The sequence below is a fragment of the Furipterus horrens genome, unplaced genomic scaffold (assembly GCF_987537825.1).
Source record: "Furipterus horrens unplaced genomic scaffold, mFurHor1.1.pri manual_scaffold_13, whole genome shotgun sequence".
In the NCBI taxonomy this organism is placed as follows: domain Eukaryota; kingdom Metazoa; phylum Chordata; class Mammalia; order Chiroptera; family Furipteridae; genus Furipterus; species Furipterus horrens.
Window position 1 is genome coordinate 49,032,898 of NW_028327183.1, and position 72,089 is coordinate 49,104,986.

A 72,089-nucleotide genomic window follows, 5' to 3' on the forward strand; every position below is an offset into this window, starting at 1 on the left:
TATCTAGACACCACCAGTGTCTCACTGTTTCCGATTTGCCTCGAAAGAATTCTCTTGCCATGTAAAATCTGCCTCTCTAAAGTATCTGTTAACTGATCAGTTTGACTACTAAATTAAGACCCCCATTGTCTCTTTATTTTTCTCCTTTGTCCAAAATATTTTGTATATCCAATGTTGCCTCACAGTCATTGGAATTTTTATACTTATGTGGATTCTCCATGATCATTCATTTCCTCTTCTAATTTGTCTCTGTTCAGTTGATTAGCCCAGCCAAAAAGAAAAAGAAAAAAAAAACACAATAAAACACAATTGAGAAGGTGGGAGGTACAGTATTACTGTTTTTCAGCCTCCACATTAGCCAGGACTTGTGAGGCTGCTGGGTTGCAGGCAGGGGGTTCAGTGAGACGACAAGTGCAGTCATCCAGGGGACAGGTGGGAATGGTCAGACGAAAGTGAAGACAAGTGTCGGATTCTGAATTTGTTCTGAGCACTGAGTCAAAGAATTTTCTGAAGAATTTAATGTGGGGAGTAAGAAAAATAAGATGAGTTGTGAAAGAGATTCAGAAAAGTTCTGGAGGAGCACATTGAGGTCAATAATTTGGCTGGGATTAAAAATATTAAGGCATCCTGAAGTGCCTCTTAACTATTACTTGTCAACTAAATCGTTGGACATCAGCAATAATGTCCAGTTTGTCTCTTTCACCACTACTGTGTGCCCAGTGCGTCAGACAGAGCCTGGTAGGTTTATAGTCTGAGTTCATTACACATTTACAGAATCTAAAAATGAATGAGTAATTAATAATCAAAATGTGTCCTGCACACCCATATACACCCAATATTTCCTACTGACTAGAAAAATACAGCAATACCACAGAGTTACCCTGACCGCAGGGGCCCCTATAAGCCCAAGTGTTGTTGTAAGTGACATGAGGACCTCTCCTGAGCTTTCATGCTGTACCCATTTTTGGAAGTAAATGAAGTTAAACATAAAAGTACTTGAACTATATTGAAACTGAGCAGGTCCCTCTCTGAGAGACTTCCTGGTCCCAATTTCTCCACAATAGAAATGGGACTGGAGTCTTTTAGGCAACAACAAGCTCAGCAAACACTAATTAAAATTAGGGACATGTAAGAAGTCTACAAAAGATGTGATTAAGCAGTAAGTAACGATAGCATAAACACTAATTGAGACATGAGCCAGGGCCACAGGACTCCTAGTTCTTCCTGAACAGCTATGGGTAATATCATAACACATGTGTTGATTTACTTTCCAGGAACTAAGACCCCCACAAAAGAGATGCTGTGAACACCATAGCCCAAAACACATTTTAAATTTAATTAATTAATTATTTATTTATCTACAGTTTCCTCCCCACAACTCCTTGCAGGAATCCCTATATTTACACATTTAATACATTATCTTCTTGAACACTGAACACTTCAAATGTAATACTAGGCTGACATACAAATCCAGCAGCAAAGAATGTCTAAGCCCTTCAACTGGAGCACATGTCTATGCCATTAGAGAGCCTCAGGTCTGAACTACTGTGGGAGATTGTCGTGAGTTTCATGCTTTTACCTATTCTTATAGCCTTGAATATGTGTTGCATGGCCCCTCCCCCCTTTTAAACTATAACCTCTGGTGTGAGTTACAGAGGTTATGCATCTATTCAGATCTATGTTTCTGTTGATTCAATATTGCACCTTTCTCATATGCTAATTATATACTTGACTCACAGTTTTGTAGATGCTATATCAAAACACAGTATTTCTTAATGTTATAATATTAAGAAAACCATAATTTATTTAATACCCTGTCTTTGGATGTTATACTATTTCTAATTTTCAAGCATACTTGCAGAAATATTTTTTGCATCTCCTTATTTCCTTTGGAAAACTCACAAAATAGAATAACTGGGTGCTATTACCTTAATATTAGTTATGTAATAAGTCTAATATCTACCGGTGCAAACCTTCAACTGATGCACCCATCTGCTTCTTGGTGAAGCTGAGAATCCTATTGCCAAAGTAAGAAAAAAGTCTACTGGAATTATTAAGGGAAAATTACCATTATATATTAATATGGTAATATCAATCCCTTTGTGGTATAATGGAGGTAATAGAAATAAAACATAGAGGCAAAATGATATCTTTTCTTGTAATCTGACCAAAAAATTTCTGAAGTTAGTTCTCCTAGGGGTGAAGGAGGAACAGCAGTGGAAGTCTTTATTCACCAGGTATTGGAACACATTACATAGTTAGAATTGTAACATTGGCATTAAAAGAGCATAGCTATATATACTTCTATTTCTACTGTTGAAAACTTTCCCCCAAATCATGTGGGTGTTGAATTTTATCAAATGCCTTTTTGACTTCACTCAAGGTGATCATATCTTCTTTTTACATGTATTTGTATTTTATTTTAATCATTCACTAATTTGAAACCTTCTTGCATTTCTGGAATAAATCATACCTAGTTCTAAAAAAATATCAACGTAGCAATATCAGTGTACCAAAAGTTTCAGAGTTTTGCATTTGCCTTTAAAGGAATGTTAGTCTATAGAGATCTTGAGCTCTTTAAATGTTATCTAGGGTAAGTTCTGATATTTTATGATATAAGAGTACTTGGAAAGCTGCTTTGTGCTCCAGCATGGTACCCTAACAAATGAACTAATGGGATTGCCATCTGTGGAGAGGGACTATTGGGGCTTTTGTCACTTTTCCAGATACTTATTATCAGGAAGGGATCACCATAGGAATGCATATGTTGCAATCATCATCTTTCCTTTTTTTTTTTTTTAATTTTTCTATTAGAGTTGTCCCATCTTTTATTAGCAGATTCAAATGTATCTTTTGGATTTTCTGTAATACGAAGTCAAAAGTTGATATACTTTGACTGACAAAGCAATATTTCATATTTTATCTTGTTTTATAATAATTTAGGTACTCCATGACTTTAATGAAATGACCAGATAGACTAGAATTCAGCTCTCAGTTAGACTTGTTAAGCCAGCCTAAGTGCCATGGCTCTGCTGGGAAGGGAAGCAGAGTTGCTGCCTCAGACCTGCCTTTTAGGATATTGATTCTGATCTTGTTATTTGGAAACAGAAGGCTCAGAAAGAAACCCTTTGAACTTCCCTCTTAACTTCCTAGAAAGTATTTAGGTGGAGGACGAGCTCAGTGAGGAACATTCACATGGTAATACCAAGCAGATATTTATTTATCATTCATTTGCTTTGGAATCACCATGGAAATGGCTTTTTTTGCATCTTGAAACCTCAAACCATAATGCTTTTGGTACCTTGTTAAATATATTTCATTGATTATGCTATTAGAGTAGTCCCAATTTTCTCCCTTTAACCCCCTCTGCCTGTAGGTACCCTCTTTTCCTCCAGCAATCACACCCCTTAGTTCATGTTGATTGATCCTGCATATAATTCTTTTGCTTCTCCATTTCCAACACTATACTTAACATTCCCTTGTCTCTTTTGTATCTACCAATTATGCTTCTTAATCCCTTACCTTTTCCTCCATTCTCTCCTTTCCCACTTTCAGCTGATAACCTTCCAAATGACCCCCATATCTATGATTCTGTTTCTGTTCTAGTTGTTTGCTTATTCTATTTTTGCTTCTTTAGATACAGTTGTTGGTAATTGTGAGTTTGGTGTCATTTTAATGTTCATAGTTTTGTTCTTCTTTTTCTTAAATAAGTCTCTTTAACACTTCATATAATAAGGGCTTGGTGATATCGAACTCTTTTAGCTCTACCTTGTCTGGGAAGCAATTTATCTCCCTTTTGTTTCTAAATGATAGCTTTGCTGGATAGAGTAATCTTGGTTGTAGGTGCTTGCTATTCATCACTTTGAATACTCTTGGCAGCCCCTTCTTGCCTGCAAAGTTTCTTTTGAGAAATCAGCGAATAGCCTTATGGGAACTCCATTGTATGTAACTCTCTGCATTCTCTGCTGCTTTTAAGATTCTGTCTTTATCTTTAAGCTTTGACATTTTAACTATGATGTGTCTTGGTGTGGTCCTCTTTGGTTCCAACTTGTTTAGGATCCTCTGTGCTTGCTGGACTTTTATGTCTATTTCCTTTGCAAATTAAGGAAGTTTTCTTTCATTATTTTGTGAAGTAAGTTTTCAATTTCTTGCTCTTTCTGGCATTCCTATGATTTGAATGTTGGCACTTTTGGAGATGCCCCAAACTCTTCTCAAATTCTCCTCATGTTTTTGAATTCTTGTTTCTTCATTTTGTTCTGGCTGAATGTTTATTTCTTCCTCGTGTTCCAAATACTTATTTGAATTTTGCTTCCTTCCCTTCATCTTTGGTTTCCTTTGGACTTCTTTGTATCTCACTTAGTGTGCCTTCCTTTCTCCCTTCAACCTTTTGCCATATTCAATGAGAACTCTGAGCATTCTGATTATCAGTGTTTTGAACTCTGCATCTGATAGTTTGGTTATCTCTGCTTCACTTAGCCCTTTTTCTGGGGTCTTTCCTGTTTCTTCATTTGGGCCATTTTCTTGTGTCCTCAGTTTGGCAACTTCTCTATGTTTGTTTCTGTGTACTAGGTAGAGCAGCTTTGTCTCCCTGCCTTAGCACCCCTGCTAAGTTGTATGGAGTGAAATTTTGGGTATTTGCCATGGTGGGGCAAACCCCTTCCTCACTTTGTGGTTCCATGTTGGGGGAGGGGTTGAAGAGGGAACATATTGCTGCTGCCTGACTTCTGGAGGCTTGCCTGACACTCCCCCCATTTCCAATCATTTCACTCACTTTCTGTATATGACTGGTGTCCCTCTAGCTGATGCCCTAGTGGTGGGTTTGCATATGTCCCAGGCTGGTGTGGTAAACTGACAGTTTCTTCTGCTGCTCCAACCCCTCTGGTTTTACAGACAGAAGTTACTAGGCTTCTTGTTGGCTGGTGCTGGGACCCTGGGCTGCATGGTCTGGGCTGAGGCTTGGATATCTTTCTCACAATGTATCCCTCTTGATTTTAACCCATCACATGTGAAGGTAGGACTTCCCATTCTACCAGCTGCACCCCACTGCTACCAACACACTGCATCTACTTGCCCTGGCTCCATGAGTCCACCTCTCCTACCCATCTGAATGAATATAGCTTCTTTAAATCCTTGTAGGACTTCCATACAGTTTGATTTGCTGGCCATACTGGGTGTATTTGTTTTGAGGTTACTTGTGATTCTTCTTATGGTTGTACAAGGAGGCAAAGTGTGTCTACCTATGCTCCCATCTTGACCAGAAGTGCTTTTTGTTCTTTATCTTCAGAATAGCATGTAAGTCTTAACTACCCAATACTCATTTGGGTCTCTATTTTTATCACTTCAGAATATTCATCAGTATAACAGATTTGTACATTGTCTCTTGTTAATCTGTCTCTGTTAATTTGATTATTAGCTGAGATAGAGGCATCTAAAATATTGAAAAAATATCCTTTGTTTTCACAGCTGGCTGTCATAATTTCCAGTTGAAGAATAAGTGGAACCTGCCTTGTATGACTCAGTTGGTTGGACATTGTCCCACAGAGTAAAAAAATGTCTCTGGTTTTGAGATAAAATCAGGGCACATGCCTCAATTGCAGATTTGGTCCCCTGTCAGAGTACACATAAGGGACAACAAACTGACTTTTCTCTCTTACATCAATGTTTCTCTCCCTCTCCTTCTCTATCCTTTCCTCTTTCCATAAATAAACAAATAATTTTTCATGAAAAAGAAAAACAACCTGGCAGTTGTGAGTAAAATAGTGGAAACTTGTCAGTAAGACAGGTTGCAAGAGATATATTGCTCAAGATAAGAGTAAGATGTAGCCTGCTAAAAGCAGAGGAACAGATCTTTCTTCTGCTCTTAAAGTAACATCATCAACACTATCCTAAAACTTGTTGCAGAACTTTGTGTTTGCAGACAGGAAGACCCTGGACCTTAATAACCAATTAACCTGAAATGAATGATGCCAGGGGAGAAATTAATCATATTTAAAAGATCATAAAAACTTACATAACTGAGTAGTTCTCATGGCCCATGACTTTGAAACCCCTAATCATGATTTGGTTTTTTTCACCTATTTTTTTTAAAAGAACTTAAATATAATCCACTGGAGAGTTCTGGTCTGAGAGCATCAGCTGTCCATTCTCCCTTCAATGTTTTCACTAAAATACTCATTTTAAAAAAACTTTTTCCTTTCCCTGCAACTTGATGTCACTGTTTTGGCTTTTTAGATGTTGGAAAAATAGCCCACTTAGGGATAGACAAGAATATGTGTAGGTTCACAGGCCTGTACTTCCACTGCTCCCATGATAGGATACACTGCCTCAGGCCTTGCTCTGTGAAAACAGAGAAAAGAAAAACAGTAAATATGGCTTCTTAATGTGTGAGAGGTCTTAGAGAGAGAGGAGAGTGAACATAAAGTCTTCTCAAATTCCCTGAGCACCTGATATAGGAAGATAACATGCATTCTGTCAATTCTAGCATCACACCCACAAGTTTTTCATATGAGATACAGGGTTTTAATCTTCCATGAATAACCAGTTCTCCAATGGCATGTCTTATAATTGTCCTACAGGTCAATTCAGTCTGGAACTAACCACCCAGAGTATGTGCAGACCCCAGAGGTTCAAGGTTCAGTGACAGAAGACTGCTGTCACTTCTGATGCCAACTGCAAATGAGGTGCCCAGGATACTCACATTTCTGTCTAGTCAACTACAAATATGGGACTTTTCATTACCCCCCTTAGGTTATAAATATCTAGAAAAAAATTACTACATGTATCAAAGGATTTATTTACTATTACTGGTTTATTATAGAAACATAACCCAGGAAGAGCTACATGGAGAAGACACCCTGGGCTAGGCACTGGATGACAGTAATGGAGCTTCCATGTCTTCCCTGGGTCCCACCCTCTGAGAGCCCATCTGATCCTTATGTTTAGGTGTAGGGAACTAAAAAGTTCCTCAGCTGAAGTCTTACTAACTGGCATCCTAAAGTTCTGCTTGGCATGGCCTCACCATCCCATAATAGTTGTTTACTCCTTACTAGGGCAACGACCCTCTTTCTGTCCCTGGGATTGTTGTCCTGCGGTTTAACTCATATCTACCAGATAACGCCCAAGCTGCAGCTGCGTTCCCACCGAATGAAAAATTCCTCCTCTCCTGAGCTATAAGAATACTGTTTTGACTAAGAATAAATGAGACTTGATCAGAGCACTGTCTTGTCTCCATTCTTTGTGCCTCTTGCCCCTTTCTCATCCTCACTCCCCCTCTAGGGTCCTCGTTGCTCGACCTGCGGGACGGGTCAAGTGGCGCCCAACGTGGGGCCCGAGAACGGGGGACTCAGTGAAGGACGCCGTTCGAGGAGCCAGCCAAGTAGAGAAGAGGAAAAGGCTACGCGGGAACCTGCCGCGCTGACCTCACCTCGGTAAGTGAACGGCGATCATGGGTCAAGAAATGAGCCGACATGAGCTTTTTGTTGAACAGCTCGGACAGGCATTAAAGGCACGAGGAGTAAAGGTTAAAGTAAAACAGTTGCTGAAATATTTTGATTATATCAAACACTTATGTCCCTGGTTTCCCACTGAAGGGAACATTGATCCACGACGGTGGAAAAGAGTAGGAGATGCCTTAAAAGACTTTTATGATACATTTGGTCCAGAGAAGGTTCCTGTAACTGCCTTCTGTTATTGGAATCTAATAGATGAACTCCTATCTCAAAGGCATAGTGATCCTGTAGTAGCTAATGTAGTAGAAAAAGGTCAAAATATCTTAGAGACAGAGCATAAGGAGGAAAGTAGAAAAAATAAGGGAAATGACAGCCGAGAGGAGGATGATTTAATATCTCTTGAGAGTGACGGTGAGGACAAGGTAGTCAAACCGAAAGGAGAACAGAACAGTCCAAAGAGTAAGCTGTCAAAGGGTCAGACTACTGAAGGGGGAGCTGCGGCACCTAAAGAAGTGTCGGTAAAATCAAAAAAGAAGTTATATCCAGACCTATCAGAATATACTGCAAATAATTCTGACGAGGAAGAGGTTGATTGGGATAGCTTGGCGGAAGAGGCAGCCAGATACAATAACCTTGGCTGTCCGCATCTGAAAACAAGGCCACTGCCCTAAACCTCACCCTCTGCTCCCCCCTCTGCGTACCCTGTCCTTGATCCTCGAAAAGAACTGAGGGATAAAATTGAACATTTAAAAGAACAAATAAAATTAGAGAAGGAACATCAGGAATTAATAAGACAATTAGAGGGGCTAAAAATAGGAAAGCAGAAAAAAGAAATTGAGCCTTCTCTGGAGGGCCCTCCGAGCCAGAGGCCCCCAGTCAGAGGAGCAGCCCCCAAAATACCCCAAAATACCCCAATACCAGGCTTGGAGGAAATAGAGGCATTTCCAGTGTCAGAAACAGTAGATGCCCAGGGACAGGCCTGGCGACACCACACTGGATTTGATTTCAAAGTCATAAAAGAATTGAAAACAGCAGTAGCTCAATACGGAGCCACGGCTCCTTACACTATGGCCATCTTAGAATCGGTCACAGATCAGTGGCTCACTCCAAGTGATTGGCAAACTTTGGCTCGAGCGACCCTAGCTGGAGGAGACTATCTCCTCTGGAAATCAGAATATGTAGAAATCTGTAAGGATACTGCTAGGCGCAATATACAAGCAAATAATGGGTGGAATTTTGATATGTTAATTGGAGAAGGCAACTATGCAATTAGTGACAATCAAATGCAATATGATCCAGGACTTTTTGCTCAAATTCAGTCAGCAGGTACAAGAGCATGGAGGAGGCTCCCCACTAAGGGTGATATGAGCTCCTCTCTCACTAACATTAAACAAGGACCAGATGAGCCTTTTGCAAATTTTGTCCATAGACTCATTACTGCAGCTGGTAGAATTTTTGGCAGCGCCGATGCAGGCACAGATTTTGTCAAGAAATTGGCCTTCGAAAATGCAAATGCTGCCTGCCAGGCAGCTATTAGGCCATACAAAAAGAAAACTGATTTAAGCGGCTATATACGCTTGTGCTCTGACATCGGAGCGGCCTACCAACAAGGCCTATCTCATATATGACATGACCTTTGCAGGGGTCTCTGAACAAAGGTGGTATTGTGTAAATAAGCCTCCTGTCATACCCGCTACTAATGGCAAACCAGGAGCATGTCCCAAGGAATGCACCACCATCTATAATCAGATGCATTCTACCTGTTATGAGTCAGTACAGGAATGTACCTCCTCTAATGTCATTTATTTTACTGCCATACTACAGAAAGTGCAAAATGCTATTGACCAAGGAGACTGGGGGTCTAACCCTTCACCAATTGGGTCTACTAAGTATCTACAGGCCTCTTGCCAAGGCACTGTTGGAAAGCCAGTATGCTGGCATAAGAAGGCCCCTGTACATGTTTCTGATGGTGGTGGTCCTCAAGATAGAATAAGAGAAATCTCAGTACAAAAACAAATAGAACACCTCATAACAAACCTGCATCCAAAAATCAATTACCACCCTCTGGCGTTACCTAAACCACGGGGTATAGATCTAGATACCCAGACCACTGACATCTTGACGGCCACCCACAGAGCCCTTATCATCTCCAACCCCCAACTAGCTGCAGACTGCTGGCTATGTATGACTTTAGGCACACCTATGCCCTTAGCCATTCCTGCTAATATCACCTCCTTTAATAAGTCTCATCAAAATTGTAGCCCCAGCTTGCCCTTTAGAGTACAGCCCATGTATTTTCCTGTTTCCCTCTGCCTCCAAGGTAAGTCTCAAAATAATAGCTTTGATATTCATGTTGGATTTGTTGAATTTGCTAACTGTAGTAGCATAGTGAACCATAGCAACTCCCTCTGCCCAGGCAAAGGGCAGGTGTTTGTTTGTGGAGGAAATTTAGCATTTTCATCCTTGCCCAACAATTGGACAGGAATATGCGTCCTAGCTACCTTATTGCCAGACATAGATATAATTTCCGGAGATGACCCTGTTCCCATTCCCAGTTTTGACTACATTGCAGGTCGCCACAAAAGAGCAGTATCATTCATCCCCCTACTAGTAGGGTTAGGCGTTTCAGGAGCGTTAGCTACAGGGACAACAGGGTTAGGAATTGCAATTCACTCCTACACAAAGCTCTCTAATCAGCTAATCGATGATGTTCAAGCTTTGTCCAGCACCATTAATGACATCCAAGATCAGTTAGACTCCCTAGCTGAAGTAGTTCTCCAAAATAGGAGGGGACTAGACCTGCTAACAGCAGAACAGGGAGGAATATGCTTGGCTTTGCAGGAACGTTGCTGCTTCTATGCCAACAAATCGGGCATCGTCCGAGACAAAATAAAGAAGCTGCAGGAAGACCTAGTGAAAAGAAGAAGAGAACTCTTCGAAAATCCCCTGTGGAGCGGACTTAATGGGGCCCTTCCCTATCTCCTCCCACTTTTAGGACCTCTTTTAGGGCTACTCCTGCTGCTATCCTTAGGACCTTTCATTTTCAATAAGGTGATGGCCTTTATCAAGCAACAAATAGATGCCATAAAAATGCAGCCAATACAGGTCCATTATCATAAATTAGAACAAGCTGAGACTGCAATTTACCATGATGCTCATACACGTAACTAATGCCTCGTTGAGCTGGACTGGACAGTCAATGACGGGCAACTGGAGACCACATGCCTTGCCAGCCGCCGCCTAAGACAGGTATCTGGCCAGAAAGAAGCTGCCTTAGATAACCAATGACGGGTAAGGTAAGGCTGGCTCTGTGTGGTGATCTCCTGACCTAAGACAGGCGCAGTCCCCGCAAGGCTCTCAGCTTACATAAAATAAAAAAGGGGGACCTGTAGGGAACTAAAAAGTTCCTCAGCTGAAGTCTTACTAACTGGCATCCTAAAGTTCTGCTTGGCATGGCCTCACCATCCCATAATAGTTGTTTACTCCTTACTAGGGCAATGACCCTCTTTCTGTCCCTGGGATTGTTGTCCTGCGGTTTAACTCATATCTACCAGATAACGCCCAAGCTGCAGCTGCGTTCCCACCGAATGAAAAATTCCTCCTCTCCTGAGCTATAAGAATACTGTTTTGACTAAGAATAAATGAGACTTGATCAGAGCACTGTCTTGTCTCCATTCTTTGTGCCTCTTGCCCCTTTCTCATCCTCACTCCCCCTCTAGGGTCCTCGTTGCTCGACCTGCGGGACGGGTCATTTAGGGATATTTGGGGAAGTTCCCTCATGTTGGTATGATTGATTAAATAATTGGCCATTATTTATTATTCCTAGCTCCTCTCCCTTTTGAAGATTTGGGAGGATTAAGGTATATGAATTTAAAAATCCACACACTAAACCTGAAACAGTCAGAAGAGGCCTGTGTGGGGAACATTACAAACCCAGAGACCTACAGTAACCACATAGGATGGACTGAAATTAAAACTTAGGAACTAAAAGTGAGTCACAGCAGGTAGCTGTGTTTTAGTCTGCGTTCTTTCATTTAAAATGTCCATCTTTATTTGTCTAGTGCCCTTTGCATCTATAATAAAATATCTTTCAATGTCAGAATTATATCTTTTTTTTCTGGAACCCTCACTGCTCCGGAGCAGAGACCACAAAAACTTTTCATTTTCATTGTTATCATATGAGCTGCTAACCACCCTGTACCCATCAATGTCAAAAACTTGTGTCTATTTGTTTTCATTTTTATCAAATCCTAAGAATTTCACCTGTTTTGCTTCCTCCAAACTCTCTAACCCATCACCAAACATATGTAATCCTTATGTTTTTTTCCCTTTGATTATAATGTACAAAATAAGGTGCAAAACTGCCATTCTCTGAAGCATTTTTTCAATTATATGAGATATTGTTTCCTGTTTCAAATTAACTCCTAAAACTTATCTAAATGTTTACACATTTCTTAGTGTGACATTTATGTGGCACAGTGTGACAGGTTTCCAGAAAAGCCCAGCAAGGACCACTTTAGTAAAGACTGTCTTGAGGACCCTGATGGGTTCACAAAATTTTTAATTTAACTACTGGAATATAAACTCATGGCTATTCTGAACTATTCCAATCACTATGCCTACTGGCTCCTGGAGGTAAAGCAACAGATTTCCCAAATAAGTTTTAATGGGAAACTCCTGTAGAGAAGACTGTTCACTTTAAAAAGGATTATATCGTAGAAAATTGAAATAAGATTTAGAAAAAAATTGCATAGGCAAGTATATGGTTGCTCAGGGGACTATAAGGTTTTTCCTTTTCTACTTACTAATAGTTAAAAAGAAATTAAAATTACTATAAAAGTGGAAATTGCTAAGGCCCTTGTAGGTATTGGGACTACTTTATCTGTTCTTAACAACATCCTTTTAAGAGTAAAGCTTCAGTACAAGTGGTAGGGATATTGAATCAACTGATGACTGTTCTTAAATCACAACCTGTCCCCTTCCACTATACAAAGTTATGAGGCAACATATGTTTCTAATGGTCTAATCAGCCTCAGTTTAACTGATAGGGAGAGATCTTTTTTTAACTTCTGGTACCCACATATTTTTGGCATGGAGGATAAAACGTGTTTGAATGCTGAAACAATTGAGAAAATAAGAATTATAAAGAAATTTCCAAATTAAAAAAAATAAATCTTGAGACTATACATTTCTTGCAGGATGGTTTAATGCAACTTTGAGCTCTTTCCAGTACAGATATTGGAAAGACTGAGTCAGCCACTCCTATTAAAATAACTGTTGATAATACTTTCCCTCTGCTTAATATTTGCCATTTTCATTTAAGACCTGATGCACTAGCTGGAATTAAGCCCATTATATAACTTACAAAGGAGACATAATTTTACATAGAAGATTGTGTAATTCTGTTTTCATGCCAGGCAAGAAAACAAATAAAAAGAATGGAAATTTGTACATAATCTCAGAGTTATAAATAAAATAATTATTTCCAGATATCCTGTGATTCCAAATCCACATACCTTACTATCAGTCATTTCTGTGGACTGTAAACATCTTTCAGTAATCATTTTGCATAGTGTCTTGTTCAGCATTTCAGTAAAAAATAATACATAGTCAAAATCTCTTTGACTTCACTGGGGAAGACTGCCAATTTACTTGGACTAAAATGCCCCAGGAATATACAGCGCCCCACCTATTTCTCCCAGATATTAAAAGTTATGCTTAGTGAAATAAGCCAGGCAATGACAAAAAAATACCATATGCTATCACCCAATACAGGAGACTAATGAACAACACAAACAAATGAACAAAATTGAACAAGGAACAGAGTAACAGTTATCAGGGGGGTGGGGGAAGGGACAGAAGGGGGTAAGTAGGGGAAGGGTTTAGCAAAGGAACTAGTATAAATAACCCATGGACATGGACAATGGGGTCGGGATGGACTGTGGGAGAAGGGGTGGGCTGGGTAGGGGTAGCAATGAGGGAAAGAGTGGAACAAGGGTGACAGAAAAACAATAAAAAATAAAATTAAAAAAAAAGTTGATTGAAATAACATTAAATTTTTCTTAATTTCCACTTTAATCCAATATGTGTATAATTTAGTTTTATGCTCTAGGACATTACTAGGCTTACAAAAGAACATCACTTACCTATTACAGCAGCCAGCAACAGAAGGGCATCAGCTCTCAGAGGATAAGCTTCAATTTTGCTTACCTCAGGGAAAATATATTGTTCATATCATATCTAAAGATGCATCCTAATTAATCTTGAAGGAGAAATTTTATTTGTAACTCTTTTAAAATAGGAAAAGAAACTTAGAGGATCCTGTGCTTCACAGGATATTGTTACAATTGGGTTTTAAATTTTTCCAGTTTTATGCGTTCTATTAAATTGAAATGACCTGATGTAATTCATGGAACTTACCCCACACCTTCCCAAAAAAGGCAGGTTGTAAAACCTCTAAAGAATTATCTAAAGCTATCATTCTGAGACACATTAAGTAATTGAAAAATAAGAAAATAAAATTTTAAAAGTATAAACTTTCTAACTTAATATACAAAAAATATTTTGAAAGTTTTAAGTCAATAACATGGAGATTGCCACAGAACTATAGGATATTACTGTCAACATTTAGACTCTGAATCCAAAGAGGTCCCTCCCTGTATGACAGCCATCTCTACTAAAGATATGTTATGCAAACAGGCAGAAAGATAGTTATGGGCTCTCCATTTTTTATGTTTTCATTCTTTGAATCTCCAATGAATTCCCTGTATACTCAACATTTCTGCAAGTTTCTGGCTTTGTGCACCTATTGTTTTTAACTTGATGTGACAGTCTTAAAACAACAAGTTTGCTGCACTCTTCACAGAATAAAGGCATCCACGATTGCATTTTGCTCAATGACAATCTTCTTGTTCCTAAGAATTGTTTATAGGAATCTCCTTGATAATGCTGACTTAATTAGGTTTACATATGAAACAATAAAAGGTGAACAAAAATATTATGAAGGTGGATATGCAATAACTTCTATGATAGACACAATTAAAAGTTTTTATTTACCTAAGTAAGAAACTTCCAACAATCTGAACTAATTGTTCTAACTTGGATTCATCAATTATCAAAAACTCAAATACCCAAGATGTGCATTAATAGTAGCTATGCCCTCAGTATAGCTCACAAGTCTAGAATATTGTGGAAGAAGCAGGACTTCTGAACTTTTTCAGGGAAGTACATTAATAATAAAAATTAGGTTGCAGAATTATTAGATGTTATACAGATTGTGAAACAATTGGCAATTGTCAGAATTTCAAGACATTCTGAATCTGCTACCAGGAAAGCAAGAAGAACTTATTCAGCTGGTGTAGCAGTGAGGCAGCAGCATTAAACAGCCCAATTAGTTTGACCTGAGAATGCTTGTTGCTTCCTATTAAGTCAGTAAAAGACTATCTTTCACAGTTCTAATAGACAGCTGCAGGAAAAGAAAAGTGTAAGTAAATGTTATGCAAGATGCAAAATAGAGAGAAATGAGATAGCAAAACTTAGTCCGTAATAGATTATAGGTTAGAAAGGTTCTAGAGCATTCTTTCTTATTATAAGCACATGGGCCTGACTGCCTCTCACTTTTGGGATCATTGGGCTCTGACTTCCATCCAAAGTTAAGGTCGTGCTGCATCACCAATGGTTTATCGTTCAGCAAACAATGGTGACACTATGCCTTCCTAAAATCCCTTCCTAGCACGTAGAGACAATATTATTTAACCAAAAGTTTGGTCACCAATGCATTCTTTAGGTGGACAATGTACTAAATCTGGCAAGCTCAGGGGAGGTCTGCATGGTGGGACTTACACACTCAGAGACCTGAATGTAGGATGGTCTGAAATGGAAACTTAACTGAAAGCAAGTCATGGTGGGCAGTCATGTCCTAGGCCAGAATCTCTCCTGACAAAGGTCAATCTTTACCGTAACTGAGGGTGTTTATGGTCTTTATGTCGCTACCACAACATACCTTTAAAGTGTCAGGGTAATATTGTTTTTCCAGATTCCTCATTGCACTAGAGCGGAGAGGACATACCTTTTCATTACTATGTCACTTGTTAACTGCTAACTCTCCTGTACCAACCAATCTAACAATTGTATGCATCTATTTCTTTCAGTTTTTATCCAATCTCAGATTGTTTTGCACTTTGCTTTCTCCCACCCTACTAATCTTTTGTCAATGTATGTTATATAGCCCCTTAGGCCTCTGCATTTGACTGTACTGTATGAAATAAGGTACAAAATTGTCATTCTCCAGAGCATTTTTTCAATCCATTGAGATGTTGCTTCTCGGCAATTATTGTCATGTTTGGCTCAAGTAGTTTGATAAAAATCCTCTTTAGTTTTAAACATTTCTGATGTTGACAGCTGAACATTCCAAGCTTCTGATCAAACCTGGTCTTCCTGGTGACCTGCCCTCACTCGGCAGCTGCCCAGAGCCCGGCCAGGAGTTGCCTCATCACAACAAAGACACTCAACACCCTCATCACTTAGAAAATGTCAAAGGTCTTATCTGCTCTTTTCTAAATTCCAGCAAAGAAGACCAAACACCTTTTTGTTATGTCCCACGTGAGAACTGACAATTCTTGAGGTGGGAGTCACTCACCCAGAGCCCCTCAGCCTGCAAGGGACTCAGACATGCCATGTATTGTCTATGGGACTTGCCGGTTATGCTATATTTTCCTTACTTTCCTCCTATGTCAGAGAAACTGAAACGTGAAACATTCCCTCTCTCTGACTCCTAGTGACTGAAAATTTAGATGTGAATCAAATTCAGCCTCTGAGGTGCACTTCTTCATAATTTGGAAGCTGGAAGTGAGATGGGGTCATTATTTCTGCTACTGTGTTGACTGGTGGGTGGGCTGGGGCAGACACGGCTCTGTGTGAAGAAGCAGGTGCTTCTCTACCTCTGGGTGGGGCTGTGGCAGTGTGACCTTGAGACCAGACTTCCAGTGGCAACTCCCTCACTTCCATTTCTCTAGCTACTCAGTGGTTTTACCAGCACTGATTCTTTGTGTTAAAGATGTTTATGCACAAATGTTCATGGCAGGTTTACCTGTAGTGGCCCCAAATGGGAAACAACACAGATGTTCACAAAGGGGTGAATAGGTAAACAAGATTAATGCATCTCTGGGATGAGATATGATTAGAGAATAAAAAGAAAGAACTTGTCAAAATAATCATGTTGAGTCATGAAATCAACCTGGGCCTAAAATTACATACTTTGTGATAAAAAAACTGCAAATTAAAAAAGCCTATGAGAGTTTCCTTTACCCTAAAAGAGGAGGTGGAGAGGTGAAGAATACAGAGATTACAAGAGCATGAAAAAACTAATAGCCCTGGCTGGTGTGGCTCAGTGGATTGAGCCTGGGAGCCAGGGGACTGCTGGTTTGATTCCCCATCAGGGCACGTGCCTAGGTTGGGCCTGGTACTGGTTTGGGGGCACAGGAGAGGCAACCACACACTGATGATTCTCTCCTTCTCTTTCTCCCTCCATTCCTTTCTCTCCAAAAATAAATAAACATTAAAAAAAAAAACTTTAAGTAAGAGACATGTTTATTTTCATTGTGATAACTTCTCTGCTTCATATCTCTGGGTGTGCTCCTCTAGGGGCACCTCCTCTCTCAGGGGTCTCTGTGTTGCTCTCAACCCCATGCCTGGTACAACCATGGACAGGTCTTGGTGACCACACATAAGCCACACAGGCAGAAACTAGAGGCTGTCCCAACAGTCAGCGAGCATAAGGACCGGCCTGAGAAACAGACATGGATACAGATGCTCTCCCTGAAACTGTCTCTCAAGGATCAGGAAGCCCACAGGCCCTTGACTTTCACCACAGTCCTTTCTTCCTGAGACACGCAGGACACCTTTCCCTTCACACTCAAAACTGTAGGACCTACTAAGACTTCTAGTTTTGAGCCTCTTTATTTAATAAAATCTGGAGACTTCCTCTGAAGCAAAAGTAGTGTGGTGACAACTTAAAATAAAAGAACGGTCTCTATGCAATTATCACTCAGCTTGACCCCTTCTCACCCCAGAGTCATCTCTGTGACCTTCATGCTGGGAGGAAAGAAAACTTTCTCAGAGCATTTAAGGACATGGGGAAGACCCAGTGCCCAGCTATGATTCTGTGTCAGATAATCCCCACTCTTGAGGATACTGGGGGCTTTTGTGTTGAACTGAAACCCAAGACCAAGACGCAGCAAAAGCCAGTGCTGGCGTGAGTGGGTCACCCTCTCAGGCATACATGTTCCCCCATCAGCCTTGTTATTGCAAGTGTACCCACGGGCCAGTAAGATCAATTTCTCTTGAGTTCTTGTTAGATGCAGAGTCTCTGACCCGCTGCACCCCTGATGAATCTGAACAGAACTTTAACAGGATTTGAATACTTCCCCTGTGCACAGGAGAATAGCAGAAGTGTTTCTACTTTCACATGAAGGGATCTCATGTGGAATGGGCATCCCATTAGCTTGACAGCTGTTGAAGGTGCACTTTTTGGGTGATACTTGGGCGTCACAATGTTTCAAAGTTTCACAAGTGATCTAATGCACACCAGGGACAACATCTTTGTGACAGGCTCTTCTGAGGGAGCTCAAGAACTCCTGCTCTGAAGGGTAAAGTCTAATGTGAAGGATAGAGGCTGTGGGGAAGGCTGCTGTGCACCTGACAGGGAGCTGTGGGGAATGCCTGGAGCCTGGACATCAGAGATTTATGCTTCTCATATACAGTAGTCCCTCTCTATATCGCAGTTCACTTATCATGGCCTCACTGTATTGTGGGGTTTTAAAAAATATTATATTTAATTGTTTATCATGGATATTTCGCTATATTGCGGGATTTTGCAGTACCATATACATATGTTGTTAAAGTTATGTAGCTTTAAGAGTGTAGAATATGTTCCTGGCTGCTGTGGCTCAGTGGATTGAGTGTCAGCCTGCGAGCCAAGTGTCACTGGTTCGATTCCCAGTCAGGGCACATGACTACGTTGCACATCAGGTCCCCAGTTGGGGGCGCAAGTGATAGGCAACCACACAGTGATGTTTCTCTCCCTCTCTTTCTCCTTCTCCTCTCTCCAAAAATAAATAAGCAAACAAATAAATAAATAAAATATTATTTTTTAAAAAGAGTAGAATATGTTGAAGAACATAAGTAGTGTTTCTAGAAGTGTGAAAAAGGTCAATAAGGGAGTAGGAAAGTTTAATACGGGACTGGGAATAGTTTATAAGTGTGAAGGAAGGATTTATAAAGCCTTAAAATATATATAAATACTAAAATAAATGTAAGGTTCCTACTTCGTGGATTTTCACCTACCACGGGGGTGTGGAGGGGGGCGGGTCTAGAACGTAATACCCAATATAAGGGAGGGAATACTGTACAGTGTGTGAGTGTGGGTTAGTATGTGTATGTGAACATGTGTGTGGGTTTGTGTGTGTGTGTGTGTGTGTGTGTGTGTGTGGTGTTCAGAAACCTCAGCATTTCTTACGACAACAAAATATTGAAGGACAATAAACTGGTAAGAAGGCATATTGGTGGCACAAATGAGGGCAGGGAGTGGGAGGGTCCTGGGCACAGACCCTGCCTCCAGCCCACATGACAAGAACAGTCACCTTGCCCCAGAATAAAGCCCAGCGCACAGGTAGAACTCACAGCAGATTGCACCATCAGGACAGAGGTGCCTGGGAGCCTTACTGAACCTCAAGCTTTTCTCAAAGAGGGAGTCACAGAGCAGGTGGCAGACACCATGGGATCCCTTTCAGTCTCTAACTGCAGAGGACTTGCCCACTGGCCAGGGCTCCTGCTCACCGGTAAGTAGGAGACAGTCCCTTGGGGTAACAAAGGATCTAACACAGAGGCTGGCTATGATCTCCCCAAGAGAGCAGGGCTCTGAGAAAAGAGGGAAGGCTTCTGTTTGGACCTGAGGGTAGAGGACAGAGGAGCAGAGGAGGATGGGGAAGGGGACTCAGCACGGGGAGGCTCTCATAACCTGGAAGTGGAGAGAAGCAAGAAAACATCTGTTGCTGTTCATTTCCTGTTTTTCATCACTGAGTATTGATTTATGAAAACTCATAGGAATAATAATGATTTCTAACAGAAAACATGAGAAAAATACTTAACCAGGGGTGCTACGATTGTGTTTACCAAAACCTCCAAAATGGGAAAATACAGCCCACAAGGTATAGGATTCTGAGGTCACTTGTTTATTCAACCCCATGTATCTGAAGCCTGTTGCAGTGAAGGAGATACAAGATCAGACAAGGCCCCCTTTTCATTGGCCCCATGTTCTATGCAGGAGAGAGAGACAAGGAAAGCTCTAGCTCTGATGTCAGGTACCCACACGTACCATGAAGAAACAGAGCAGGGGCAGGTCAGTAAGCAAAGAGCAAGAAATCTCAGAGATGGCGGTCAACAGAGTTATCTTTCAAAAATTGCCCAGAGTGTCAGCATGAGTTGGAGCACAGTGAGAAGGTAAGCAAAACAAACACCTGTAGAGAAGTATTGGCAACAGAAAATGTAACAGCTTCAGAAGTGCTGAAATAATGGTGGCCATGCTGTTGACTTTGACCATGGGAGACACAGATTCACACTCAGACAAAGGTTGAGAGGTGAAGTGACTTGCTCAGAATTCAGGGCCTCATCTTCCATCCCAATTCACAGATACAAATATTGACCAATTTTTTTTTTTATTCCCTAGTCTCACTCTTTAACTTCTGGTGCCTACCCATCACAGCCAATATCGATTTTCATTTGATCCATGCTACTGAAGGAGATGATGTGATTATACCTATTGGCAATGACACTCTGAACGCTGGAATCCTCATTTGGTACAAGGGGACAAGTCTGAAAAAAAATGATATGATTGCAGTTGTTAAAGTAGACTCAGTTAGTCACATAGAATGTCCTGAAGATGGACGAGTGACAATGATCTCCAATGGGTCCTTGGTGTTAAAGAATGTCACCATGAATGACACAGGAATGTACACAGTAGTAAACTACTGTCCAGATTCAGGAAAAGAAATAAGGTTCAGACAACTTAAAATATATGGTGAGTGATTGTTCTCTGACTACTGGGTGTTGGGTGGACAAAGGTGGTAGCCTGCCTTCCCCTACATACATAAAGTTTACACAAGGAATGGGACATGATGTTTTGTGAGGTCAAAAAAAGTTCTAGGGAAAGATCAATAAAAGCTCATGATTAGTTAGATTTTGTTTTTATTTTTCAGATTCAGTTGTTGATAGTTGTGAGTTTGTTGTCATTTTAATGTTTATAGTTTTGATCTTCTCTTTATTAAATAAGTCCTTCTAACATTTCATGTAATAATGGTTTGGTGATGATGAACTCCTTTAGCTTTACCTTGTCTGGGATGCACTTTATCTGTCCTTCCATTCTAAATGGTAGCTTTGCTGGATAGAGTAATCTTGGTTGTAGGTCCTTGCTTTTCATCACATTGAAAACTACAAAAATCTAACTAATCAAAGCAGAATAGGAACAAAATCATAGGTATGGGGATCATTTGGAGGGTTATCAGCTGGAATGGGGAAGAAGGAGAAATGGGGATGTGGTACAGGGATAAAGAAGCATAATTGGTCAAAATAGATAGGGGAATGTTAAGAATAATATAGGAAAGGGTGAAGCCGAAGAACTTTTATTCATGGCCCATGGACATGAACTAAGCAGGGTGGAAATTCTGGAGGGAAGGTGGAGACTGGGTGGAGGGGAGCAAAGGGGAAAAAAAAAAAGAATTGGGACAACTGTAACAACATAATCAATAAAATAGTTAAAAACAAAAAGCTCCTGAGAGAAAAATTCTACCTGATGATGAGACTATGGGACACATGGGCTGTGAAGGGGCTTTGTGTGCTGCTACCACAGAGATGTCTGAGAGAACATGTACAGAATAACTCTGGGGTAATATGGGGTCAGAAAAGAGATACAGGTCTCTCCTTACATATTGTCACCTGGCCTTAGACAATTGTGCTTCTCCAAATGTCAGGACTGGCCTCTGGTGACATTTACAAGCTCACTGTGGACTGTGAGTGGCTGTCATCTCTGAGGAAGCAGCATGGTTCCATGTCTCAAGCCCATTCTCAGTCTGTCCCATCCTCTGTTTCTCCACAGAGCCTTTGAGAATACCTACCCTCATAAGCAACACCACCACAGTCACAGAGAATGAAGATGCTTTGGTCTTGACCTGCCACACAAATGCAGTTTCCATCAAGTGGTTCTTCAATGACACGAATCTGCAGGTCACAGACAGAATGAAGTTGTCCACTGACAACAGGAGCCTCACCATAGATCCCATCATGAGGGAAGATGCTGGGGTATACCAGTGTGAAGCCTCCAACCCCATAATAACCGCTTATAGTTGGCCCCTTGAGTTGAGGTTGAAGTTTGACTGACCCTTTTTTCCTGCTCTATGTTGTTAACCTCTAAATAAAGTGGGTTTTTTTGCATTATTATAATAGATTTGTTCTGGAAGTGAATAGTTCTTAAAAGATTTGTGTTGAGTCAACAAACACTCAAAAATATGAGCTGACATTGTCATTATTGTTGACTTAAGGTCACATTTCAGACCAACCCCCCTCAGGTTGGCCTCATTTGTACCATGTCCACAGTGGAGATGACATTGTGCCCCTCAGGGGATGAGCAGTACTAGTGTGATGACCAATGGAAATTGTTGATGAGCTCAAAAATCTGAGCTCCGTTCCTTCTGGAGGAAAACATGTGGAGGGCACCTGGATATTGTTGCACACAAAAAGACACCCAAATAGGGTGGCAACACTCATCTTTGCCTTCCTCTTTTATGTCTTCAAAGTATATCTAAAGTTTATTGAGCATTCTTATTTATATGTCAATTAAATTATTTGCATAAGTTCAGTACATTTCTGTTATATTTGTTGATAAGATATAATTGGAAAGTTTGGCAATACAATGAAAGCTTTAGCTCAAATGTCCTAGTTTAGAATTATGCCCATCAAATTAGAAATGACCCCAGTGTTTATGAAGTTCAGCTGGACCTTGATGGGTGTTTTGGAATCACTTGCAGAAGAGGACATCACCCAAAGCTGGAGAGACTGCAGGTGAAGTGTGACGGTGAGGCCTCCTAACCTTGAGTGACTGTTAAAACAGCCATTTTATGTTTTATAGAAAAACCTTCACCCGTGCAAACTATGTGGTGAAGGTCAGCTGCTCTGCACCTTATCAGGCTGAATTGGGTGACACGAGCCATGTTGTAGAATCAAGAACACACCTCTCTCTGAAGGGTTACATTTAATGAAAAGGAAGGTGACTGTAGAGAAAAATGTATGTTTGAATGGAAAACTCCAGAAGCACAGCCTTCTGGGAGATCAGATCCTGGCTCTGTTCAGGGAGTCTCAGTCATTTTGCACCTCTTTATAAATGGCAGGAACCGGTGAGATGCAACCTGGGCCTTGGTTGAAAGAAATTCAGTTGGGTTTCCCTCCACTGTGCAGAAAGCATTTTTGCTATGACTCAGAGGACTTAATGTTCCCCCAGACTCACTAACCTTTAGAAAACTTCTTCCTGATTGCAGGCCTCTGGCCTTCATATTTTTAGAGCATTTTGTTCAGAAATGTGATTGCAGTTGGTAACTGCATGTACATTTTTTTGCCCATTTGAAATACAAACGAGTCTCCTTAAACTCCTCTTGCCAGAGAGTATCTGTAACAGGGCCTGAGCCCATCTCTTAAAATGTAACCCTCCTGGTGTCTCTGTGTCTCATTCTCTGTGGGAGGGTAGAAGCTGAACTTGGGCGAGGACCTTTAAGCTATGAGGTGAAAAGGCTTCCTGTGAAGATTTATGAAAAGTTTTACTTTTCTATAAAGCCAATTAGCAGACACAGATGTCTTGGATTCTTTCTCCTGTTCTTAAAATATCCAGAACCTTAGGATTCAGGGGTGTTGAGATGTGGTTGACTTCAATGTGTTATCATTTATAAAGTCTTTCTGGCCTCTTTAAATGTGTATAATGCATGCCTCACTCTGCCATCACCTGCTTATAGTTAGCTGGCCCTGTAAATTTGCTCACAGTGCCATCCTAACCATATTGTTAAATCTTCCAATTTTTAAAAATATGGCTGAAATTTTCCAGGTAATGTTTTCAGTTGTCCTGCCTCCCTTCTAAATTGGTGTCCAGAGCAAGAGATGACCTGACTGACCACACTTTCCTGGGGACCAGGTTGCCTGGAGGTGGCCTTGGTCCTGAGTCTGGTAGCAAGTGCAGCTGTGACGCTGCCCCTCTGCAGTGGCCACACCGTCAACAGTGCTCTCCTGCTACTGCACCTCAGTCACCTTCATGGAGCAGGTTTACAGGGATTTGACAACTATTCTGTCATGAAACCCAGAAACTAGTAAACATGCAGGTCCCTGTCACATCAGCCCCCATAGGCCTGCACTGGGAGACCCTGTTTTGTGCCTCCTGTGACCTGAAACTCAGGTCTGATATCAATGTCTTTGGTTTTTTATTTCTCTGTTGTGTTTACTAAACCCATGTGTCTATCCTTAGAGAGCCTACAGTTAGAGCTTGAAAATGAAAAATAAATCATTTTTCTGAATCTGTTTTCTCATGCTCCTTATTTCTTCTGAGGTATTTGGCTGAAACCCTTGAATAATAGGTCAAACTGTATTTTGTGTCAGCAAAGGTGTGCATACAGGAGGGTCCAAAAGAGATAGGGTCTGATCAGAGTCAGGATGAGAAATTACAAATCTTGTAGGTTTGGGGTATCAGGCACTGTGTGAATTAAAGATGACCTATGAAACCCATGCAAAAGGGTGCTGTTAAGGAAGCTCAGGGTGAGCTTGAGTTATATGAGTCAGGGGCTCACCTAAAGGTTGAGGGAGGAGCCACTGCAGCTGGTGCAGTTAAGAGAGGGGTGTCATTCTCCCAGATTTGGATGGGCATGAGGAAGAGACACAGGGTTGGTGGAAAGAATAATTTCTTGAAGTCTCAGATTAGTGTTCTAAGACTGGTACAAGAGGGAAAACAAAATGTTCTGGGTGACAAAATTATGAAACAGGAGACATGGGATAAGAATCAAGGGAAAGGAGATGAGCATCCCATTGGAGACTAGAAGTCTGAAGAGTGATGAAGGTTTGTAAGACTGGGGTCACCGTGAATACAGAAGATTTAATCAGGAAGGCAGTTGGAAGGTGGGTTTGTCAGAGTAGCAAAGGGGTTGTGATGGAGCCTGGGAAAGGTGGGGGATGCATGGCAAGCTTGAGGTTGAGGACCAGATTGAAGGCCAGAGGTGTGGGGCCTTTATTCTGACCCAGTGGAAGCACATGCAGCAGGCTCTCAAAGTGTGGTCTGAGGGCTGCAGCTTCTTCGTGCCCTGGAAGGGCTGTGAACAGCTACAACTCACCCCCATAACATGAGACCTGCCTCAGCTGAGTCAACATGTTAGCCACGTGCCAGGGGACCTGGCTGTCAGTGAGTAAGGCTGACTACATGATTGGGGAAAGGGAAAAGATGTGGCTGATGGTGTAAGTGGTTGGGATGGGTAATTGAGGGCCATGTTGAACTTGAACTGGAGACTTTCCTTTCTTTGTTGACCAGTCACAGTGAACTTTTTGTGATTCCATGGTGACAGCTATGTGACAGGTCACAGTGCTGAAGCAGTAGATGTCATGGTCTGTACCACCTGTACTTGTCTAATGCAGCATGTATCACTTCCATCTTTGATGGATGCTTCTTTCTCCACCTGACCTCACGTTGGTGGGTATGATAGAGCCCTGATCATGATGAGGAGTCTGGCTACCTCGTCACATTGCAGCCCAAGCTCAGACCCTCTGTCTCTGCTGAGGACTAGAAGCCGATCTGAAACTATTGCTGTAGAAGGTATGGCCTTGCCCCAAAGCCTAGAATTCTGCATGTAATTTACTCTTGGGGTCCCACAGAATTTTCACAAAGCACCTTTTATTCTTCTAGCATTGATTATATGGAGGTACAAACACAGCATCTTGTTCTTTACTCTTGAGGGTAGATTGAGCGTGGCCCAGACTATCCGAGCCATAAAAGGCTCACAGATGTGACAAATCCCTGAGTGGTCACAGATGTGGATGTCCTCACAGCTCGTGCTTTACTTAAAGTCCCAATCAATAGAGCTGATCTTTATTCTGGTGTCACTGTCATCACTGATGTCATTGTCTTAGAGCGTCAACATTAGCAGGTGTTCACTTCTACCCATAGAGCACGTTTGTGCTTAGTAAGGCATTTAGAAATCTTGCCATTTTGGTCATTTTTAGTGAGAAAACCTGTAGTTCAAACCATTAAGGATGACGTTAGTAGTAAGTATGTAGGGCTTTTATGACCTGAGTTTGGTGTGAAATTGTCTTGGAGGATGAATACATTCGTTGGTCCTGCTGGGGAGGGTTGGTTTCATGGGCTCAATCTGTGCAGTCACTAAGAAAAGCCGGTGGTAAGTTTAATAGTCTGCCTTCACCATCCTAGAACTCTTAATGTTTTTTACAATAAAGAGGCCTGCATTCACTTGACAGTGACTTTTTCTGTTTTGGCTCCTAAGAGTGACCCTGGTTTGGAAAAAATAGTTTGACCCAATTATGAGGGTTAGTTTGTAATGTGACCACCGGATAGCAGAAACAATGCACACTAACTAGGAGGGGCTGTGAAGGGATTGGAGGAGTGTGAGACTTTATCTACTCTATTTGTGTCATTACAGGTGTCTAATGATCAGAACGACTTCACCCTCACCTCTGCAGCTCACAGAAGGAAGGTTCTTCATCTCTGATGTAAATCAGAGATCTAAACTAAAGGAAATCTCTGTAGTTGGCTCAAATGTGAATAGCATTCAACACCATAAAGTCTACAGTAAATATTGTACTTAGGAAACATACTGGGGATGGGAAGCTTGTTTGTTAGTGTGTGAGTGTGTGTGTGAGTGTGTGTGTGTGAGTGTTGGTGATGGGAAAAAATACAGGTGGATCCTCATCTTTCAAGAAGGAAAACCTTGTATTACATAATGCATTAGAGTGAAAATTTTTATGTAGCCTCATAGAATATAACACAGAGAAGACTTTGCTCTTTCCAGGGAGATTTCAGAGTTTGGGGAAGATATTTTCAGTGAGGCCCAGAGAAGCCAGAACCTTTCTGTGACCACCTTGAACAGCACACACCGAGATACAGGCCTTGTCACAGCCAAGTCCGTGTTGTCACAAACACATGAAAGAACATTTAACAGGGAGGAGCTGGGAACTGGCTTTCTGATTGTGTGAACATCAAATACAAAATAGTAATTTAATGTTCAAATTAAATGGAAGCCAAAGTCTACTTAAGGTTGTAGGTGTTCACATAAAAAAAAAAAATGTCATAACTGGTTCTTACACACTGATTGAGATTTCTTCAAGAAAAACCGCACTGCTCAGCTTTTGGTCTGAATGACATATTTTGGGCACTGACATGTTTTCTCTGTTTTTGTTTGTTTTTGATATGAGGAGCATAGACATGAAAGTTATAATCTCGGTATATGATCCATCCAAACAATGGTCTGCCTTCTGTTTTAGAAAAATATTTCTTATTTAAACTAATTTTTATGCACTTGGGAGCAGGCTCAAGTTCCAGCTACCAGAAGATCAGCAAGGACAGGAGTGCAGAATCAGCTCGCTAACGAAGCTGTTGCTACTGCCATAATGACAAAACAAAACAAAACTGGAAAATGGACACAGTGCACTGGAGCCAAGCCACAGCCCCTCTGCAGCCTCTGTAGCAACACATGGGCCCGGCAGCTCCACAGCCCTGAGTGCTGGGAGAGGCGCAACACACATCTCATAAAACCACTTCCGTCTTTAGGACTCACACATTAAGTTTTGTCAGAGGTTCTGCAAATTGCTGTGTTCAACTTCTCAGTTTTTGTGTATTTCCCAGGGGTTTGGGAGAAAAGGAGTTAAGGCAATTGGGGGTATCTATTCTAGACCTCATTGGGGCACCTCTAATGTAACATGTGCACAACAAAGAATTTTATTCTCTTCACCTTTCAACCTGAGTTTTTCACAGTCTTCCCCTTACTGGTCAAGGTCAACTCTATCTTTCCAGATGCTCAGGCTAGATATATTGGCATTTTTCTTGATGTCCATCTTGATCTCACATTAATCTGTAATCTATCAGCACAACTGCAGTTGATTTAAAGGTTATAGTTAGAATCCAAACACTCAGAGAAAGATCAGCAAATTTTCAGAAATGAATTTTGGAAAAACCTAGTCAGGTAATATTTTTTCTCCTTAAAGCCTGTCTGTCACATTTTAAACACACCAAAATCAAAGCCTTCACCAGAGATCACAAAGTTTCACATGGGTGCTGTTCAAAGTGCTGGTCTGCACCAGACAGCAAGTTTCCACAGAAGGTCAAGCAACTCAGTGTTGTGGTGAAAATCTCTTGCAATAAAGAACATCTCCTGACTTCCACCCAAGATGGAGGCGTAGACAGACATGCTGCGTCTCCCTCCACAACTAAAAAGGAATACAACTACCTCAAAACTAGAAACAACCAGAAGTTCCAGAAAATCAAAGTGCATGGAAGTCCAGCAAACAAGGATATAGAGAAGAAATACTCATCCAGACAGGTAGGAGGGGCGGAACCCAGGCAGAGAGGACACGGTGTGGTGGTGGCAGCAGTGGCAACAGCAGCAGGCCGGTGGAAAGTGCAGTTACATGTTTTAAAAAGTCAGGAGGGACACCTGGGGAGCGTTCCTATCTCCTCATCAGAGCAGCTCACTGTCCCAGCTCTGGGGAAAATCAAGCTTCATTGCTTTTGACTGTGCAAACCAGTGGGGGTTGAGACAGAGACAGAAACTGCCAGTGTCTCAGCAGAGTCCGCTTGTTTAAAGGGCCTGCATGGACCTAGAATGTCCTCAGACCCACCCACTCTGGGAACCATGGCCAGGGCAGCAGCTAGAGGGGCACCAGTCTGGTGTGGAGGTGGGAGAGGTGCCTGGAGAAGTGGTGAGTGCTGGGCAAGTGGCATTGTTCCTTCTCAAACCCCTCCCCTACCTACAGTGCCACAGCATGGTGAAACAGGTCACCTGTTACCGATGAATACCTAAGGCTCTGCCCCTCACAACATAGTAGGAGCAACAGATCTCCCTGGGACACAGAAGCAAACAAACACAGGAGACTTCTGGCTAGGATGGAGGCCTAGACTGACACACCCTGTCTCCCTCCACAACTAAGAAGGAATACAACTACCGCAAGACCAGCAAATAAATGGAAGTCCAACGTAGGAAGTTATAAACAAGTGGTGCTCATTGGACAGGTAGGAGGGGCGAAGCCAGGGAGGAGAGGTCAAGCTGTGCTGTCTGCGGCCGCAGCAGTGACGGCAACAGGACAGCAGTAAGCACAGACACACGTATTTAAGGGGAGGCGAGAAGCAGACCAGACCCGTCAGCTTGCGATTCCAAAGCTGAGGAAGGCAGACCCCCATTGCCTTGGACTGTGAGGCCAGATGGGGGTGGGTACGGAGGAGGAGGCTCTCGGTCTCTCAGCGGAGACTGAATGGCAGGAATCCATCTTGGATCCCCACTCCCGCAGAAAACACCCAGTTGTGACGAGTGCACAAGGCTCCCCCACCTATAGCGTAAGAGGTGTGACAACCTTGCCCAGGAAGCAAAGGTAAACACAAACTGTTCAGGATGACACAGATCATGATAGAGATCCCAGTGACACAGCTGACCAGACAGCAAATTTCTAATCTAACGAAGCAGCAGATAGAAAAACTTTCTGAGGCACAGTTCAGGGCTTTGCTTATAAAAGCGCTTACAGACCTCACAGCAGATCTTAAGCAAGACAGGGAAGGAATGAAGGCTAGTGCTGCTGAAATGAACAAAAACACATACGAAACTAGTGGTGAGGGCAAGAAAACCAGGGATCAAATCAACAAATCGGAACATAGGGAAGGAACAAACAGTCAACCAGTGCAGAAAGAGGAAACAAGAAGTGAGGAAAATGAGAAGAGGCTCAGAAACTTATCAGACAGCTATTAGCATGCCAACATCCGAATCATAGGGTTGCCTGAAGGTGAAGAAGAAGAACTAGAAATAGAAAAATTTTGTGAAAAAATAATGAAGCAGAACTTCCCTAACTTGGGAAAGAAAATAGACTTACAGGTCCAGGAAGCACAGAGAGTTCCAAAACAACTGGACCCAGAGAGAACCACACCAAGACACATTATAATCAAAATGTCAAAAATTAAGGATAAAGAGAGAATCTTAAAAGCAGCAAGAGAGAAGAAGAGAATTACATACAAAGGTGTCCCAATAAGACTGTCAGCTGATTTCTCAAAAGAAACTCTGCAGACAAGAAGGGACTGGCAAGAAATATTCAAAGTAATAAAAAACAAAAACCTACGACCACAATTACTCTACCTAGCAAAGCTGTAATTCAGAATAAAAGGGCAGAGAAAGTGCTTCCAGGACAAAGTAAAACTGAACGAGTTCGTCAGATACAAACCATTGTTATATGAGATGTTAAAGGGACTTATTTAAGAGAAAGGATCAAAACTATGAACATTAAAATGAAAGCTGTATCACAACAACCAACAACAGAAGTTAAGGAACTGAAACAAAGGCAAACTAAGTAGGCAATGAGAGTGTGAAAAGAATTATAAGTATGGGGAACATTATGTGGGGAGGTCAGCAGGGAGGGGGAAGGGAAGAAAGGGAGGAAGATGGTACAGGAATTAAGAAGCATAGTAGGAGGGAGTGGAGTAGATAGGAAGATGTTGAGAGGAACTATATGCACAACCAATGGGCATAGACTAAGGTGGGGGACAACTGGAGGGAAGGATGTCACTGGGTGGAGGGGATCAAAGGGAAAAGAAATTGGGACAACTGTAACAGCATAATCAATAAAGCATATTAAAAAAAAGAGAGAGCATCTCCCTTAGTGATGTGATTGGTATACTTTCTACACCAGATTATTTTGCTCCTTACAGATCACCCTGTGATAGCACTGCACTAAAATTTCTGGTTTCTGTCTACACTTTTCTTGTCATTCTTCTCATCCATATATTCTGGTCACAGTGGCTGTTTGACCATTGAACACAGCAAACATCTGTCTGCACCAGGGCCATTGCATTAGCCATTCCCTCTCCCGAAACTAATCTTTCTCCAGACACTGCCATAACCCCTTTCTCTCTCTTCTAGGTCTTGCTAAATTGTCACATAATCATGGAGGATTGCCCTGATCATCTTCCATGAGAAAGTGACCCCAAGAGCACCCACTCTCTATCAAGTTCACCCCACTTCATTACACTTTAGAGGACTTATGACTATCAGGAAAGATTGGGGAGGTTTCTCTTGGACATATTCTTCAGCTGCTTTATCTTCTAGGCTCTCATTCCTACTCTGATTCCTTTCCATGTCCCTCCTTCAGGTGAGGGTTTGGGCCCCTCAAACTGTTCACAGCATGGATTCAACCTCCCTGGGGTTTCTCCTATGAGGCAGGTAGTCAGTAGACACCCAGGGCTCTCACCTTTACACTTTTAGCCTTTGGACCTGCCCTTTCCCCTGCCCTTGCTTCTTCTCGATTATCAATCCAACCCCAAGTGCCAGGCCAGCAGTTTCTTTTCCAGACAGATTTTCTTCCCATTTGCACCACATCTAGTGGGCTCTCTTCAGCCAGCCCAGCTGCCCATAGGCCCAGCTCACAGACCCTGTGCAGGATGTCACACAGAACTCACCACACAAGGAGGCCATGGACTGCAGTAGACTTGAAGACATTTCATCATTTTGATGTTCTTATTTATTCTTTGATCCACTCACTAGATGATATGTAAATTGATTGTTAAGAAGTAATTTTTGAATTACCAATATTTTCAATATATAATGGTATTTTCCATCAAGTGGTGTGGAGAAAGGCAAGTAATGTATTGATTATTCATATTTATTTTTCTTAAACCACATTTGCACACTTGCTTCATAAAGCTCCTTCTTCTTTTTCTAAAGTACACTTTATTTATTATGCTATTTTAGTTGTCCCAATTATTTTCCCTTTCCCCCCCTTGCCTAGTACCCACCTCACCCCTAGCAATTTACCCCCACCCCTTTAGTTCATGTTCATGGCTCATGCATGTAAGTTCTTTGGCTTCTCCATTTATGTTACTATTCAAACATCCCCTTACCTATTTTTCTTCTGACCAATTATGCTTCTTGATTCCTGCACCATTTTCCTATTTCTCCCCCTTGCACCTCCTAGCTGATAACCCTCAAATGATCCCCATATCTATGATTCTGTTCCTGTTCTGGTTGTTTGTTTAGTTTCTTTTTTTCTTTTATTTTTTAAATTCAATTGTTGATAGTTGTGAGTTTATTGTCATTTTAATGATTTTCTTTTTTCTTAAGTCTTTTTAACATTTCATATAATAATGGCTTGGAGATTTGAACTTTAGCTTTACCTTATCTGGGAAGTACTTTATCTGCCCTTCCATTCTAAATGATAGCTTTTCTGGATAGAGTAATCTTGGCTGTAGGTCCTTATTTTTCATACCTTTAAATACTTCTTGCCGGTCCCTTCTTGCCTGCAAAGTTTCTTTTTGAGAAATTAGCTGATGGCCTTATAGGAACTCCTTTGAAAGTAACTCTGCCTTTCTCTTGATGCTTTTAAGATTCTTTCTTTATCTTTAACATTTGGCATTTTAATTATGATGTCTTAGTGTGGTCCTCTTTGGGTTTAATCTATTTTGGACTCTGTGCTTCCTGGACTTATATGTTTATTTCTTTCACCAAATTTGTGAAGTTTTCTTTCATTATTTTTTCAAATAAGTTTTTATTTCTTGCTCTTCTTCTTCTTCCTCTGCCACCCCTATGATTCTGATGTTGGTACATTTAAAGTTGTCCCAGAGTTCCTAATTCTCTCCTCGTTTTTTTTCATTTCTTGTTTCTTCTTTCTGTTCTGGGTAGATGCTTATTTCTTCCTTTTGTTTTAAATCCTTGAGTTGAATCCTGGTTTTCTTCCCATCACCGGTGATTTCCTGTATATTTTTCTATATTTACCTTTTATACACTTTATTTCTTCTTTTATTTTGTGGCTATATGCAGTTATTTCTCTGAGCATCTTGGTCACCAGTGTTTTGAATTCTGCATCTGATAGGTTGGCTATCTCTGTTTCATTTACTTCTATTTCTGGGGTGTTGTTCTGTTTTTTCATTTGGGCCATATTTCTTTGCCTCCTCAATTAGGCAGCCTCCTTGTGTTTGTTTCTGTGTATTAGACAGAGCTGCTTTGACTCTGTGTCTTGGTAGTATTGTTACAGAGCAAGTACCCCCAAATCCCCAGAGACTGTGGTTGGGGGATGGAGGAAAGGGGGCAGCAGTCAAGATGCCTTTGCATATCTATAGCTGGTAGATAGTGTCTTAGTTATGCAAATGGCTTTAGTAGTTCCAAGACCCCAAGGAGATGGGAGGGGTTTTGATCATAGAATGGTGAGAAAAGAGCATACAGGGCCTACACAAGGTTCTGTGAATAGTCAGAACCAGTTATCATGCTCACTACACCACAGGTCATGATCAGGGATTTAAAAATAAGATGGCAGCCATTTGGGGGCAGAGAGTAGAGGGATCCACACAGTTTTTCAAGGAGGTAGAAGGAGGAGAAGAGCCATGTGGCTTTGAGAGAGGGAAGAGAGAGAACCATGCACGATCCAGTGCAATGCAGCACAAGTTTTCCTGGACTGTTATATGGAGGCTGATGACATCGTACTCCAGATCCTGAAGGAGACAGCTGACAGATAAGGTATGGGGAAATTCTGGGCATGTTTTTGGCTTATGGACTTTGGGGGAGCAAGGGAAGTGCTAGGTCCTGTGGGAGAATAGGGCTCTGAGCTAAATTGCTTACTGCCCTCCCCAGGTTGGACTATCGTAAATAAAGACCTGTTTTCCTCAATACTAGTTGTTGAGTTTTACACTAAGTTGCCATGTGAAAGAACCCCCTTTTTCTGTAACAGTATGGCCTAGTGTAGTAGGTGTCTACAGGATCCAGTGGCACAACCTCCCCTATCACCCAAGCTGGGTATTCAAGATGCACACTTTGTGCAGGCTGAGTACATCCTCCTCTCGTAGTTGAGCCTTGGTTGCTTTAGGCATATCAGTGGGAAGGATATACCCAGGCCAGTCAGCTGCAAGGACTGGTTATGACCACTGATCACAAACCTTCACCCTCGTGCAGGATCAGCAGTGCAGGCATGGGATGGTGGTGCTCCAACATGGTCTCTGTAGCTGTCTACTAGGCATGCTGGCCCTGGGGTTTCCTGGGTCTTTCAGGCCAAGATCAGACCCCACCTGAGTTTTTCCTGGTCACCCTGTCTGAAACGGTTGCTAATTTTTCTGGGCTTAGAGATTCCAGGTGAAGGCAAGCTGTGAGTCTAAGCTGGCTGCTGGTAGTGCCATGCCTGGGGCTCACTGAGGCCAGCTGTTGTTGTTTGATAGGATTTAGGAAATTCAGAAGCATGAGCCAAGACCAGCCATTCATATGGAAAAGCAGCTTGGGTGGGACTGTAAACTGAGTAGGCTGCAGTCTCTGGGGATCTCCAAGGAGGGTCAAACAGAGTTAGCTAGGGTGATGGAGTTCAGACATGGCACCAGCCTGATGTCTATGTGAGTGGAGGGCCCAGAAAAGAAACAATGAATTCTGCTCGACTCTTTCCAGAAACTTCAGTTCCTCTCTGTATACCACTGGTGCCCCTCAAGCTGCCACTCTGTTCCTGGAGCCCAGAGGGAGTGAATCAGAGCAGCTGAGTCTGCATGTGGGTTCTTTAAGATAACTGCTTGGGCTCCAGATGTTTCTTCCATGAACTCAATCAGCTCTGGTTTTTTCAGCCAGAAGTTGTAGAGATTTATCATCCTGGCACTGGAACCCTGGACTAAGGATCCTGGTGATGGGCTGGGACTCCTGGCTCCCAAGATATTGCTCCTCAATTTTTATCCTCCACAAGTGGGTGTGGGACCAGCCCATTTTGTGTCTGTGCCCTTCCTACCTGTGTCAATGGATGTAGCTTCTTTCATTCCAAAGTTGTCAGACTTGCATTCAACTCAATTTCTGATGATTCTGGATGATGGTTGTCCTATATTTTAGTTATTTGGATGTGGTTGTGCAAAGACGTGAGCCATGTCTGCCTACACCACCATCTTGACCAGATCTCTGTTCCACTTCAAGCTCCTTCTTCTTAAAGAATTATGTAATATTTTTACACTGTTAACAATAAAGCATTATTCCATAGCACCTGCAATTCTTCTAATTAAAAACATAAAAATAGTTCAATCATATATGTATATATCAGTTTTATGTATGTCATTGACTCATCCTTTAGATATGTTATTAATACTTATGGCAGAGAGAGCATCATTTTATTCATGAAAAATATTGCCAACTAATGCACAAGAAATTGAGTTATTTTAAGTTATATTTCTTAATTTATGTAAGCCAGTTAAGCAGAGGACTTTGTATAAACCAATTCTAACTACTTCCAGAAGAAATGAACGTATAGACATATATACAGACATATACAACCAGCGACCTAATGGTTTCATCTTAACAATCCTGAGACTATAGGGAAAGTCTCAGAGATTACAATGTCACTTAAGAAAAAATGCAAGAGAAAGTTAAAATATAGGGAAAAGAAAGCTCATGAAATAGTGAACAAATAGAGAAATTAGTTGAGTATGCTTCTAAGCTTGGAGGTGATATTTGGACATGAACAGGTGATGATTGCAGTCCTGAACTGTGGTCTGGATGACTTGGCATTCCTTTGTCTACAAGAGTTGAGATTACAGTTCTCTGGCAGTTACATAGTCAGGTGACCAACTGGCATGAAATTTGAAGTCATGAAGAGATAAGCTGATGCTGTACAGCTATATAATCACTTGCACATGAAGATCCAATTAACACTGCTCCAAGAAAGCTGGAAATTGCTATTTGAAAAGCTCATGGAAAAAAGTGTGGAGGCCATTCAGGAACTTAAAAATGTCTGGAATAACTTTTTAGAGACCAAGGAGCCTGGCATGAACTTTCAGGGCTTTATATCAATGAGCATCACTATGCTAAAGTATCTGTTTGTTTGGAGGTGCTTATGATGACTTACTGACACAACCACTCATACTGTCAGCAGTATCATGATGTTAAATATACCCAAGGTGGAGGTGAAAACAATCTAGACCTTTTAAAAAAGTATTTTTTGGTAATAATGTTACAGAAACAGGGGAGTCCAAAAATCCCCAGAGTTTGAGGCTGGGGGATGGGGAGAAGGAAGCAGTTTTCAGAATGTCTCCACATGCCTGAGGCTGGTGGCTAGAGTCTTTCATTATGCAAAATTGCTTGGATGCTTCCAAGGCCTCAGGTGGGTGGGAGGAGTCCTGAACCAGGTGATGGTATGGAAAGCACACAGAGCCTACATGGGGTTCTGTGAATGGTCAGAACTGTTGGCAACACCCACTGCATCAGAGGACGCAGTCAGGGATATATAGGCAGCTGCGAACACTTTAGGGGGGGCACGCTCTGGGGCTGTCTCCCTTGCTGGTGGGTGTTCGCAGGGGTGCTCTGAAGAATGAGAGGAGATTCACGCGGTTTACAGAAAGAAGACAATTTGCAAGGAGGCTGAGAATCCAGGTGTTCCTGCATTGAGAGCTGGAGGGCACCACAGCACAGAAAGGACCTCCCCAATCAGATTGAATGATTGGCAGCTACTGGTAAAGCTGAACTGTGTTTGGGAAGTAGGGAAACTGTGTTTCTGACCTTCCTAAAACTGGCCAGGTCTGGGAGGGGGGAGGCAAGGATATGTGTAACTGTTAAATAAACAATTTTATTTTCACTCAGCTGAAGTATTAAGAGTTGAAATTCTGGTGGCAGGCAGTCGGACCCCTAACTCAAGAGCCCATGGGTTTGTTTTCAATTGGAACAGCCCAGGGGTTCTGTAACAATAATACTGAGAATGAAGGAAGATGGCAGAGGAGTGAGGAGAGGCTGCCATTGCTTGCTCCCAAGACTGGTATATAGTTTCAGCTAAATGTGGACAGAGCATTTGTTAACATCTGGATACTGGCTGGAATTAAACCTTGGTGCTGCTGTCAGCAGAGGAGGCCACCTCCGAGCAACCTGTCTGGGGAAGTTAACAGAAGAGACATGGGAGAGGCACAAGTTCTGGCTGGCTTGGCTTCCCAGGCAGCAGCCGGCAGAGCACAAAGTTTTTTCAATGTCCCTGGATCTCCCCTGAGAGCAGTTAGAGGTGAAGATCCAGGCACTACCCACTGGCAGAGCCAGGAGGTTGCCAGGTGGCATTTAGCTCTGGAAGGCTGGGAGCAGCGTTTGTGTGTGTGTGTGTCTGTTTTTTGTTTTTGTTTTTTTAAATTTATTGATTGTTTTTGAAGATCAGGGTGGGAAGGCTAGGGTCAGGGAAAGATCCTTGAGCAGTGCATGCACAAGAGCCCACTCACAGGGGTGCACTTGGCTCCCACACCAACCGTCCTAGGCCAAGCACCCTCCCAGCAGAGGGGAATGCTCCTGCCCACCAGCCAGCACAGGAGAACACCCCCAGCCTCCCCACCCACCAGAGCAGGGGAACACAGGTGGCCCACAGGTATGCCAGCCAGCACAAGGGAATGCCCAAGGCCCGCCCACATGCTGGAGCAGGGGAACATCACCAGCCCGTGTGATACCCAACCAGGGCAGGGGAACATGCTTGGCCCACCTTCCAGTGCAGAGAAAAGCCCCTGGTCAGTGTGCCCTCCTGCCATGTGCGGGGTAATTCCCCTGCCCACCAGCATAGAGGAACGCCCCTGGCCTGCATGCCAGCACAGGGATGCCCCTGGCCTCGTGCCCATTTGTCTCCCTGGCTCACCTGTCAGATGGCAGGGGAGAAAGCACACTTGCCACACTTAACCTGGGCTGCAGCTGAAAGAGGCTGAAATGAACTAGAGGAGCTTTGGAAAACTTTGGACGCTTGTTCTGGAAAAAAACCTGGGAGAGCAGAAGACCAGATCCCAGGGCAGACTAAACCTCAGTACTATGAGAGAAATGTCATAAGCTGACTACTCCCCTCCAAGAGGCATCAGCTGGAGTCACTTCAACAACTGTCAGAAGTGGGCAAGGTGACTCTCAGTCAGCTAATTTAAGGGAAGGACCCACCAAAGAGCAACAGAACAACAATCAAAACCAAAATAGTACTAGGGAGTCCACATGGAAGGCATAAAGGGCATCCCAAGAGCATCAAGTTAAGGAGATCAAGGAGTCTGTAACACTGAGTCACAAAGATTCCTATCATGAAAGGTCACACCACAAAGGCAAAACATAAAAGCAGATTAATCTAAGAAGCAGAAAAGATAAGAACAGCCACCAAAAATGGGGAGGAGGAATAACACTCCACCAAACAGGAACAACACCCCACCAAAAGGAAAGGAGGAATTCCCAGATAAAGGGGTAGATGAAGTAGAGGCAAGCAAACTATCAGTCATAGAATTCAAAAAATAGTAATGAGGAAGCTCAATGAACTCAACAAAGTCAGATAGCTTCAATGATCTCCAACGAAACTACAAAGTACTCCAGGAAAGCTACAAGGAATGTGCTGAGAACTACAGCAGCATGAAAATGGACATAGAAACTGTCAATAAGAACTAAGAAGAAATGAAGAATGCAATTTCTGAAGTGACAAACACAGTAGAAGCAATCAAAAGCAGGTCAAATGAAGCAGAGGATTGGATCAGTGACTTAGAGGACAACGTAGGAAAAAATTCCCAGACAATGCAACAAAATGAATAAAGACTGAAAAAGAATGAAGCATGTTTAAGAGAGCTGAAGGACAACATGGAACAAAACAATATCCGTACTGTAGGGATACAAGAATGAGAAAAAGAGGAGCATGGAATAGAAAACCTAATTAAAAAAAAAAAATGACAGAAAACTTTCCTAGTGTAATGAGAGAAAAAATTATGCAAGTCAAGGAAGCACAGAGAATCTCAATGAAGATGCACCCAAAAAGGCCCACTCTAAGGCATATCATAATTAAAATGTCAACATTCAAAGACAAAGAGAGAATCCTAAAAGCAGCAAGAGAAAAACAGCAAATAACATACAAGGGAGCTTCAACAAGATGATCAACTGATTTATCAACACAAACACTACAAACCAGAAGGGGATGGCAAAAAATATTTCAAGCAATGAAAAATAAAGACCTACAACCAAGACTATTCTACTTAGCAAGGCTCTCTTTCAAAATGGAAGGTGAAATAAGGAGTTTCCCAAACAAAGGAAGACTAAAACAATACATCTTCACCAAATCAGCATTGCAAGAGGCTAATTCTAATTATTTTAGAATGTTATTTTGCAAAATTACATATATTACAAAACATTTAATCACATAAGTCTTTAAAACAATAACTAAATTCTAAACCTAAAAACAATTGGCTAATACCTTTGCTCATTTACAGAAATCTATAGCCCAGGCAGGCTTACAAGTAACTCCTAAGAAAGCACAACAATCAGAGCCTTGGCGACCTCAAGTGCTCCAAATCAATTCTCCAAAGCCTTTAACTCTCAATAATCTCCAACAATTGTCAGGCATTATCAATTAGCTAAGGCCTAGCCTTGGTACAACTACCCACCAGCTTACTCATCCTTTTAACACCCTTAAGAGAGACCCAGATTTAAATTTGTCTCATATTTTATCTCCTCAGACTCCAAAAAAGGCCTAAATATTATAAGCCAGCATATTAAAACTAGGCAAATAGAAAGAATTAATCCTTCTTACCCAATTAGGCTTTTCTGCTTTCCTATGTTAGGCTCCCCTACAGGACTTTTTAGACAGCTGCAGCCACAGCTCGCTGTGATTAAAGTTATTTCTTTCCCATCAACCTCAAAAAAACTATAACTACTTATGTCTCCACCTTTTACCAGATAATAACCAAAGGACAAGATAAAGATCAGCAATTATTTGGCTATGATCAGGGGTATTCACTTACCCCTAACTCAATTTTATTTACAACAGCTTATTAGCCAGTCTCTAGATTTTCAAGGCGCAATAGCTAATTATGTTGAAAAACTCGAAATCAATCTTCCTTCAGATAAACTTCTACAAAATATTCTCAATTGAATCTACATATTAAAAGTAAAATTAGTCCTACCCTAATATCTAAAGCAAAAAGTATGTTTATAAATAAATCAGGAAAAACTAAAAAACAAATAAGAAAAAAAGTAAGCATATAAGTTTTTAAAACACTGTAAATTTTAGAACTAAAAACTACAGTTCCAAAAACAAACTGTGCCAAACTTGCTATCTCCCCTGTCTTCTCTAGCCTCTGTGTAGCTATCAAAATCACTAAATAATAAAATAATCCCACTTTTAAACACACTAAAGGAATGCAGTAATCACCAAAAATAAAAAAAAAGTTTCTCTTTTTTTAGCAGAAACGGGAGAACACTCTACACTCCCAACTCCCTCCAAGGGAATAGCTGCCACTGTTTAACCCCTTAATTCTCCCCTGATGTCTTACAGAAATAGGCTTGTCTCTGCTTTACATGCAAAAAGTCCTACATTTATAACATCATCAAAGATAAAGTATTATTCCAACAAAGGCTTTGTAACTGGGTGTCTCCACGGTCTTACAGACTCAAAGTCCAGTTTATGAGTTATTATGTAAATTGGCCATTTTGCACAAGTTTGTTAATTGCAGGCTTACCTATCCACCTAAGAAGCCTCTGCACCTGCTCCAACCAGGGAACCAAATCTTACTAAAGGCCTGGAAGACTCAATGCCCTGAACAGCCACTGGCTAAACAACACTGTTTCCTGTGACATCTTATTGCAGACTTGTATTGATCAGGAAACCCTGGCCCAACTCTCAGCCACAGAATTGGCCATACTGTAGCTGGAGAAAGACAGAATGCCCTGGTCACTAGATAACAGCTCACCTATGGCTCCAGATTCTCGAGACAATGTATTACCCCACTAAAGTAGAACTAGTCAGCATTCTTGAGTGGACATATAACATCACTTACAGGGTGCTTTTTCCATCATCCTAAAAGGCCAAATCGATAGACTACAATTTGAACTCCATCAACAACTTATGGACATTAAGCAGCTCACTAAGCAAAAGTTTTTTCAAACCCTCCGTGATAATCTCAGCTGGCTAAACCCAAAACATTGGTTTGATGGATTTAACCCAAGAATTTGGCTCCTCAGAGCTGCTGGTTGTTTATTGGTTTTAACAACACTCTGCATGCTTCGCTGTATTTACAAATTATTTTCTGAGGGTCATAAGAGGGACCAGCAAGTAGTAAGATTTGTGGGTCTCACTACTAAGACCAATATAACTAAAAACAAAAAGGGAGGTATGGGAAGCCGGGGTGCTTGGTGGGGGCAAATGTAGCTCAGTCTCAGATTGGAAAACCAGTGGGAGTGTGGCAGCACACAGGACCCACTCCACACACAGGTTCTCCCGAGGGGAACCAGGCCAGCATTTCTGTAATAGTTAAAAAGCTTGCTTTCTGCTAAAGGACCCCCTCATCCTGGGCTGAGAACAACAGATGTTCAGCATGTAACTTTGAAGCAGTTTCTTAGGGCTTATTCTGGGCCAATGTGTAAGAACAGGATATGGCTAGACAAGTAATCCTTATCATCCATGAATGTGTAACATTCTTTTTTCTGTTATATAAAAGTAATAATGATATAAGGCAATGATTGGCACAATGATTCACAACTTTCTTGGATGTAATCCACCTAAAAAATCAATAAAAGCATGTTAAGGCAGGGGCAAACAGCGCTTTCTCCTCTAGAAAGTAGCCAGTACTGTCCCCTCTTCTCCACAGGATTCTTGCAGTCCAGGTGCATTTAGTCAGTTCATTCAAACGCTATGGACCCTGCTAGTCAGAGATCCGTGACAGTGGTTCTTTGAAAAGATAAACAAAATCCACAAGCCCTTAACCAGGCTCATAAAAAAAAAAAAAGAAAGAAAGAAAGAGAGAGAGAGAGAGAGAGGACTCAAATAAAGAACAACAGAACTGATAGAGGAGAAATCAAAACCAATATCACAGAGATATTATAAAATGATTGTAAAAAATTACTACAAACTACTGTATGGCAAGAAAGTTGACAACCTAGATGAAATGGACAAATTTCTAGAAACATAAATTCTTCCAAAACTGAATCAAGAAGAAGCAGAAAGCCTGAACAGTATGATAACAAAGACTGAAATTGAAACATCAATCAAAAAACTCCTGGCACACAAAAACCCTTGACTGTATGGCTTCAGAGGTGAATTTTACAAAACATTTAGGAAAGAAATAATGCCTACCCTTCTCAAACTATTCCAAAAATTTCAAGAAGAGGGAAGACTCTCAAACTCGTTCTATGAAGCCAGTATCATCCTAATCCCAAAACCAGATCAAGACACAATAGAAAAAGAAAACTACAGGCCAATATCACTGATGAACATAGGTGATAAAATCCTCAACAAAATATTGGCAAACTGGATCCAACAACACATTAAAAAGATCATACACCACGATCAAGTGGGATTCATCCCAGGGATGCAAGGATGGTTTAATATTCACAAATCAATAAGTGTAATACAACACATAAACAAAATGAAAGACAAGTATAACATGATCATATCAATAGATGTTGAAAAAGCATTTCATAAAGTACAACACCCATTTATGATGAAAACACTCAGCAAAGTGGAAATAGAGGGAACATTCCTCAACATAATAGGCTATATATGAGAAACCTGAAGCCAACATCATACTCAATGGACATAAACTGAAAGCATTCCCCCTGAGATCAGGAACAAGACAAGGATGTCCACTCTCTCCACTCCTATTCAACATAGCCTTGGAAGTTCTAGCCAATCAGACAAGAACAACAAATAAAAGGCATGCATATTGGAAAAAGGGGAGTAAAACTGTCATTATTTGCAGATGACATGATAGTGTACATAGAAAACCCTATAGATTCCACTAAAAAACAACTGGACATAATAAATGAATTTGGCAAAAGAGCAGGGTACAAAGTCAATATTCAGAAATTGAAAACATTTCTGTACACCAACAATAAAAAATCAGAGATAGAAACTGAAAGAAAAATTCCATTTACCATAGCAACAAGAAAAATAAAGTACTTAGAAATAAACTTAACCAAGGAGGTAAAAGACCTGTACTCAGAAAACTACATAACACTGAAGAAAGAAATTAAGGAAGATACAAATAAATGGAATCATATACCATGTTAATGAATGGGAAGAATCAACGTCATTAAAAAGTCCATACTACCCAAAGCAATTTATAGATTCAATGCAATCCCTATTAAAATACCAACGACATATATCACATACCTAGAAAAAATGCTTCAAAAATTTATATGGAACCAAAAAAGAGCCCAAATAGCCACAGCAATCTTGAGACAGAAGAATGTAATAGGAGGAATCACAATACCTGATATCAAACTATACTGCAAAGCCACTATAATCAAAACAGTCTGATACTGGCATAAGAACAGACATATAGATCAATTGAACAGAATAGAGAGTCTAGAAATAAACATAGGTCTATATGGTCAAGTAATATTTGACAAAGGGGGAAGGAACATAAAATGGAGTGAAAAGAGCCTTTTTGACAAATGGTGTTGGGAGAACTGGACAGGGACATGCAAAAAATGAAACTAGACCACCAAGTTACCCTGTATAACAGAATAAACTCAACATGAATCAAAGACTTAAACGTAAGCCCTGGCACCGTAAAAGTTCTAGAGGAAAACATAGGCAGAAAAATTTCAGATATCCAGCGTAGCAATATTTTCACTGATATATCTCCTAAGGCAAGGGAAATAAAAGAAAGAATAAACAAATGGGACTATGTCAAACTAAAGAGTTTCTGCTCAGCAAAAGAAAACATCAGCAAGATGAAAAGAAAACCAAGCATATGGGAAAATATATTTGCAATGATACCTCAGACAAAGAATTGATATCCAAAATATACAAAGAACTTATATGACTCAACACCAAGAAGACAGACAACCCAATTCAAAAATGGGCAAAGGACCTGAACAAATACTTCTCCAAAGAGGACATACAGAGGGTCCATAAACATGTGAAAGAATGCTCAACATCACTAGCCATCAGAGAGATGCAAATTAAAACCACAATGAGATACCACTTCACACCAGTCAGAATGACCATCATCAACAAATCAACAAACAACTTGTGCTGGCAAGGATGTGGAGAAAAGGGATCCCTGGTGCACTGCTGGTGGGAATGCAGACTGGTGCAGCCACTATGGGAAACAGTTTGGAATTTCCTCAAAAAACTAAATATGGAACTGCCTTTTGAACCAGCAATTCCATTGCTAGGACTATATCCAAAAAACCCTGAAACCCCAATTCAAAAGAACTCATGCATCCCTATGTTCATAGCACTATTTACAATAAATGGCCAAGTGCTGGATACAACCTAACTGTCCATCTGTAGATGAGTGGATCAAAAAACTGTGGTATATTTACACAATGGAGTACTACGTAGCAGAAAGAAAGAAGGAACTTCTATCATTTGTAACAACATGGGTGGAACTAGAGAGAATTATGCTTAGCGAAATAAGCCAGGCAATAAAAGAAAAATACATTATGTTATCACCTATTACAGGAGACTAATGAACAACACAAACAAATGATCAAAATAGAACAAGATGTATGTAAACAAGGTGTTACATACCAGATGTTTGTAACAGTGACAAGGGGGAGAGGAGGGAAGGAAAGAAGGAGGTAAGAAGGGGAACGGTCTAGTCAAAGAACATGTATAAATGACCCATGGACATGGACAACTGGGTGGGGACTAACTGTGGGAGAAAGGGTAGGCAGGGTTCGAGGAAGCAATAGGGGAAAAAAAGTGGGACAACTGTAATAGAAAAACAAAAAAAAATTTTAGCGGGGGAAAGAAAAAGAAAATATAAAGAATGGATATGCAATTCTAGTGAATATTGGAAGGACAAGAATTTTCCTTCAAACTGTATATTTTTCTCCCTAACTGATCGCTCCAGAATTTGGCATCCTGAAGAAGTAAGTAATGACATTAGGTTCTTTGCATAAAACTAATAAGACCAGTTGTTAACAGAGATTAAGACTTTGACTAGAATGTCATGCCTAAAGGAGGCATGCTTGGGCTCTGTTTGTTACCAAAAATCCTTGAGGAACTAAGGTTGACCTTAGAAGGTAGTAAAAGCCCATGAGAAAAAAGGTCTGGTACCTAGATTGAATGTGTGGTCCATGGCAATCTTTCCATGGAAGGAATGAAGGTTGCTTTCCTGAAAGATGGCTAGAAGCGACCTTAAGGCACAATGGAAAACCAGAAGGACTTGAAAAAGACAGGTGTTTACAGGCAAGGCTGAAGGGCAGATATATGGCTCAGCTTCTGTGCCCTGAAGGGCAGACTGAAGGTCACCCTAAATGTTCCTTGTGTAAGTTCCAGCAAAGCAGAACTAAAGATCATAAGTGATCATTTGCTGCTTTTGTTGTATTTACACAAATGAACAGGGTAAATTAAAAATGGACATAATGCAGTCCCTTTAATGACAAGGAGGGTAAACGTAAGGAGAAAAATCGTGAGCCAAGGAAAATCACAATGCTCAGGGGTAGATTATAAAGTAGTTTAGCTAACTGTCTTTAAAGTTTATTTTCACTTAAAGTTTCCTTTCATTTTTAAGTTAAACTAGGTCTGTGGTATCATCAAAGATGCTTAATTTATAGGCAATAAGAATGTCAAATGCCTTGCAACTGGATGTCTTTCCAATAAGACAGTCTTACAGATTTAGAGACTGGCTTGTGGGTTATGTTGCATAAATTAACATGTGTTTTCTGTTTTCATAGGGCATAAGCCTAGGATCTCATTACCTGAGTGATTGTTCATACATATAGGCCTCACTTAATCCTGTCTGCATCGCTGCCTCCTGAGACTGAATGGTTTGGCTGAACTAAATGGCTGGGTTGGTGAAGCATGGGGTGGTCTGTGGGCTTCACCTTAAAGTGGGTTTCTCTTTTCTATCCTAATGGCTTGGACAGAAAGGACCCAGAGGCCTGAGAGGGGGAAACCTAAAATATTTCCCTCAGCCCAAGCTAAGTATAGTGGGCAAAGGGGTTTTCGACAGGTGTGACGTGCCTGGCACACCTTCCTCCAAAGAAGCCCTTCTTTTTTCCCTAATGGGGAACATTGAAAAATTAATACCTGCCTTTTGTCATCTAGTGGTTATGGACTGAATGATGTCTTTTAACCCTGTTGCCAAATCTGTTGCCCCCAGAATACAACAAGGATGCCAGCCTGTTAAACCAAGCACGCCATTATCCAGGGACAGCCAACCGACCTGAAGTCTGTAAGATCCTTCCCCATGTGGGAAGGCCACCCTCCCTTCTGCACCCCCACTCTTATTAGGGAATTCTGGACTCAAGGGTAGGTAGGACGATGACCACGTCCAGCTTGAAGCAACTAGAGGAGCATGAGGCCATCACCCATTGTCCTCTATAAGATTATAAAGGGTCTCAAGTATGAGAGGGAGGGATTGTTATAAAAAATTAATTAATTAATTAATTAATTTTTAAAATGATAATAATATAGGAAAGGGAGAAACCAAAGAGCTTGTAAGTGTGACCCCTGAGCATAGACTGGGGAAGGGGTGGAATTGCTGGGCGAGGGGAGTGCTGGGCAGTGAGGAGCAAAGAAGAAAAAAAATGGAACAATTGTGACAATATAATCAATAAAATATACCTAAAAATATATATATTGTAATATTGGGATGGCCAAAAAGTTTGTTACTTTTTTTCCCTATGATGTCTCTATAGTGCTTGGTTATCTTTAACTTCATTGTATTGTGACAGCTGTCATATCAGCACGCATTGTTAAAAAACTTATCAAGCTTGGTGAATTTTTGTGGAGCCATTTTAATATTGAAGATGAAAGAAGATATACTACATTTTTGGTGTATTACAATTTATTGTTTCGGGAAAGTTAAAAATGCACCTGAAATGCAAAGAAAGATTTGTGCAGTGTATGGAGAAAGTGCTGGGACTGATCAAATGTGTCAAAAGTGGTTTGTGAAGTTTCTTGGTACTATTGATATTTTGTCCAAATAATTTTTTCTGTGAGGTTGTCTTATGCATTGGAAGATGTTTAGCAGCTCTCCTGGCTTCTATCCATGAGAAGCCAATAGCGGGAGATAGCTGGCATGCTCAAAATATCCAAATCAATAAAGTTATTGGTGAAAAAAAATGTGTCCTTTATTTTATGGAAAAACATAACAGACATTTTGGCCAACCCAATAACTATGCATGGTGTCAGATGGGTACTATATATATTAAGGATCACTTTGTCTGTTATATAGATATCTAATCACTGGGTTTTACACTGACATAATATTGTACATCAACTGTAATTGAAAAATAAAAATCATTAAAAGAGAGAAAGAAAAAAAAAAAAAGAAATTAAGGAAGAGAGATTTCCGGCCAAGATGGAGGCCTAGACAGACACACTGAATCTCCCTCCACAACTAAGAAGCAATACAACCACATCAAAACTAGAGACGACCAGAAGTTCCAGAAAATCAAGCTGCATGGAAGTCCAACAAACAAAGATATAAAGAAGAAACACTCATCCAGACAGGTAGGTGGGGCAAAGCCTGGGCAGAGAGGATGCGGTGTGCTGGCGGTGACAGTGGCAGCAGCAGGCTGGTGGAAAGCACAGTCACACATTTTAAAACGTCAGCAGGGACACCTGGGGAGCGCTTCCAGCACCAGACCAGACGGCACAGCTCAGGGTCCCAGTGCAGGGAAAATAGAGACTCATTGCTTTTGACTGTGCAAACCAGTGGGTGTTTGGGCAGAGGAAGAAACTGCTGGTCTTTCAGCAGAGTCCACTTGTTTAAAGGGCCATCACAGTCCTAGAACATCCGAAGGAAAAACCACTCTGGGAACAACAGCCAGGGCAACAGCTAGAGAGGTGCCAGTCTCATAGAAAGTGGGAGAGGTGCCTGGAAAAGGGGTGAGTGCTGAGCAAGTGGCATTGTTCTCTCTAAGGCCCTTCCCCCACAAATAGCACCACAACGTGGTGAAACAGGTCACCCTGTGCTGACGAATCACTAAGGCTCCACCCCTTACAATGTAAAGGAGCGACAGCTCTACCTAAGACACTGAGGCAAACAAACACAAGAGCCTATCAAGATGAGGAGACAGAGAAGCACGGCCCAAAAGGGGGAACAGATAAAGGTTCCAGTGGGAGAACTGGATGAGGAGTTAGCCAACCTAACAAATGAGGAGATGGCCAGCCTAACAGACTGGTGATAAAGATGCTCACAGGTCTGGCAGATATGCTTAAGTATGGCAAATGCGTAAGGGAAGAAGTGAAGGCCATGCTAAATGAAACAAAGGCAAATTCACACAAAACCAATGGTGAAGGGAAGAAAACTGGGGTTCAAATCAATGATTTGGAACATAAGGAAGAAATAAACAGTCAACAAGTACAGAATGAGGAAATAAGAATTGAACAAAATGAGGAGAGGCTTAGGAACCTCTAGGACAATTTTAAACATGTCAACATTTAAACCACAGAGGTTCCAGAAGGAGAAGAGGAAGAGCAAGAAATTGAAAACTTATGTGAGAAAATAATAAAAGAAAACTCTCCAAATTTGGCAAAGAAAATAGACATACAAGTCCAGGAATCACAGAGAGTCCCAAACAAACTAGACCCCAAAAAGACCACACCAAAACACATCATAATTAAAATGGGGAAGGTTAAAGATAAAGAGAGAATCTTAAAGGCAACATGAGAAAAGCAGGGAGTTACCTATAAAGGGGTGCCTGTAAGACTCTCAGCTGATTTCTCAAAAGAAACGTTGCAGGCAAGAAGGGACAGGCAAGAAGTATTTAAGGCGATGAATAGCAAGGACTTACAACCAAGATTATTCTATCCAGCAAAGCTATCATTTAGAATGGAAGGGCAGGTAAAGTGCTTCCCAGACAAGGAAAAGCTAAAGGAAATCATCATCAATAAGCCATTATTATATGAAATGTCAAAGGGACTTATTTAAGAAAAAGAAGATCAAAACTATGAACACTAAAATGACAACAAACTCACAACTATCAACAACTGAATCTAAGAAATAACAACAAAATCCAACCAAGAAAACCAGAATAGGAACAGAATCATAGGTATGGGGATTATTTGGAGGGTTATCAGCTGGGAGGGGGGAGGGGGAGAAATGGGGATATGGTTCAGGGATTAAGAAGCATAATCGGTTGGTACAAAATAGACAGGGGGAAGTTAAGAATAATATAGAAAGGGTGAAGCCAAAGAACTTAGATGAACGACCTATGGACTTGAACTAAGGGGTCTGGGATTGTTGGAGGAAAGGGCGGTATTGGGCAGAGGGGAGCAAAGGGGAAAAAAATTGGAACGACTGTTACAACATAATCAATAAAATATACTTAATAATTTTTGAAAAAGACTCCCTAAAATACCTTCCTAGCACTGAGAGACAATATTATCTAACCAAAAGTTTGGTCCCCGATGCTTTCTTTAGGCAGGCAACATACTAAATATGACAAGCTCAGGGGAGGCCTGAATGGTGAGACCTACACATTCAGACTTGAAGTAAGCACATAAAATGGTCTGAAATAGAAACTTTTAACTAAATCTAGTCATGACGGGTAGTCATATCCTAGGTCAGAAACTTCCTTGACAAAGGTCAACTTTTACCTTTACTGAGGGTGTTTATTGTCTTTATGCCTCTACTAGAACATACCTTTAAAGTGTCACGGTAATATTGTTTATCCAGACCCCCCATTGCACCAGAGCAGAGACCACATAAATTTTCATTACTATAGTTACTGTGTTAATTGTTAACTGCTAACTCTCCTGTAGCAACCAATCTAACAATTATATGTGTCTATTTGTTTTACTTTTTACCCAATCTCAGGGATTTCTGAACTTTACTTTCTCCCACCTTCTTAATGTTTTGCCAGTGAATATTATGTAACCCCTTAGGCCTCTGGCTTTGACTGTACTGTATAAAATAAGGTACGAAATTGTCATTCTCCAGAGATTTTCTCAATCCATTGAGATTTTGCTTCCCAGCAATTATCGACATGTTTGGCTTAAGTAGATTAATAAAAATCCTCTTCAGGTTTAAACATTTCTTATATTGTCAGCTGAACATTTCAAGCTTCTGACCAAAACTTGGTCTTCCTGGTGACCTGCCCTCACTCTGCAGCTACCCAGAGGCCCGCCAGGAGTTGCCTCATCACAACAAAGACACTCATCGCCCTCATTACTTAGAAAATGTCAAAAGACTTATCTGCTCTTTTCTGAATTCCAGCAAAGAAGACCAGACATCTTTTTATGACGTCCCACGTGAGAACTGAGGCTTCTTGAGATGGGGTCACTCACTCACAGACTCTCAGACATGCCATTAATTGTCTATGGCACTTGAAGCTAATGCTCTATTTTGCTTAGTTTCCTCCTATGTCAGAGCAACTGAAACATGAAACACTTCCTCTCCCTGACTCCTAGAGACTGAGAATCCAGATGTGGGTGAAATGCTGTTTCTGAGGTTCATGTGTTCACAATTTAGAAGCTGGAAGTGAGACGGGGCCATTATTTCTGCTACTGTGTTGACTGATGGACAGGCTGTGGCGGACGCAGCTCTATGTTAAGAAAAAGGTGCTTCTCTACCTCTGGGTGGGAGCTGTGGCAGTGTGACTTTGACACCAGACCTCCAGTGGCAGTTCCTTCACTTCCATTTCTCTAGCTACTCAGTGGTTTCACACGCACTGATTCTTTGCGATAAAGACTGTTATGCACAAATGTTTATGGCAGGTTTACCTGTAGTAGCCCCAAATGGGAAACAACACAAACATCTACAAAGGGGTGAATAGATAAACAAGATTAATGCATGCCTGGGATGAGATATAATTAGAGAAAAAAAAAGAAAGAACTTGTCAAAATAATCGTTTTGAGTCAAGAAGTCAACCTTGGCCTTAAATTACATACTTTGTGATAAAAAACTGCAAATTAAAAAATCCTATGAGAGGTTCTTTACTCTAAAAGAGGAGGTGGAGAGGTGAAGAATACAGAGATTACAAGAGCATGAAAAGACTTTAATAGCCCTGGCTGGTGTGGCTCAGTGGATTGAGTGAGAGTCTGGGAGCCAGGGGGTTGCTGGTTTGATTCCACACCAGGGCACGTGCCTAGGTTGGGCCGGGTCCCAGGTTGGGGGCACAGGAGAGGCAACCACACACTGATGTTTCTCTCCCTCTCTTTCTACCTCCATTCCCCTCTCTCAAAAAATAAATAAATAAAATATTTTTTAAAAAGACTTTAAGTAAGAGACATGTTTATTTTCATTGTAACAATTTATCTGCTTCATATCTATGGATGTGCACCTCTGGGGGCACCTCTTCTCTCAGGCACCTCTGTGTTGCTCTCTACCCTATGCCTGGTACCACCCATGGGCAAGTGTTGGTGACCACAAGAAAGCCTCTCAGGCAGAAACTAGAGATTGTCCCAACAGTCAGCGAGCACAAGGAAAGACCTGACAAACAGACACGGAGAGGGATGCTCTACCTGAAACTGTCCCTCAAGGACCAGGAAGCCCATAGTCTCCTGGCTTTCACCACAGTCCTTTCTTCCTGAGACATGCAAGACGCCTTCACCTTCACACTCAAAACTGTAGGACCTACTAAGACTTCTAGTTTTGAGCCTCTTTATTTAATAAAAATCTGGAGACTTCCTCTGAAGCAAAAATAGTCTGATGACAACTTAAGATAAAAGAAGGTCTCTATGCAATTATCACTCAGCTTGACCCTTTCTCACCCCCAGAGTCATCTCTGTGACCTCCATGCTGGGAGGAAAGAAAACTTTCTCAGAGCATTTGAGAACATGGGGAAGACCCAGTGCCCAGCTATGTTTCTGTGTCAGATAATCCCCACTTTTGAGGACACGAGGCTTTTTGTGTTGAGCTGAGACCCAAGACCAAGACGCAGCAGAGGCCAATACCTTCATGAGTGCGTCACCCTCTCACATGTGCCCCCATCAGCCTTGCTATTGCAAGTGTACCCACAGGCCAGTAAGTTCAATTTCTCCTGAGTCCTTGTTAGATGCAGAGTCTCTGACCCACTGCACCCCTGGCAAATCTGAATCAGAACTTTAACAGAATCTGGAGACTTCCCATGTTCAGAGGAGAGGAGCAGAAGCATTTCTACCTTCACAAGAAGGGATCTCATTTTGAATGGGCTGCCCATTAGCTTGAGAGCTGCTGAAGGTGCACTTTTGGGGTCAAACCTGAGCATCACAATGTTTCAAAGTTTCACAGGTGACCAGATGCACAGCAGGGGTAACATCCTTGTCACATGTGGTTCTGAGGTAGCTCAAGAACTCCTGCTCTGAAGGCAAAAATCATAAGTGAAAGAGAGAGGCTGTGGGAGAGGCTACTGTGCACCTGACAGGGAGCTGTGGGGAATGCCTGGAACTTGGACACCTTGGCCTTATGCTTCTCCAAACACAGTGAGTGAGTGTGGGTTAGTTATTTGTGTGTGTGTGTGTGTGTGTGTGTGTGTGTGCATGCGTGTGTGGTTTTCAGAGGCCTCATCAATTCCCACAAAAACAAAATATTGAAGGTAATAAACTGGTAAGAAGGCACAGGGGTGGCACAAGTGAGGACAGGAAGTGGGAGGGTCCTGGGCACAGACCCTGCCTCCAGCTCACATGACAGAAATAGTCACCTTGCCACAGAATAAAGCCCAGCACACAGGTAGAACTCACAGCAGATTGCACCATCAGGACAGAGGTGCCTGGGAGCCTTACTGAACCTCAAGCTTTTCTCAAAGAGGGAGCCACAGAGCAGGTGGAAGACACCATGGGATCCCTTTCAGTCTCTACCTACAGAGGAATTGCCCACTGGCCAGGACTCCTGCTGGCTGGTAAGTAGGAGACAGTCCCTTGGGGTAACAGAGGATCTGACACAGAGGCTGGCTGGGATCTCCTGAAGAGACCAGGGCTCTGAGAAAAGAGGGAAGGCTTCTCTTTGGACCTGCACCCCTGTAAAGGACAAAAGGCCAGAGCAGTATGAAGATGGGGCTCAGCAAGGGGAAAAAGCTTATAATCTGGAAGTGTTGAGAGGCAGGAAAACATCAGTTGTGGTTCATTTCTTGTTTTTCATCACTGAGTATTTAGTTATGAAAACTGATGATAATAATAATGATTTATGTCAGAAAGAAGGAGAAAAATACTTAACCATGGGTGTTAGAATTGTCTCTCCCAAAACCTCAGAAAAGGGAAGATATACCCCATGAGATACAGGACTCTGGGATCACTTGTTCATTCAACCCCATGTATCTGCAGCCTGTTGCAGTGAAGGAGGTCCAAGATCAGACCAGTCCCTTGTCTCATTGAGCCCATGTTGTAAGGAGAAGAGAGGGACAAGGAAAGATCTAGCTGTGGTGTCAGGTGCCCACAAGTGCCATGAAAGAACAGAGCAGAAAGTGAAGGCAAAGAATCTTTAGAGAAGGTGGTCAGCAGAATTGTCTTTCTCAATGCCCTAGCGTCAGCCCAAATCTGAGCACAGTGAGGGGGTGAGCAGGACAAACACCTGTAGAGAAGTATTGGCAACAGAAAAAGTAACAGCTTCAGAGGTGCTGAAGTAATGGTGACCATGCTGTTGACCTTGACCATGGGAGACACTCAGACAAAGACTGAGAAATAAAGAGACATGCTCAGAATTCAGGGCCTCATCTTTCCATCCTAATACACAGATACAAATGTTGACCCATGTTTTTTCTTATTTCCTAGCCTCACTCTTAAACTTCTGGTGCCTGCCCACCACAGCCCACTTTGGTTTCCATTTGACCAGTGCTGCTGAAGGGGATGAAGTGATTCTACCTATTGGCAACAACACTTTCAATGCTGGAACCTTCATGTGGTACAGGGGGTCAAGTGTGGACAAAAATGATGTAATTGCAGTTCTTAAAGTAAACTCAAATAGTCACTTAAAATGTCCTGTAAGTGGACGAATTACAATAAATTCCAATGGGTCCTTGGTGTTAAAGAATGTCACCATGAATGACACTGGATTGTACACAGGAATAAGCTACCATCCAAATTCAGAAAAAGAAATAGAAATCAGACAACTTAAAGTATACGGTGAGTGATTGCTATCTGACCTGTGGGTGTTGGGTGGACAAAGGTGGTGGCCTGCCTTCCCAAACATACATTAAAGTTTACATAAGGAGTGGGGCATAATGTTTTGTGAAGTCAAAAAAGAGTTCTAGAAAATATCAATAAAAGTTCATGAGAGAAAAATTGTACTTGATGATGAGACTACAGGACACATGGGCTTTAGAAGGGGTTTAGTGTGCTGCTACTACAGAGAAGTTTGAGGGAACAGGTAGAGAATCACTCTGGGGTCAGAAAAGAGATGCAGCTCTCTCCTCACATACTGTCACCTGAACTTAGACAATTGTGCTTCTGCAAAAGTCAGGACCATGCCCAGGTGACCTTTAGAAGCTCACTGTGGACTGTGAGGGGCTGAGATGTCTGAGGAAGCAGCATGGCTCCATGTCTCAAGCCCATTCTGTCACATTCTCTGTTTCTCCACAGAGTCTTTGAGAATGCCCGCCCTCTTAGCCAGCAGCTCCACAGTCACAGGGAATGAAGATGCTGTGGTCTTGACCTGCTACACAAATGCAGTCTCCACCCAGTGGTTCTTCAATAACATGAAGCTGCAACTCACAGAGAGAATGAAATTGTCCGAGGACCACAGAAGCCTCACCATAGACCCTGTCAAGAAGGAAGATGCTGGAATATACATGTGTGGAGTCTCCAACCCCCTAACGTTTGTTTATAGTTGGCCCCTTGAGCTGCAGATGGACTTTGACTGACCCTCCTTTCCCCTTCTATGCTGTTAAATTCTAAATAAAACTTTCTTGCATTATTATAATAGATTTGTTCTGAAGTTGAATAGTTCTTAAAAGATTTTCATTGAGTCAACAAATGCTCAAAAATGTGACCTGACATTGTCATTATTGTTGACTTAAGGTCACATTTCAGACCAACCTCCACCTCAGTTTTGTCTCATTTGTACCATGTCCACAGTAGGGGTGACATTCTCTCCCTCAGACAATGAGCAGTGGTCATGCGATGACCAATGGGAGCATGTGATGAGCTCACAGAATCTGAGCTCTGCCCCTTATGCAGGCAAATATATGAAGGGCACCTGGAAACTGTTGCAGACAAGGGGAATGGACAAGAGGACACCATGTGGGTAGCAACACTGATCTTTGTCTTCCTCTTTGATGTCTTTCAAAATATTTCTAGTCTCTTGAGTATTCTCATTTATGTGTCAATAAAATTACTTGCATAAGATCAGTACATTTCTGCTCTTTCTGTTAATAAGATATAATTGGAAACTTTGGTAATAGAACCAAGGCTTTAGCTCAAATATCCTAGTTCAGGGTGATGTCCATCAAATTAGAAATGACCTCAATATTTATGATACTCGGTTTAACCTTGATGGGTGTTTCAGATTCTCTTGCAGAAGAGGGCATCACCCAAAGTTGGAGAGACTTCAGATCAAGTGCAAGGGTGAGACTTCCTAACCTCGAGTGACTGTTAAACAGCCGCTTTATGTTTTTTATAAAAAACGTGGTGTAAGTCAGCTCCTCTGCACTTAGGTATCTAATCAGGCTGAATCAGGTGACATCAGCCAGGTGTGACATCAGCCAGGTGTAACATCAAGAATACACTTCTCCCTTAAGAATTACGTTTAGTGAAAGGGAACGTGACTGTAGAGAAAAATATGTCTGAGTGGAAAACTCCAGAAGCACAGCCTTCTGGGAGATCAGATCCTGGCTGTGTTCAGGGAGTCTCAGTCATTTTGCACCTCTTTATAAATGGCAGGAACTGGTGTAGATGCAACCTGGGTCTTGGCTGAAAGAGATGTAGTTGTGTTTCCCTCCACTGTGCAGAAAGCAGTTTCGTTATGACTCAGAGGCCTTAATGCTTTCCCAGAGTCACTAACCTGTAGACAGCTTCCTCCTGACTGCAGGCCTGTTACCTCCATGTTTTTATAGCATTTTGTTCAGAAATGTAATTGCTATTGGTAATTGCATGTACATTTATTTATTTGTTTGTTTGTTTGTTTGTTTGTTTTCCCATTTGAAATGCAAGCGAGTCTCCTTAAAATCTTCTTGCCAGTGTTACAATTCAGAGAGCATCTGTCTCAGGGGCCTGTGCTCATCCCTTAAAATGTAACCCTCCTGGTGTCTCTGTGTCTCAGTCTCTGTGGGAGGGTAGAAGCCTAACTTGGGTGAGGACCTTTAAGCTATGAGGTAAAAAGACCTCCTGTGAAGATTTATGAAAAGTTTTATTTTTCTGTGAAGCCAATTAGCAAACTGAGATGTCTTTGATTCTCCCTTTCGTAAAATCACCACAGGCTTCTGTTTTAGGGATGTTAGTTCTGGTTGACTACACAAATGTGTGGTCTTTCATAAAGTCTTTCTGGCCTCTTTAAATGTATGTGATATATGTTTCACTCAGCCATCAGCAGCTTCTAATTAACTGACCCTGTCATCTTGCACACAGTGCCCATCCTTACCATACTGTTAAATCTTCCAATTTACTTTAATCTGGATGAAATTTTCCAGGTAAATATTTCTGGTTGTCCCACCTTACTTCTGACTTGGTGTCCACAGCAAGAGATGAGCTGACTACCCAGATTTTTCTGGGAACCAAGTTGCCTGGAGGTGGCCTTGGTCCTGAGTCTGGTAGCAAGTGCAGCTGTGACGCTGCCCCTCTGCAGCGGCCTCACCGTCAACAGAGTTCTCTTTCTACTGCACCTCAGTCACCTTCAAGGATCAAGTTTACAGGGATTTGACAACTATTCTGTCATGAAACTCAGAAACTCTAGTAAACATGCAGGTCCCTGTCACATCAGCCCCCACAGGCCTGCACTGGGAGATGCTGTTTTGTGTCTCCTGTGCCCTGGAACTCGGATCAGATACCCGTGTCCTTGGTTTTTGATTTCTCTGTTGTGTTTACTAAACCCACGTGCCTGTCCTTAGAGAGTCTGCAGTCAGAACTTGAAAATGGGAAATAAATCTCTTTTCTGATACTTTTTTTTTCATTCTCCCTATGTCTTCTGAAGTATTTAGCTGAAATCCTTGAAGAATAGGTCAAAGTGTATTGTGGGTAAGCAGAGGTGTGTATACAGGGGAGTCAAAAGAGATGTGGTCTGCTCAGAGTCAGGATGAGAAATTACAAAGCTTGTGGGTTTGGGGTATTAGGCACTATATGGATTAAAGGGGACCTTTAAAGGCCATTCAGGAGGGTGTGTTTAAGGAATCTCAGAGTGGGGCTGAGGCATATGAATCAGGGGCTGACCTAAGGATTGAGGGAGGAGCCACTGCAGCTGGTGTGGTTAAGAGTGTCCTTCTCCCATCTTTGATGGCAATATTGGGACAGACACAGGGTTGGCAGAATGAGTAAGTTCTTGAAAATTAAGATTAGTGTTCTAAGACTGGTACAAGAGGGAAAACCAGATGGACTGCAAAACAAAAGTTATGAAACAGGAGACACGGGATCAAGGGAAAGGAGATGAGCATCCCATTGGGGACTAGAAGTCTGAAGAGTGATGAAGGTTTGTAAGATTGGGGACACCACAGATATGGAAGATTTAGTCAGAAAGGCTGTGGGAGGGTTGTCAGAGTAAGAAAGGGTTGGGATGAAGCCTGGGAAAGGTGGGGAATGCAAAGCAGGCTTGGGGTTGAGGACCAGATTGAAGGTCAGATGTGTGGGGTCTTTATTCTGACCCAGTGGAGGCATGTGCAGCAGGCTCTCAAAGTGTGGTCTGAGGGCTGCAGTGTCCACGTGGCCTGGGAGAGCTGTGAACAGCTACAACTCCCTCATACCATAAGACCTGCCTCAGCTAAGTCAACAAGTTAGCCATGTACCAGGGGGTTGGTATGTCAATGAATAAGTCTGACTACTTGCCCGAGAAGAGGGATAAAATGTGGCTTATGATGTGAGTGGTTGGGAGGGGAATTGAGAGCTGAGGTGATCTTGGAGTAGAGGCTTTTCCTTCTTTGTTGACTAGTCAAGTGAAGTTTCTGTGATTCCATAGTGACAACTATGTGACAGGTCACAATGCTGAAGCAATAAGTGCCAATGGTCTGGGCCACTTGTCCTCATCTAATCCAGGATGTATGAATTCCATCTGTGATGGAAGACTCACCTGACCTTATGTTGGTGGGTGTAATAGAACCAAAATCATAATGAGGAGCCTGGCTACCTTGTCACATTAACACCCCACATTCAGACACTGACTTCTCTGAGAACTAGGGACCAGTCTGGAGCTCTTGTACTACTGCTGTAGAAGACATGGCTTTTCTCCAAGCCTAGAATTATGCATGTAATTCTCTTATTAGGTCCCACAGAGTCTTCACAAAGTATGTTTTATTCTTCTAACAATGATTGATGGAGGTGCAAACACAGCATCACTTTTCATCCATATATTCTGGTCACAGTGGCTGTTTGACCATTGAACACAGCAAACATCTGTCTGCACCAGGGCCATTGCATTGGCCATTCCCTCTCCCGAAACTAATCTTTCTCCAGAGACTGCCATAACCCCTTCCTCTCTCTTCTAGGTCTTGCTAAATTGTCACATAATCATGGAGGATTTTCCTGACCATGAGAAATGGCCCCCCAACCCATCCATTCTCTATCAAGTTCACCCCACTTCATTATACTTTAGAGGACTTATGACCGTCAGGAAAGATTTGGGAGGTTCCTTTTGGACATATTCTTCAGCTGCTTTATCCTCCCAGCCCTACTCTGATTTCTTTCCATGTCCCTCCTTCAGGTGAGGGATTAGACCCCTCAAACCATTCACAGTGTGGACTCAACCTCCCTGGGGTTTCCCCTATGAGGCAGGTAATCTGTAAAGCCACTCAGGGCTCTCACCTTTACACTTTTAGCCTTTGTACCTGCTCTTTCCCCCACCTTTGCCTCTTCTCTCTTATCAATCCAGCCCAAGTCCCTGGCCAGCAGCTGTTCTTTTCCAGACAGATTTTCTTCCCATTTCCACCACATCTGGTGGGCTCTTTTCAGCCAGCCCAGCTGCCCCATGAGGCCCAGTTCACAGACCCTGAGCAAGATGTCACACAGAACTCACTACACAAACAGGCCAAGGACTGCTATAGACTTGAAGATATTTCTTCATTTTGATGTTCTTATTTATTCTTTGATCCACCCATTGGATGGTATGTAAATCAATTGATGCAGAAGTAATTTTTGAATTACCAATATTTTCACTGTATAATGATATTTTCATTAAGTGGTGTAGAGAAAGGCAAGTAATTTATAGATTATTCATACTTAGTTTTTCTTAAGCCTCATTTGCACACTTTGTTCATAAAGCTTCTTCTTTTTTTAAAGTATATTTTATTGATTATGCTGTTATAGTTGTACCCAAGTTTTTCCCTTTAGGCCCCTCTGCCAGTACCTCTCTCACCTCCAGCAATCCAACCTCCCCCCTTTAGTTCATGCTCATTGGCCATGCATGTAAATTCTTTGGCTTTCCCATTTATGTGACTATTTTTAACATCCCCCTGCCTATTTTCTTCTCACCAATTATGCTTCTTGAACCCTGCACCATTTCCCATTTCTCCCCTTTGCCCCTCCCAGCTGATAGCCCTCCAAATGATCAGCATATCTATGATTCTCTTCCTATTCTGTTTGTTTAGTTTTTAATTTTTTAGATTCAGTAGCTGATAGTTTTGAGATTACTGTCATTTTAATGATCATAATTTTGATTTTCTTTTTTCTTAAATAAGTCTCTTTAACATTTCATATAATAATGGCTTGGAGATGATGAACTCCTTCATCTTTACTTTGTCTGGGAAGCACTTCATCTGTCCTTCCATTCTAAATGGCAGTTTTTCTGGATATAGTAATCTTGGTTGTAAGTCCTTGTTCTTCTTTTCTTTTTGTTTTTTATTTCTCTTTTTCTTTTAAATTATTATTGTTTTTCTATTACAATTGTCCCACTTTTTCCCTCATTGCTACCCTCCACCCAGCCCATCCCTTCTCCCACAGTCCACCCTGACCCTTTTCATGTTCATGGGTTATTCATATGAATTTCTTTGCTAAACCCTTCCCCTACTTATCCTCTTCCTCCCTCCCCCACCCCCTCTCCCCTGATAATTGTTACTCTGTTTCTTGTTCAATTTTCTTTATTTGTTTGTGTTGTTCATTAGTCTCCTGTATTGGGTGATAGCATATGGTATTTTTCTTTCATTGCCTGGCTTATTTCGCTAAGCATAATTCTCTCTAGTTCCATCCATGTTATTGCAAATGGCAGGAGTTTCTTCCTTCTTTCTGCTGCATAGTACTCCATTGTGTAAATGTACCACAGTTTTTTAATCCACTCATCTACAGATGGGCAATTGGATTGTTTCCAGCACTTGGCTATTGTAAACAGCACTAAATGAACATAGGGGTGCATAAGTTCTTTTGAATTGGAGTTTCAGGATTCTTCAGGTATAATCCTAGCAGTGGAATTGCTGGTTCAAAAGGAAGTTCCAGTTTTAGTTTTTTGAGGAAATTCCATACTGTTTTCCATGTGGTTCATCTTTGAAAGCATTCCATGTGCATTTGAAAATAATGTATATTTTGCTTCTTTGGAGTGGAAATTTCTATATATATCAATTAAGTTTATTTTGTCTAGAGTGTTGTTTAATGCCTCAATATCCTTGGTGTTTCTTCGCTTCTTTAACACAAAAAGAGCTTCAGTAGCCACAAAGGGAAATGACTTGGGAAGTTCCCAACACAGCTCATTTAAGATGTCTTCATCCTCATCATCCCTGACCTTATTAGTTCATTATGTTATACCATAGTCTCTTGAGTTCCATGAATTTTTTATCTGTATGCCCCTCCAGACTCAATCTTTTTGACCATCTTCACATCTATGAGACCTTTTCCTTCCCCTTGGGCACTTCAGCTATTAAGAATTATTAAATCTTTGAGCCTCCTTTGCCGTCTCAGGCTCTTGAGGGGCTCAGGGACTTCAAAACCAACTGAAATTAAACTAAATGTTTGAAACAGGAAATAAGCCCACAAACTACAACTATTTTATATGTTTTGTATTTATTATCCCCAGAACTTCTTCTGTTGAGACAGAATGTCCTCAAAAATGTCAGGGTTCCTAACCCCAAATGTTTTCCTAATAATATTTTCATTTAATTATATTAAAAAACACATAACATTAACTTCATCATCATGAAACAAGAATCTGTGTGCAGTTCAGTAGTGGTATAATATTGTCCTTGATGCAAAGATATCTCTAGGAATTTTTCAACAATAAAACTGAAAATATATAGCCATTAAAGACAACACCCCACTTTTCCTTCCCCAAGTACCCTACAATAACCAATCTCCTTTATTTCTTTAAATTTTCAATATGTGAAATACTTTATATAAGTGAAACACATCATTCCTGTCTTCTTGTGACTTAGTTCACCTAGCATAATAACCTAATTTACCTTTTCTTTTTAAGGCTGAATGATATTTTGTTGTATATGTATCTATTACATTTTCTGTTTTCATTTCTCAATTGATAGACAATTGTGTTGCTCCCATCTCTTGGTTATTGTGAATAAGGCTGCAATGTTATCAGATGTGCTAATACTTTTTAAAAATCCTGCTTTCAATTTTTTTAGATAATAAAACAGAAAGATTAATGGACTACATGGTAAGTTTATATCTTATTTCTAGAAGCACCTGCAAACTGTTAACTAGAGTAGCTGAGCCATTTTGCAATTTCCCCATCGGTGGGTTCAGGTTCCAATACTTCCTTCTTTGCAGAAATGTCTATTCAAGAGCTTTGACCATATTTAACACATAATTTTGGCTTTTATTTGTTGCTAAATTGTAGGGTTTGTTTATATATCCTGAATATTAACACCTTAACAGGTATATGGGATTTGCAGATACTTTTTTTTTCCTGTAGGTTTTTTTTTCACTTGACTTTTTCTTTTGATGACCAAGAGTTTTAAGCCTGAAATAGGACCATTTTCTATTTTCCTTTGTTCTCTAAGCTTTTGATATTATATCAAAATAATCATTGCCAAATCCAATTTCATGAAGCTTTTCTCCTGTGTGTTCTCCTGTGAATGTTACAGTTTTAGGACTTACCTTTAGATCTTTAATTCATTTTGAGTAATATTTTGTATATGATATAAAATTGTTTTACATGTGAATATCTAGTTTTCTCAACACCTTTTGTTGAAGTCTGTCTTTTCTTCATGGAGTGTTCTTGGAATTCAATGATCATATAACCATATAGAGGGTAATTTATTTATAGGCTCTCAATTCAGTTCTATTCATCTACATGTCTGTCTTTATACCAATACCACTCTACTTATACTTCACTTTTATAATGTATTTTGAAATCAGAAAATGCAAACCTCTAACTTTGATTTTTTTTAAATATTGTTTTGGCTCCTCAGGGTCTCCAGAAATATATGAATTAAGAACGATACTTTTTTATTTCTTTAGAAAATGCATTGGGATTACAATGTGTTATATTGAGTCTGTAGATCGCTTTGAATAATATGAACAGTTTAACCATACTAATCTTGCAAACTATGGTTTTGTAGATAAAGAGGATGGATTTTCAAAGAAACATTTCCAGTGTTTTTTTTCTCTCCTGTGATACAGTCATACTCAGGACTCTGAGGGGATTCATACTAGTTTCCCATTTCACTTCAAACTCCTTGAGTTGAGGTCAGGAAAGGGCTTTTGAGACTTTAGGTCCAGGAGCTGTGAGAGGAAATTTAAAAAGGGAGACTCTTTTCCACCTTTTGTTTTGTTCGGGTTTCACTACCTGATTATGAAAGTGGTGACTCTATTCTGTAATCCATTCTGTTTTTTTTGCCAACTCTAGCAGAAATAAAACAAAATCATTTGGTAAAAAAATAAGAACACTCTTCAATAGAAAACACTTGTTTTAAAAAAGTTTGTGACTGGTTCATTGGACACATCACTAATTTGTCATAAATATTGGAAAGTCATCCATGAAAAATGTAGTAAAATTGTTCATTAGAAACTCTAATGCTTTGTTTTCATAAATGAAATATGTAAATCTTTGGAAGGTATTGTTAGTGTGTGTTAGCTTCAGTTCCAGAAATGACTTCAGACCTGAAGGCTTAGCTAACTGCAAAGTTAAGAATCTGCCTTGAGCAAATTTTACACCCTCTGAAAGTGCTCCTGGATGAGGAACCGGTGCAGCAGTGCTCAGCCCCATTTTTATTCCAATGTCCACGCCCTGGATGATGTTCTGACAACACAAATGGGCAAGAAGAAGTGAAGCAATGGGATTCTTATTTAGGCTTGGGACAAGGAGGGACTACAACTGTGCAAAAAACATGTAGCTTGTTCAAGTACACAGGAAGTCACCAAGATAGATGTAAACAGGTTTTTAAAATACGAAGATAAGACATTTGGCACTCTGACATTTTTTGAATACTGTCATAGAGACAATCAGTGCCCCCTGAAAATATTCTGTGTTTTATGCCTGGATCCTGTGACTGTTATATTCTGCAGAAGACACTTTGTATGTGTGATTAGGAAACTTGTGGGGAGATGGAAAGGCTAGCGTGGATCTTCTGGGTAGTCCTTCCATTCACTTTCTTGTGTTAAGACAACTTAGAGAAACAGTTAGGGGAAGATCAAAATGACAGAAGAAAAAAAGCTGATGTGATCATAGGAACATAGAAGGAACAGCGCACATGATGAGGGAGCAGGAGACAAGAAGGAGAAGAGCCTCCAGGAGCTGGAAAGGCAAAAACAGGTTTCCCCAGGAATCTGAGGAGGGAGCAGGGTCTTGCAGATACACACCAGGATTCCAGCACAGTGATGTCCATTTCAGGCTCCTGGGCTCCAGGAATGCAGGGAATGTGTAAACAGGCTGACTGCCTTATCCATTCAGAGGTACTTTGGAGACAAACAGGTGACCATCCACTCACTCTTTCATCCCTTGTCTGAAATTTCCTCCAAGGCTTCCATAGGATGGCACACCTGGACAAAGGGAATCACTAGGGTCTTTTCACTAACGATGGCAGAAACACTGAGCAAATTTCATATGTGGAAAATGACAAACACTAAACACAATATTGCTCCAATAATACATGCTTTTTCATCTCACATGTAAGGGAGCAAATGCTCAAAATTTCAAAGACATTACCTAATAGACCTGGGCTATGTGTGGAATATAATGATTCCTTAAAAAGACAATGGGGTGCAGTCTCCAGTTCTTGGTCATGTGCAACTCAATGCCTTCACTGCCCTGTGATTAATCAGAGACCTCTGGGGCACACCCACAGACAGAACACATTCTTGACTTTTGTCATTTTTATGAGCTTCGTGTGCCTGTCTCAAAGGAAAGTCCACCAACAGGATACACAGCATTTGAAAATAGACAATTTTCTGGGTTATTTTTAGCTTTGTTACCTCTGGTTGGCTTTTGACCATAGATCAACATCCTAGACAGATTTGGAGGCTATCTGGCCTTTGTAAACCAGGTGGATGCCAGGGGATATAAGAAGGGTTAAGTCCTGGACAGAAATAGAAGGAAAAAGTGTAATGATTAGAGAAGCAGGGCAGAGGGGAAGGGTGTGTTGGGAGGAAGAGAATGAAGAAAGGATATGATGTGATGCAGAATTTCAGGAACAGCCTTATGACCCCATATTGTGGATAAAGTTGGGTTTGGGGGACCCATCCACCAAGGAGAGTCACTGGAGTTAAAAATTTCGGGTGGGGAAGAAGAAGGAGTAATTCTTCCAAAGGTGGGTACTGTCTTGAGAGGTAAGTTGCCTTTTTGGAAAAAAGAATATGATCCTTGAAGACTCAGTTGAGTGTCTGATACCAAAACTGAACATTTGATTTGGGAAATCTATGGGGGTGTATGCTCTTATATACATGGGGGAAAACACAAAAAGCATTGAAAAAAAAAAAAACAAAAAGAACAGAGTGGCAAGAAGGGTGGATGTGTAGGAATGGGGAAGAAGTGAGAATGGAACCCTAAACGGAAGTAACTAGAAAAAATATGCTCCTATTTATTACCAAGGGCACAGCACCCACATTGTAGGGCATGATGGCCCAGGGAAATGAGAGATGGGATGCTGGGAAAGGGATAATGAGAAACTGAGCATGAGAAAAATACTAGCAGCTACTGAGGGACTAAATTTCTAGAAAGCCAGAAAGGATGAACAGGCATGGGGACCATGCAGTCTGGCTGATGGCTAGAGAGGAGGTGCAAAATGATACCAAAGAGGGAAGAAATTAGGGGCATAGAGGCAGATCAAACAGGGGAATGGTAGAAACAGCGGGCAAGCTGAGGTGGGTGGAGTGTGCAGGCTAGCGTCCAGGGATGGCAGTTTCAGAGCGTAAGCTAAAGTTCTCAGTGACTGGATTAGACCAGAATGAGACTGTTGCTGCTTTTCTCCCAAGGCGGGTCTGGGTCAGAAGGACTGAGCTTTGCTCAGAAGCCCCATAAAAACACAAGATGTTGCTTCCTCAGAGCCGCAAGTCTTCTTATCCTGAGGTTACAGTTGGCAGTCAGGGCCCTCAAACGACGCATTGAGTGGAGGCTGAGGAGCAGCCTGGCCGTGATTGTTGGGGTACCTTATGGAAGGGGACAGAAGCAGGGTATCTTTGCAGCTTTTGTGTCATCAGATTTTTGATAAATATTGTATCAAATATGTAGAAGATTGGAAGTCTTTCAACCCATACACAGATGTTTTTCCATTTTTTTGCTTTTTATTTCATTATTTTTCCAGAATATTTGGTAGTTTTCATTGTATACATCTTGCTCATATTTGGCTAATATTTTCCTAAGCATTAAATTCCATCCTATGCTATTGTAAATAAAACCGTTTGCTTAGTTTTATTTTGGGTATGTTCACTGTTGTTATGAAGAAATGGAAATGATGTTGTATTGATTTTTGTCCTTTGAAACTTGTCTGAATTTATTAGTATTAATAGTTTTTTGTTTGTGGAGGGTAGAATTTCTAGTGTTTTTTATATATAAGATTAAGTTGTCTGTTGACGAGATAATTTTTCTTCCTTTTCCAATTTGAATGCCACTATGTCACCTTCTCGCCTCACTGTTCCATCCAGGGCTTCCGTACTCTGTTGACTAAATCGGGAAATGTTACTTTCATCTTGTTCACAATTTTACTAACATTTGCTATTACTCCATGGAGTATTATGGTAACTGTGGGTTTTCCTGTATGACCTTTACTGTCTTGAGTAGTTTTCTTCTATTCTTGCAGTCCCTGTTTTTTCTTAAAACCATGAAAAACTAATTTCTTGAGAGTTATTTCAGCATGTTATTCAATTTGCAGGTCAGAAAGTTTAGACCTGCTCACAGTGAAAAATGAATTCAGTATAAAACTTCTTCAAATGCAAGGTCATGACTAGGTGGAGCTATCTTTATTGAATAATATGGTATTTAGCACCAGGCAAATCTTTCCCACTCATTGTAAAGTTTCCTTGGCCCCAGGATTGTACACAGGACATAAGCCTGCCTTCCCCAACATACACAAACATTTATATGAGGAGTGGGACCTGACTGTTTGGAGAAAGGATGTGGGAATTCTCAGTGTGATGTCACCAACCCCATAGTTACCCCATAGTTTTTGTGAAAATGAGCCCCTCATACTGGGTATAAAATATGAGTGATCCTTCTTTCCTCACCTGTTATCAAACTCTGAATAAATTTTTTGCACTTTTTTAAAGAGATGTCTTGTGAAAATGGAAACTTGTTAGAAGACTTGCATTGAGTCAATAAATGCTCAAGAGTTAAAACTGACATTGTCATTGTTGTTGACTTAAGGTTACATTTTACTCCAAATCCCACCTTAGGTTGGTCTCAGATGCACAATCTTTTCAGTACAGGAGACACTGAGTCCCTCAGAGTAGGGATGCGATGACCAATGGGAACATGCAATGAACTTGCAGAAATTCAACTTCCAGGGGTCATGTGGAGGGCACCTGGGTGCTGTTGTGGACAATGAGAATAAACTAAAAGACAGCTATGTGGGTACTACCACTGATCTCTTTCTCTCCATTTGACTTATTTCCATAAATTCTAAAGTTTTCATGAGTATTCTTATTTTCATGGCAGTAGGCTTATTTGCATAAGTTTAACATGACTCTTCCCTTTTATTAATAGAACATAATTTAAATTGTTGGTAATACAAACAAGGCTTTGGTTCAAATCTCCTAGTTCAGACAGATGCCAACAGAATTAGAAATTACCTCACTCTTTGGCAGCGCTATTTACAATAGCCAAGTGCTGGAAACAGCCTAAGTGCCCATCTGTAGATGAGTGGATCAAAAAACTGTGGTATGTTTACACAATGGAATACTATGTAGCAGAAAGAAAGAAGGAACTCCTGCCATTTGCGACAACATAGTTGGAACTAAAGAGAATCATGCTTAGCAAAGTAAGTCAGGCAATGAAAGAAAAATAGCATATGATATCATCTGATACATGAGACTAATGAACAACACAAACAAATGAACAAAATTTAACAAGGAGCACAGTAACAGTTATCGGAGGTGGGAGGAGAAGGGAGGTAAGTAGGGGAAGGGTTTAGTAAAGGAACTAATATAAATAGCCCATGGACATGGACAACGGGGTGGGGATCATCTGTGGGAGAAGGGGTGGGCTGGGTGGGGGGGAGCAGTAGGGGAAAAAGTAGGACAACTGTAATAGAAAAACAATCAAAATTAAATAAATAAGTAAGTAAATAAATAAATAAAGTAGAAATCACCTCACTCTAAGAAGCTAAGTTTGGCCTGATGGTTATTTTGGTGTTTCTTGGAGAATAGGACACCATCCAAAACTAGAGAGAATGCAGGTGAAGTGTAAGAAGGATGGCTCCTAACTTCAAGAGGTAGTTAAAACTACCATCTTATGTTTTATAGAAATACCTGCATCAGAGCAAACTATGTGGTGATAACAGTTTCTCTTCATGTAAGTAACTAATCAGGAGAAAGCCAATTATAGCAGCTGTGTTGTGGGATCAAGAACACACTTGTTGGTTTGATATGACATTTGATCAAAAAATAAAAGAAAAGGTAACTGCAGAGAGATATAATGTCTCTATGAAAATTCCAAAAGTACAGCCTCCTGGGAAATGAAATCCTAGATCTGTTCTTGGACTCACCTTTGCCTACATTGTTCAGGACTGACAGCTCTTTATAAATTGCAGGATCTGATGGAGATGCAAACTGGGTCATGGCTGAAAAAAATTTAACTGTGGTTCCCTCTGCTGTGAAGAAAGCATTTTTGTTATGAACTAGAGGCCTTAATGTTCCCTCAGAGTCAGGAACCTTCAGACTTTCGGACTATAGGCCTATGACATCTGTTTTTTAGACCATTGCATTACAAATGTAATTGTCATTTGGTAATTGCTGATTCTTTACCTGGTTTTGAAACATACATAAGCCTTTTTGAAAGCTTCTTGCTAGTGTTAGGAACAAAGGCTCTCTGTCACAAATACCTGTGCCCATTACTTTGATTATAATCTTACTGGTGCTTCTGTGTCCCAGTCTCTCAGGAAGAGTAGAAAAGACTACCTTGCTTGGGGACCTTTACAACCAAAATGTAAAATGGTTTCCTGTCAGGATTGTATGAAAATTTTTGTTTTTCTTTTGTGTAAAATCAATTAGCAAAAACAGACACCTATATGTCCATCTCCTGTTCTTAAACTCTCTCCAGCCTTTGAATCACGGATGTTGAGTTCTGTCTCACTGCCCTATTCCATTGTCTTTAATAAAGTCTTATTCTTGTTTTTAAAATTATTTAATGTATGTTTTACTTTACAAAACCTCCCTATAACTAGCCAGTCATGTTGTCTTATTCAAACTGTCAATCCTTAACCTATTTTTAAATCTCTCTATTTTTTCTTATCTCTCTAAGTTTTTAATAAAATGTTTGCAATTGCCTTGTCTCCCTTTGGATTTCATATCCGCAGCAGGAGATGACCTGACTTCCTAGATCCTCCTGGGACCTGGCAGCCTTTGCTCAAATCTGTGAAGACGTGCCTGCATGAAAGGGCACATTTCCGCAGCCTCCTTACCATCCACAATGTTCTCATTCCACATCCATGACACTGCACCTTCAAGGAACAAGATCACAGAGATTACAAAAGATATCGAATCATAAAACTCAACTCCTCTAGGAAACATGCAGGTCTGTTACGTCAGCCACCCGCAGGCCTGCACTGAAGGAGCCTCTTTCAAGCCCTCTCTGACCAGCTCAGGGCAGACGTCACTGTCCTCATTTAGTGTTCTCTTCGTTGTTCTTACAAATTCCTCATGCCTGTCCTTAGAGAGCCTGCAACCAGAATTGGGGAATGGGAATTAAATCTCTTTTCTGGTTCTATTCCTTTCCTGCTCCCTGTGGCCTCTGGTATATTTGATTGAGTTTGTCAGGGACCTGGCCAGAGGTGGATTGTGTGCAAGCAGAGGTGAACACGGAGCAGTCATGGAGGAGTGCGGTCTGCTCAGGGTCAGGATGAGAAACTGTAAAGCCTGGGAGGTGTTAGGGTGTTAGGCATTGTGTGGTTTCAAGGGAGAACTACAGGTGCCAAGCAGGAGGGTTTATTTTGGATGCTCAGAGTGAAGTTGAATAATATTAGTGAGGGTCTGACCTGCCTGTTGCAGGAAGAGCCACTGGAGCTCGTGTGGTGAGGTGGGGGAGCCATTCTCCCAGACTAGGATGGACACGAGGGTGAGACACAGGGTTGGGAGGAAGGATAATGTTTCAAAAACTCAGATTAGATTCCTGATGTTGGGACAAGTAATAGCAGCAGATGTACAAGCTGACAGGGGTTATGAGATAAGGTAATGGGACAGAAAACAAGAATGAGAAGACAGAATTAAAATTGGTGCTTCCCAAAAGTTAGTGTATGGGGTAATGCATGCAGTGCTTTGTAAGTGATTAAAATATTTTAACACTAGGCAGACGTGGTGGCTGTACAACAGTGTGACCACACTAAATGCCACTGAATTGTTCATTTTTAAATGATTAACTTTTATTGTTAAATTTTACCTCATAAAATAGTTGTGCAGTTTAAAGAAGCCAGATTAAAAAGAGAACATACTACTGACTTTATTTATATAAAGTTTCAAAAAATGCAAACTTATATATTGATAAAGAAGGAAAGAAAATGAGTAATTGCCTGAAAATTCTGGGTGTTGGGTGGGGAGCAGAGGAAGGGATATACATGGAGGGTGTTCACATGCCAACACTCATCTGATTTGAACTCTACATATAGGTTGTTTATTGTCTGTCACTTACACATCAGTCAAGCAGTAATCAATGCTTAACGTCATGAATTGCTAGTGTGGTCAGGAGGGGAAGCTTATTGTTTCTCTACTACTGCTGTTTCTAAGTGGGCAGACCCTCAATGGGCTCCCACAGGAGTGCAGTAATGACAATACTGGCCATTGCTTAGCACTGACTGTGTACTTGGTACCTCGGGTGTATTAGCTCAATTAAACACCAAAATGAGTCAGTAAAATCCATTTACTTCCCTCCACTCTTCTGCCTCCTGGCCTTCTCATATGCTGTGTCCTCTGCCTGGACCTCTCATTCCTGCCCCCTCATGAGCTCTCTTTTTGCTGGGGCTCATTCTGTGCTGGATGCTTCTCTTTAAAATATTTTAACTGTGAATTATCCCTGATCATATATCAAAAACTTCATTTCCTTCTCCTAATCTGTCACTGATCTTTATATGATTAACCCAACAACAAAGAAAATGACTGAGAAGGTGGGAGGGACAGTATTACTATTGTTAAGCCTCCACATTAGCCAGGACTTGTGAGGCTGCTGGGTTGCAGGCAGGGGGTTCAGTGAGAAGACAAGTGCAGTCATCCAGGGGACAGGTGGGAATGGTCGCATGAGTGTGAAAAAAAGTGTCAGTTTCTGCATTTGTTCTGAGCACTGAGTCCAAGAATTTTCTGAAGAATTTAATATGGGGCATAAGAAAAAGAGAGGAGTTGTGAAAGAGATTCATAAAAATTCTGGAGGAGCACATTGAGGTCAATAATTTGGCTGGGATTAAAAATCTTAAGGCATCCTGAGGTGCCTTTTAACTATTAATTGTCAAGTAAATAGTTGGACATCAGCAATAATGTCCAATTTGTCTTATTCACCACTTCTGTGTGCCCAGTGCCTTAGACAGGGCCTGGTAGGTTTATAGTGAGTTCGTTACACATTTACAGAATCTACAGGTGAATGAGTAATGAACAATCAAAATGTCTCCTGCACACCCATACACCATATTTCTTATTAACAAAGAAAATACAACAAAGTTACCCTGACCTCAGGGGCCCCTATAAACCCACATGTTGTTCTAAGTGACATGAGGACCTTTCTTGAACATCCATGCTGTACCCATTTATGGAACTAAATTAAGTTAAACATAAAAGTACTTGAATGATATTAAAACTGAGCAGGCCCCTCTCTGAGAGACTTCCTGGTCCCAATTTCTCCACAAAAGAATGGGACTGGAGTCTTTTAGGCAACAACAAGCTCAGCAGATACTAATTAAAATGAAGGACAAAAGATATGATTAAGCAATAAGTAATGATAACATCAACACTTATCTGACACATCAGCCAGGGTGACAGGACTCCTAGTTTTTCCTGAGCAGCTGTGGATAATATCATAACACACAGGTTTAGTTACTTTCCAGAAATTAAGAGGCCCCCCTGAGGAAAGCTGTGAACACCAAAGCACAGAACATTTTTATTAGCAGATGCAAGTGGATCTTTTAAATTTTCTGTAATAAGAAGTCAAAAGTTGATATACTTTGATTGACAAAACAGTATTTCAGTATTTCATCTTGTTTGGTGAAAACTTAGGTTCTCAGTGACATTAATCGAATGACTAGGTAGACTAGAATTCAGCTCTCAGTTAGACTCGTTAAGCCAGCCTAAGAGCCGTGGCTCTGCTGGGAAGGGAAGCAGAGTTGCTGCCCCAGACCTGCCTTTTAGGATATTGATTCTGATCTTGTTATTTGGAAACAAAAGGCTCAGAAAGAAACTCTTTGAACTTCCCTCTCCATCTAGAGAGTATTAGGTGGAGGACCAGCTCAAGGAGGAGCGTTGACGTGGAAATGCCAAGCAAATATTTGTTTACCATTCATTTGCTTTGGAATCTCCACAGAAATGGCTTTTTGTGTTTTGAAGCTTCAAACCTGAATGCTTTTTGTTCCTTGTTTAAGTATATTTAATTGATTATGCTATTACAGTTGTCTCAATTTTTCCCTTTTGCCCCCCTCTGCCCAGTAACCTCTTTCTTCCAGCAATCACTCCCCTTTAGTTCATGTCAATGGATCCTGCATATAAATTCTTTTGCTTCTCCCTGTCCTATATTATTCTTAACATCCCCCTGTCTATTGTGTACCTATCAGTTATGCGTCTTGATCCCTGTACCTCTTCCCTTATTCACCCCCTTCCCACTCCCAGCTGATAACCCTCCAAATGATCTCCATACCTATGATT

At 41.1% G+C, this 72,089-nt stretch overlaps 1 protein-coding gene and 1 pseudogene across 1 annotated transcript; both read left to right on the top strand.

Moving 5' to 3' along the window:
- Positions 1-17,578: 17,578 nt before the first annotated feature.
- Positions 17,579-35,723, top strand: LOC149995101 (ER membrane protein complex subunit 2 pseudogene; annotated as a pseudogene).
- Positions 35,724-52,300: 16,577 nt separating this feature from the next.
- LOC149995102 (cell adhesion molecule CEACAM21-like) lies at positions 52,301-54,422 on the top strand. The gene is made up of 3 exons (XM_090260928.1): positions 52,301-52,432; positions 53,301-53,651; positions 54,108-54,422. Exons 1-3 carry the CDS (start codon positions 52,369-52,371, stop codon positions 54,386-54,388), a joined length of 696 nt encoding a protein of 231 aa, XP_090117054.1. The 5' UTR covers positions 52,301-52,368; the 3' UTR covers positions 54,389-54,422.
- The last annotated feature ends 17,667 nt before the right edge of the window (positions 54,423-72,089 follow it).

Excerpts from the sequence above, each read along its gene's own strand:
- LOC149995102 (XM_090260928.1), top strand. The coding sequence starts at position 52,369 with ATGGGATCCCTTTCAGTCTCTACCTACAGAGGAATTGCCCACTGGCCA. Across the intron at positions 52,433-53,300 it reads GCCAGGACTCCTGCTGGCTG|CCTCACTCTTAAACTTCTGG; the intron begins GTAAGTAGGAGA and ends CTTATTTCCTAG. Across the intron at positions 53,652-54,107 it reads CAGACAACTTAAAGTATACG|AGTCTTTGAGAATGCCCGCC; the intron begins GTGAGTGATTGC and ends GTTTCTCCACAG.